Here is a 71810-nt window from a genome sequence, read left to right on the forward strand (position 1 = left end):
GGAAAAGGAAAAAAGAAAGTGCCTTGGCTGCTCTCCCTCCACAGAGCAGCCTGCTCATCCCTGCTTGTCCCTCCTCATCCCAGCCCCTAGTCCCCGCCAGAGGGATCACTTTTCCAACACTGAAAGACACCTTCATTGCCTCCCCGTCGCCCATCGCCCCAAAGTGGAACTCTCACCAGACACATACTTCAAATCCACACCTAAATTTATTTATGACACGATTGCATCTCTCCAACCATGGATTTTACAAATGTCTCTCTTATCACAAAGGGTGTCAAAGAAATTCTGCCTTGTTGTGTCCTTGTGTTGGATATACAGCGTAATCACTGTAGCTGGGAAATTGAGGAGGTTCAAGGTTAATGTAACCCCATAGTTTATGGTATTCTATTTATGACTATAAATATCAGGACTTAAGGATGTTTGCCCCCTCCATCCATTTGCCACTCCGCAGCCACGGTGTCACCCAGAAACTGACACCAAACCGTCCATCCTCCCTGCCAAGGGCTGCTCTAGCTGCTGCTCCGTACATGGAACAGACCTCACCTCCAGCGCCAGCACCTGCTGTTCTTGTGCTCAGAACATGCTTTTCCCAGGTGCCTGGGGGCTTACCTCTCATTTTCTTCTAGTGTCTACTCAAACAGGAAAAAGCCATGCCTGGAAATGGGAATTTGGGTGCCACCAGCGAAGAGAGATTGTCAAAAACCATGAGTCTAGATAAAATGACGAGGAGCAAAGACTTGGGTTATAGTCCTGGGGCACCTGTCCCCATCCCCTGACAGCAGGGAGGCAGAGTCTGCAAGAGAGGGAGAGGGACTAGGAATGTGGCCCTCCAGAAGCCAAGGGAAGTGCATGGGGAGGACAGAGTGATCGACTGTGTCCAGATGAAAACAGCAGCTTGGAAGTATAGATGGGCAAACACAGGGAGAATGGGAGAGAAGACCCCAGAACGACATTCTGGAAACTAGCAAGCAGATGAATGAGGAATAAATAATGTCTTTGATCCAAGGAAGTCAGGTCCCAAGCTTGCAGTGGGGCAAACAGCAAGCCTGCCCTACTGGCACTTTTGAATCCCCAAAAGTGTGAGAAACTCGTGAGTCTCTGGAGTGGATGAAGAAGAAGCCTGAGGCAGAAAGGATTAGTCAAAATGCTGTTTAGCAAGTGATCAGATGCCCAGGTCACCCCAATTCTGTTCAGTGGGAGTCTTTTTAAAAAAAGGAAATTACGAGTTCCAGATGCATGTGAATGCATTGAGAGATTTAGACAACTGGAGAAGAGCGTGGGGTTGGATTCATTGTAATACACGAAATATAAGCAAACAATATGCAATTGTAAACTCTAGGAAAACAAATGATTAAACAGGAAGAGAAAATAATCATAGTTTGTGACATGGCTTCATTATGAATAAAATTTTCAAATCATGGCAATTTAAGAAATTGATCTATGTGAAATTACAATGTATCTTTACTGGAATGATGGGCTGAGGACAGGAAGAGTAAGGTCGAATGTGGGAGGTTGGAAAGGCAAAGAGACAAATTTTCATTATCTATAATGGGATGTCAGAGGTAATATTTACAGTTGAAAAATCAAGGAGTAGCAATGGAAACATGTTATTAGGAATATAGAGATAATACCAAAAATAATATGTAAAGGAGATGGAAGTATTTGCTTCTAGGAAAAAGGAAACTGGAGGCCAGCTCATTTCCTTGAAAATACTGTGGAACTATTTGATCCTGTAAACTCATTTGCATAACTTTGGTAAAAATGGGAAGTCAAATTATAAGCAAAATACCTTCAAATTTATTTAGCTGGCAAACATATTCCCAAGGATCGAAGAGGAATAAAATATGATCTTTATCCTCATTGGAGTACAGAATGAAAAAGAAAAAAGTTATAGCACAGTATGATAAAAATGCCATACTAGAAGTAAAAAAAAAAAAAAAAGTTCACTAGGTATATGAAGACTACATTTTGTAGTATCTCCATTATCCTGTGTGGTGCCTGGCAGGCAGGGGCATGTTAGTGACAGGTGACCACAAGAAGATACATACACACACATGTTGCACTAAAAACAGAAAACAGAGTATTTTCCTATACTTATATGGTGGTGGAAAACAAATCCAGGAAGATTTTACAGCAGATGTGATATTTGAATGTGGAACTGGAAGTCTACCAGGATTTCTACAGGTGGACAAAGATAGGGAGAATATTCAAAGCAGGGACAACAATTTATACAAAAAAAAAGGTAAGTGAGTAGCGTGATATCTCTTAGCATATCCACAATCATGCTATGTAACAAACCACCCAAATCTCAGTGGCACCCAACACAAAATATCAATTTTTCACTCATACAGCTGCAGGTCAGCTGGGATTGGACCGACAGAGTGGGTTTAACAGGTTTGGATGTTAACTTCAGGTTAAGTCCGAAAGTGTTTCATCTCCTTTGGACCAAGAACTACCATTCGAGGAAGGCTCTTCTCACGACAGAGATGGGAGAGCAAGAAGGCGAGCGCAGTTCAAGTCTCTGGACATGTTGTGTCCACTAACATCTTGTGTCCACGAACATATCATTGGCTGCAAGTAAGATTCATGAAAAAAACCAACATCAGTGGTTGGGGATGCGCATTCCTTCCCCACTGAGGTTCTGCTAAGAGTTATTCCTGGACAAAAGTCTACACTCTCAAGTGTTTGGGCAATTGCATAAATGCATTTAACTTCTGGAGACTTTCTATTTTCCGTTCCCTCACAAGAGTCAAAGTTACTCAACCAGGATGAGCCAGGTGGAGCCACATATATTGTGTGGCAGGTGTGACGGAGAAACTGAATTTGGGTTTAATTTGTACTAATTTAAATGTCATGTGGCTTATAGCTACCAGATGGAATAGGCAGCTGTGAACACCACAGTTTATGCTGATATTTTGATCCGAGGATTTCTTTCATGAAGTCAGGTTTGAAATTGTCAACTTCTACATACATATTCATGTCCTGTCATGAATTTAGGATTCATTTTGATGGTGTACTTTGTGACAACTGGGAAAGGCCTTGAGGGCTATGTGGGCCAGATTAATTCAATTTCTGGGCAAAAACTGCCTCCCTGATCACCCGGGACCTCCTTGCCAATGTGTGTCTCTGGGACAAGAAAAGCTAGGAGATGATGTGAACTGACTAAAATAAATCCAGCAAGATCATTAGAAAAATAACTCGAAAGAAAGAAAGAAAGAAAGGAAATTCCAAGTGGATCCCTCTTATAATGGTCAGTAGAGGGTCACACAGGAAATTATTTCCTATCTGAATAGTCTTGTGTTTTTGTCACATACAATTTATATTTACAAATTCCACAAATATTAATCATTCCTGGGAAGGAATAGAACAATGCTGGCCAATAAACAGAAAAGCAATGTGTATAAATACCATTGTTTCAGGACCACAGTTTAAGAATTTCCTTTTCTTTCCAATTTTTTAGTTTCTATTCTTTAAAGGAAAAAGAAATAGCGCAGGAGTCAAGAAAATGGTGCAACAGGATTGCCATACTGGACACACACAGAGTTTCTTACAAATAAAGACCATATCGAAAGAGGAAATGTCATACGGGTAAAGAATATTTCCTAAAAAGGAAAAGGAATTTCAGAGAGAAAGAAGACAGTCTCTCACAGAGGTCTGATCAGGAAAAAAAAAAAAAAATCTGGACTTTTTATACTTTCTATTCTTCTTTCAATCATAATTCCACATATCTCTTGGGCTCATTGAGAAGGGAAAAAATTTAGATCGTTCCAGGGTGAACACAACATTCATAAAGATTACCAGAAACACAGGATGTAAAATCAATAATGGGAGTGGCTGGCTTCCTCATACGAGTAAGAAGAAGAAAAGAGACCAAGAAACCAATAGGCAGTGACTTAGGCCTTTGTTAGGAAATGTGTCCTCTTCCCTTTGTCCCTTGAGGCTCTTTGTAAAAGCCAGGACTTCACATAATAATGTTACAGCAATCAAGCTTTAATCATTCATTAAAATAATTGAATGCCATTTTCACTTATCAAATTGGCAGTCATTGGGAGAAAAAATGTAATACCGTGCTGGGGAGTTCAGAGCCCACTTTTGTGGGCGTGTGAATTGGTACAACCACTCCGACTGCAGGTTCCAGAAGCTTAAGAATGTGTTCGTCCTTTGTGCTCATTTTACCCCTGGCAACTTGTTTAGCTGCAAGGACGTTCTTCCCCGGGACATAATAGAGTGCTGTGCAAAAATGGTATTGCATAATATATTGGAGGTTTTTTAGTTTGTGTCTTTTAAAGATGTTATTTATTTATTTGAGACAGAACACACAAGCTGGACGGAGAGGGAGAGAGAATCTGAAGTTGACTCCATTCTGAGTTGATGCTGGACTTGATCTCACCACTGCAAGATCATGACCTGAGCGGAAACAGAGTCTGCTGCTTAGCCAACTGAGCCACCCAGGAACCCCGCATAACACGATGTTATAGTATAGTATAGTTGGATAAGCTTAGATCGTGATCCTGGGGTCATGGATTTGAGCCCAGAGTGGGGCGCCCTGCTCAGTGGGGACCCTGCTTTCTCCCTCTCCCTCTACTGCTCCCCCAGCTTGTGCTTTCTCTGTCAAAAATCTCAAAATAATAATAATAATAATGATGATGATGTATTGTTATATGGAGTGAGGGAGAGGGGTTGTTACTAGTAAAAGTTAGGATTGTACTTGGGTAAGTAAAAATTATATGTACACATAAAAGTAATTTGAAAGGGCTGGTATTATCAGTAGTTTTACTTTCTGTATACTTGTGTTTTCTTTACAAAATTCTAATTTCTGTGTCGATGACATATAGAGAACATGGCTTTTGCAAGAAAAATTTTTAATTCATATTTACGATCATAAGAAAAGAAAAGGGAGAAACTGATTGCTTTAAAAGATCTAATTGTCTTTATTAAAAGATTCATCAATGGATTAGCGTCCCATCTGGCAAGCAGAGGGTAGCCCCTGGGGAGTAATGATTTTGTTTTGTTTTTTAAAGATCTCTAATTTATTTATTTGACACAGAGAGAGTGAGGGAGAGAGAGAGACTGAGAGCAAGCACAAGCAGGGGAACAGCAGGCAGGGGAGAAGCAGGCTCCCTGCTGAGCAAGGAGCCCGATGCAGGGCTCCATCCCAGAACCCTGGGATCATGACCTGAGCCGGAGGCAGACGCTTAACCCACTGAGCCACCTAGGCACCGGGCAGCAGCTGCTTTAAATTCTGCTGCACGAGACCCAGCTGGCTCCCAGTGTGGCTGTTTCCTTACAGCAACCCACCTCTGCGGGAGCCACGCTAAATGGGCTGCTCCTCCTTGTTCTTTAAGACTTGGTATCACCTAGAGATCCCGGCCACAGAATAAAGCCATTGTGTGGATTTGTAGTGTTCCAACACCATCACATCCACCAGCAAAGGCTCTAAGACTTGTGGAAATAAACTTAAACTCTCAGCATCTGGAATGGCTGAGACCCATCTTCTAGTATTTGCCCAGGAAGATTAAGTAGGGGCCTCCTGTCATCTCAGACAGACCCTTGTCAAGAAGGCAGAGGTTCAGGATGGGGTTTGAGCCACAGGGATGACAATAGTTTCCTGCCCATGTTTTTACTTCCCCAAGATATGATTTAAATAGGTCTGGAGACCTGACTCTATTTAACACACAGGAGAGTTTCCGACCCGCCTCCCTCACCTTTGGACCTCTGGGCCCTGACCACCCCAGGGTTCACATTCCACTTTTCTGCCTCAAAGTGCTTCTCCCTACCAGAAAAATCAGAAGCAAAGCAGGAACAAGTAAAAATCAGGGTTGTTGGAGTAATTCTTGCGATGGTTTCAAACGGCAGCATTGCCAATCCTGGTTAGTCTCTTTCAACTTAGTCAATAGAAAAAAAAGAACAAACATGACTCAGTATGAGTTTTGACATAACCTCCAACCATTTTAACCTTCAAATTGTTCATTTTGCACTTCAATTTTTCCTTCCATCACATGCCATGAACTGCCTTTTTTGTGTGGGTGGTTTTGTTTTGTTTTGTTTTTCCCAAATGTCACTGCTTAAAAATTTTTCTGGCATTTTCCGGTGTTGCCCCAGGCAAGCAATTATGTTACTAAGAGTGAGACGGAAAAGGAAAGAAGTCCCATTTCTTTTCACTGACACAGGAAAGAATTACAGGACAACAAAAGGAAAGTGAAGTGAGCAGTTTTATCGAAGTACACTCCAGACGAGCGGTGGGCCAGTCAAGAGACACCAAGACCCCAGAAATTCCCAGGTATGGGCTTATCTCAATTTTTTCTTTTAGGTGGGTCCTATGGTTGCAACATCTGAGTGACAGGCCTGGATTATAGAACGATTAGCCAACTACACATATCCTCCGCCAAGATGTATTCAAAATACCTCAACATTATTTCTATTCTAGAGACATAGGTCAAATAAGGACAAGGGGCTTCTTTCTACCCACTGCAACAAGCACAGAGCACATCATGCTTCCTCTGCCGAAATGTTGTCGCCACAGACTGACTGCTAATGGGTAGAATGGCGGTCCCTCTAGTGGGGCTCCCTGTGAGGACATCTAAGGTTCAAACTCTGGTCACTTCGCCTAGCTTTCTGCCTCACAAGCCAGCTCTGATCTCCGTTCGGTCTTGGCCCAAAGGACTGCTCAAGGAAATAACCGTCCATCAGAAGATTAAAACAGTTTAAAAATCTGTATGTGCCTCTCAAGAGAATCCCACAGGACAAGTACATGAAGTTTCTGAAGACAAGAGAGAGAATATAAGTTGGGAGAGGGTCCACGGATGCAGACTTAGAATATTAATGTATGGGGCACCAACAGGAAGTCACGCTGTGGGTCCTGAGGAAAAGAACATGTGGTCAGAGCAGCTGACCTAGGCTGGAAATACTCAAAGCAAAACAGAGGTGGTTGCTAAGTCCTGGCAAAAGAGTACGTGACATGAAGGGTGCTTGAAGATATGCCTTGCAAGCCAACATCTGAGAATGTGGATCTCCGAATATATGAAGGAGTGACTTGCCTTACAAAATGAGTGAAAAGTTAATACCTCTGACATATTTTAACACTTGTGTTCCAAACATAATCTCAAATGACATGCAAATGTTCAGGAACCCATCAAAAGCAAGGTCCTTTCACAACGTAGTTGAGAATAACCTCAACAGTAGTTACACCATATACAAATCATATTTGTGTTAGCAGAGGTAGGGGAAGAGAACCCCAAGGGAAATTCACTTCCTTTATAAATGCTTCTTTTTTTTTTTTTATCTTTTCACCCATCTTCCTCACCCTCCCCTCTGGTAACCATCAGTTTGTTCTCTGTAGTTAAGAGTCTGTTTCTTGGTTTGTCTCCTTTTTCCCCCTTTGCTCATTTGCTTCTTAAATTCCACATATGAGTGAAATCATATGGTACTTGCTTTTCTTTGGCTGACTTATTTAACTTAACATTATACTCTCTAGCTCCATCCATGTTGTTGCAAATGACAAGATTTCATTTTTTTTTTTAAGATTTTATTTATTTATTTGACAGGCAGAGATCACAAGCAGACAAAAAGGCAGGCAGAGAGAGAGGAGGAAGCAGGCTCTCCGCCGAGCAGAGAACCTGATGCGGGGCTCAATCCCAGGACCCTGAGATCATGACCTGAGCCGAAGGCAGAGGCTTAACCCACTGAGCCACCCAGGTGCCCCTCATTCTTTTTTTTTTCTTTTTTTAACGGCTGAACAATATATGGCTGAACAATATTCCATTGTACATACACATCACATCTGCTTCATCTATACATCAATCGATGGACACAGGCTGCTTCCATATCTTGGCTATTGTAGATAATGCTGCTATAAACATAAGGGTACATGTATCCCTCTCAACTAGTGTTTTGTATTCTTTGGGTAAATACCCAGTAGTGCGATTACTGGATCCTACAGCACTTCTATTTTTTTTTTAAGATTTTATTTATTTATTTGACAGACAGAGATCACAAGTAGGCGGAGAGACAGACAGAGAGAGAGAAGGAGAAGCAGGCTCCCTGCCGAGCAGAGAGCCCAATATGTGGCCCCATCCCAGGACCCTGGGATCATGACCTGAGCCGAAGGCAGAGGCTTTAACCCACTGAGCCACCCAGGCGCCCCGGCACTTCTATTTTTAGCCTTTTTGAGGAACCTCTATATTGTTTACACAGGGGCTGCACCTGTGTTTGCCTTCCCACCTGCAGTGCATGAGAGTTCCTATTTCTCCATATCTTCACATGTGATCGTATAGTTGGTTTTTTTTTTAAGATTTTATTTATTTATTTGACAGAGATCACAAGTAGGCAGAGAGGAAGGAGGCTGGGTGGGAGGATGGGGGGCGGGGAGCAGGCTCCCTGCTGAGCAGAAAGCCCAATGCTGGTCTCGATCCCATGACCCTGAGATCATGACCCGAGCTGAGTCACCCAGGTGCCCCGATTGTATAGTTCTTATTTTTTTCTCTTACTGATGTGATGTATCATGTTGGTTGATTTGCAGATATTGAGCCACCCTTACAACCTAGGAATAAATCTCCCTTGACCATGGTGAATGACTTATTTTAAAGTATTGTCAGATTCTGTTTGCTAGTACTTGGTAGAGGATTTTTGCGTCTATGTTTATCAGAGGTATTGGTTTATAGTTCTCTTTTTTGTGGTGTATTTATCTGGTTTGGGATCAGGATAAGGTTGGCTTCATAGAATAAAACTAGAAGTTTTCCTTCCTTCTCTATTTTTTTGAATAGTTTGAGAAGAATAGGTATTAACTCTTCCCTAAACCTTTGGTAGAATTCACCTGTGAAGTCATATGGTCCTGGACTTCTGGTTTTTGGGAATTTTTTTTTTAATTATTGATTCAATGTCTTGGTTGATAATTGGTCTGTTCAAATTTTATATTTCTTCCTGTTTCTGTTTTCGTACATTATATGCTTCTTGAAATATATCCATTTCTTCTAGGTTGTCCAATTTGTTGACATATTTTTTTTCATAATATTCTCATATTTATTTGTATTTTGTGGTGTTGATTGTTATTTCCCTTCTCTCGATTGTGATTTTATTTGGGTCCTTTCTCTTTTCTTCTTGATGAGTCTTTCTAGAAGTTTATCGATTTTATTGATTTTTTTTTAAAGAACCAGATCCTGGTTTCATTGATCTGATTTACTGGTTTTTACTTTTTGTTCTGTATTATTTATTTCTACTCTAATCTTTATGATTTCCTTCCTTCTGCTCAGTTTCGGTTTTGTTTGTTGTTCTTTTTCTAGTTCCTTTAGGTATCAGGTTAGTTATTTATTTGAGATTATTCTTGCTTCTTGAGGTAGGCCTATATTGCTATAAATTCCCCCTTTTAGAACAGCTTTTATTGTGTCCAAAGATTTTGTACCATTATGTTTTCATTTTTATTTGTTTTTATGTATCTTTTTAATTTCCTCTGTAATTTCTTGGTTAACCTATTCATTGTTTAGTAGCACTTTATTTAAGCTCTATGTATGTGTGGTCTTTCCAGTTTTTTTCTCGTGGTTGACCTCTATCCTCCAGGTCACTAATATGCTCCTCCACTCCCTGGAATCTGCTATTTATTCCATTTACTGTATTTTTAATTTCATTTATTGGATTCTTCATTTCTGATATGTTATTTTTTTATCTCTCTGTTAAGGGTCTCACTGATGTCCTCCCCTCTTTTCTCAAGTCCACTGAGTATCTTTATGATAATTACTTTCAATTCTCTATCAGACAAATTACTTATTTTCATTTCATTTAGATCTCTTGCTATGATTTTATCTTATTCTATAATCTGGGACATATTTCTCGTTCTCCTCATTTTGTCTGCCTCTCTGTGTCTGCTCTGTGTTAGGAAAGTCAGCTATGTCTTCTGCACTTGAAAGTAGTGACTTGATGAAGAAGGGGTCCTAGACAGCGCTGTAATGCAGTGGCCCCTGTTCACCAGAACCTGGCCCTTCAGAAGAGTATCCTGTGAGGGTGGGTCTGAGTCACTTTTTCCTCCAGTACCATTGTCTGCACTGACTCTCTGCCCGTTGTAGGCTGTGCCTGCTCAGTGGTGTTAGGGACCCAGGAAGGCCAGCTCTGGGAAGGTGTGCTAACAGGGAAAATTGGGGGGGGGGTGCTATTAGCAAAATTTTAACTGGGACACTAGTCCCAGGCAGGATCCTCCAAACTATTGTGCAGCTGGGGCCTAGGCACCAAGGTGTCTGGAGGCCACAGCTGGACATGGCATGCACAGCATGGCGGAGGCTGGGCACCCAGGGGCTGGGCAGGGTGCATGTGGCTTTAACATAATTTGCCCCGAGCCCAGCGCCAGAGGCTAGCACACTTGGAGTGGGTAAGTCCTCAGGAGAACTTGTGGGCAATGCACACTGCTAGCAGGTTAGGTAGCAAGTGTCTATGTAGCCTGCCTCCTACAGGTGTGTCTGGGCTTTTGCAGGGAGATGGGAGCAAAAAATGCTGACTGCCAGCTCCCTTGTTTTCAGGGAAGTCCCCCAACACTCAGCGTCCCCCAACACTCTGAAATCAGTATGAACAGATCTGTCTCCTGTTTGTGATCCCTGCCATTTTCACGTTGCCTCTCCACGAAAGCTGCTATCTCCTTAAGGGTGGCAACCAAGCAATCACTTGCCCTCCCTGCTCACCCAAGGCCAAGTCAGCTGACTTTTAAAGCTCCAGTCTTGAAGTCCCACTGGTTATACAAACAGAATTCAGACCCTCTGGTTTCCAAAGCGAAATATTATGGAGATCAGTCTTCCCTGCGTGGGCTTCCTGGTGTGAGGGCCCATTCCTCTGCCCTCTGCATGGGTGCAGCTCCCTCCCTCTCACTGACTTTCTGCCCTTCCTAACCTTTCAGGTGCAGCTTCTTCTCTGTATTTGGTTGTGGAGTTTGTTCTGCCAGTATTTAAATCACTCTCCAGTTTATCGACTGGGATGCAGAAGATACCTAGTTATACACATGGGATGGGGTGAGCTTAGAATCCTGCTCTACTGTCTTTCCAAGCACGCACCACACCTTCTTAATCCATTTATCTAGCAATGGATGCTTGGACTGCTTCCATAGTTTCACTTTTGTTAATTATGCTGCAATAAACGTAGGGCTGCCTGTATCCCTTGTGAATTAGTGTTTTTGTGTCTTGTGGGAAAATACCCAGTAGTGCATATAACTGCTTCCTTATGTTCATTGCCCCCACTTAGACAAGTAAAGAGCTGAAGGTCTTGAATGTAAGTAAAAATTTAGAACACTCAAGATATATTTGGAAACCATCTGGCTTCCTTGCCTAATGCAGGACCTTGTTCCCTGCTAAGCACCTTCTGCCGACCCAGGGATTTTAGGAATACAGGAGGTGTATTCTTGCGTACATTCGATGATCAGGCACCTTTCCCAGACTTGGGGACTGCAGAAGCCGGGCCCTCTTCCAGGGATGGCCAGTCACCACCGCTGAGGTTCTAGAAGTCTCGAGATGCCAGAGGGCCTTCTAACCCCACAGCTACACAAGGTCCCAAGCATGAGTGAAAACACTTCCTCTTCCTCCTCCTCCTCCTCTGTTTGCCTAGAATCCCAGAGACTTCTAAGATTCATGTGCTACCTTTCCTTTTTTCCCGTCCATGGCACCCTTGGCATAGGGCTCAGAATTTCATCCGGGGCAGAACCAAGGCAGACAAAGGACGATTGTCTTTGTACTAGGCCAAAGTTTGCTTGTGACTTACCAGATGAACCTTCTCCTCGGGGGCTCCTGACAGGCACAGCCCACCAGGGTATTAAGCCCCTGACTGGACTGTGCTCCAGGGCAGCTCAGGCTTAAACTCAGACCCCCCCTCCCCAGGGTTTACCTCCCACACCTGTCCCTCCCCCAGCACAACAGCCAAACAGAAATTAAAGCTACAGTAATGAAGACCCGTCTAACCCCAAAAGGGGCAGGCACTGGTCAAAGGGCTAACTTCCGGGCGCCTGGGTGGCTCAGTGGGTTAAGCCGCTGCCTTCGGCTCAGGTCATGATCTCAGGGTCCTGGGATGGAGGCCCGCATCGGGCTCTCTGCTCAGCGGGGAGCCTGCTTCCTCCTCTCTCTCTGCCTGCCTCTCTGCCTGCTTGTGATCTCTGTCTGTCAAATAAATAAATTAAAAAAAAAAAAAAGGGCTAACTTCCTGAGCTGCACGTGGGGAGACAATATTGCTCTCAGAGTAGAAGACTGACATCAGCCCGAGAATAGGTTTTAAAGACAAGGCAAGGGCTTCTTTGGCAAAGAGAGTACCCAAAGAAGCAAATTTGAAGCAGAAAATGCCGGACTCCCTGCTCTGTACCATTTCCCAGAGCAGCCTCAGGAAAGGAAAAAGACATTCAAATCCTCTTCCCCTTGTCATGGGTTCACCAGCCTCATTCTGATCCTCAGGTACTTTCCACCAGTGACTTGAGAAACCAGCACCAGAAGCTCTCACACAACCCACAAGGCCTCTTCTGGGGCCCCTGATAACCACCTTGTCCCACTGGAGACCTCACCCTAGGGTGGGCTAGGGATGACACCATTGATCTAACCACCACTCCACACCTTTCCCTAGAAATTGTTTGGCAACAGCTGTCTTGCAGCTGCAAAGCCCATCTTGAGGACGATGCAATCGCATCAAAAGACCTTTCAGCATCTCTTGTGGTCTTAGACGTAAATCCTTCTGTCTTGCATCCAGTGTGGGGTGGGGTTCTGGGACCACATGTTCCTATTTAATGTGGGCTTCCACATACCCACCGTGTCTTGGATATCCACAGAATCATTTCTGTCTATGACTACATGCTATAGTTACCTTTCTCCTAATTATGATTTGAGTGTTTCCCAGAAAATGCTCCAATGACTCCCTTAATAGCGCTTGCTTTCACGTTTCAGAGTTATAGCCTTCCTTCCTTCACTCTACAAGTGTCAGACACTCGTGAGGCAGAAATAAAGACAAAAAAAGTATGGGGGGTGTGGAAAGCAGTTCAATATTTTATCCTGCTTCTCATTTTAGTTGCGCAGTGTTTTGGGCGGGTTTGGCGATGCTTTATTTTTATTAGTAAGCTGTTTATGCAAATGTCAATTGTATCCTTTCCAGAAACTCAACGAGTCTTCTCTCGTTGGACGGTCTCAGTAGCCAAACTTCCCATTGTATGTACCTTGTGGAAGCAACACGGGCATTCAGACTAGCAACTCTCAATAAGAGATGTGGGGAAACTACAAAAGTGTATCTTAGTTTGGGGTCCACCAAAAATCAACACCGAAACCCGGGTGGTTTTCTTGGGAAGTGACTCCAGGAAGCAAAGTGAGGAAGTGGGCAGCATGAGATAGAGAAGGAACAAAAGCCAGGAAAAGTGGGCAATTACCACTGTGGGCAATGGGGCTTCAACCCCTGGGGGACCATTTGGTGATGGTGGGAACACACCTCAGGTCATCTACCTGCAGGATGGGGAAGATGGAGCATCAATCCACCAAATCACATCTCCCATTAGTGAGGATTGTCCCAAATCCCTGGCTCCCCACACTTTGGGGTGCTCTATGGCGGGGGCAGGCTGCCAGATCACTGCAGTTTGGTTTATGTTAATGAGGTGACTTCTGGAAAGCACCCAAGGATGGGAGGGGAAGCAACCATGAAACCAACCTGATTTCTGGGGAGAAGAGAAGGCTGGGAGTTTGAATCAGAGGCTGTGCCAGAGAAAGACCTTTGGCAGAGAAGAGGGATGCAGGCCATGTGGTGGGAAATTACCAGCATTCTGGAAGCCTGGTAAGGGTGACCTCAGGGGGGCCAAAGGGACATGGGGTGAGGAATCAACCACGTCTTCCACAATTCTCTAAGGAGTCCCACAAAGCCACCTGAGTAAACACACTCGTGTTATTTTTTTGGATTGGGGAACAAGCATTTTACATAATGTCCACTCTGGCCGTTATATGCTATAGACTGAGTGGCTTCAACAACAGAATTTACTTCTCACAGTTCTAGAGGCTGAGAAGTCCACAATCGGAGCCCCAGCCAATCCAGTTCCTGGTGAGGACTTCTCCTGATTTACAGATGGCTGCCTGATTGCCGTGTCCTTGCTTGGCTGAGAGAACCATCTTCTCCCTCATTTCTCCTCTCATAAGAGCCCTAAACCCATTCATGAGCCTCCAGCCTCATGACCTGATCACCTCCCAAAGGCCCCACTTCCTCATACCAGCACGCTGGGAATTAGGGCTCTAACACAATAATTCTGTGGGACGCAAATGTTAAGATGTCAATCCTTCACACATTTATTCATAAATGCAGTGCCATTCCAATTAAAAATCCCAAGCACAAGTTTCTTGGAATTCAACAAAATTATAAGATCAATCTGAAAGGGGACGTGAGTAATATCAGAGACATTCTGAAGCAAAGAGAGGATAAATGGACAGTAGTGGTCCTACCAGGTGTTGAGGCATATTATAAAGCTTTTACTTGCCTCGAGTAAGTAATCCGTTGGGTTTGATTCTGAGAGGAAACTCTCTCCCCAGGTAGCACCCCCTCCCTCTGGTTGTATCAACTGGCTATGAAAACGCTTTAGGCAGATTCGATGTAAAAAGGACTCTCCACCAGTGAAACATTGTGATTGAAGAGAAATATATATTTGGTCTTCATTCACAGTTCTTGGCTCACAGCTCCCCCAAACCCTTAAAATTTCCTGAGCAATAAGAGCAATGGGAGCATCTTTTATAATAATATTTGGTCTCTTGTCCTCCACTCCTGAGATCGCTTTGGAGTCATAGGCGTAAAGCTGGGTGTCTCGTTTTTCAGAACCAGCCAGATCACCACAATTTGGTTTATGTTAATGAGGTGACTTCTGGAAAGCACCCAAGGATGGGAGGGGAAGCAACCATGAAACCAACCTGATTTCTGGGAAGAGGAGAAGACTGGGAGGCTGAATCAAATACCAACAGCCAATGATTTAATCAGTCATTCCTACATAATGAAGCCTCCATAAAAACCCAAAAGGATTGGGTTCAGAGAGCTTCTGGGTTGGTGAACTCATGAAGACATGGGGAGAGGGGTGCATGGAAACGTGGGAGGGTCCACCACCATCCCCATATCTTGTCCTCTGCATCTCTTCCATCTGGCTGATCCTGAGTTGTATCCTTTCATAATAAACTGTGATCTCATAAGTAAAATGTTACTGAGAGTTCTGTGAACCACTCTCGTAAATTAACGGAACCCAAGGAGGAGATTATTGGGTCCTATGGTCTGTAGCAGACAGTCAAAAGCTCAGGGGACAACTGGATTTAGACTGGCCTCTGAAGTGGGGGTAGGAGGGTCATTCCTACAGGACTGAGTCATGAACCTGTGGGATCTGATGTGATCTCCAGGAAGACTATCAAAATGAAGTTGAATTATAGGACACCCAGGTGGTATTGGACAATTGCTTTGTGGTGGGAGGAAACCAGTCCCCCCATAACACAACACACACACACACACACACACACACACACACACTGGAATTGGATATTAGAATCATTTTCACCAGTCATGAGAAAGATTACCAATGGGGAAGGAACTGCCAGTAGAAACAAAGGAAAGCTCCAGTTTCTAGAACAATGGAACAAGTCAGAAGCCGGGCTTGTGGTGGGAGACAAAGAAATGCTGACAAAATCAGACAGTGAGTTCTGTCAGATCTGTGACACAGAAAAAAACAAGTGAAGGACCCAAGTGTGGCAAAGATTCTAGGTGACACTAAACATTGGTTTGGGAAGCTGGGTTACCTTAGGCATAGCTGGACAGAAAGATGAGAAAATTCTGTTGGAGCCAAAGGGAAATGGGAACCAGACTGATCGGAGCAAATGGGAGAAGGTAACACTCAGTCAGGATAATGTTTAAATGATTTCCCTTCTTCAAGGTCCTGAGGTTCTCCTCCCAAGATTTTTACAACCTTGCTAAAGACCAACAGATAAATACTAGGACAGATCAAAACAGGGCTGGATACTGGTAGGCAGCTGAGCATGAGGGAGGGAGGGGCACGGAGAGAAGATGTAGGAACATTTCCCAGGGGGACAACCCATCTAAGCTTGAACTTCCCAGCAGAGGGTGGTGAAGGAATTCAGGGTTGAGGGAACTGCCTGAGCAGAGTTTCCACAGGGCAGTGACCTCGCAGGACCACAGCCCCAGGGGGATGCAGGGAGAGGCGCCATCAGAATGTGGGAAGGGCCTTTTATAAACCCTAAGCCCTAGAATCTAACAGTCAAGGAAACAAGAAATATGTTGCAAGAGTGGAGAAACATGAGCCACTCTGTCCTGTGGCAGCAGCATGATGTTTCCTCTTCAAATTCGTGATCCATCCTCTTGAGAGAAAATGCTCCTCACTCCCAAGAGGAGAGAAGACCACATAAACAGGCCTTCATCCTCCTCTGCTTCTGGTGACTTCTCACGCAATGCCTCAGTTTACTCCTGCTCTGTGACTCCAGCCTGGGGAGGGCAGAAGCAAAAGAGGGAAGGAACAAGGTTTTTGAGGACTTGAGACGAGTCCTGGAGAGGACCCGCATGGTTAGAGAGGAGTTTAAAACACCCACTTTATGCTCACTGTCTTCTCTAGCTACTGCCCTTTGCTCAGTTCCCCTCGCAGTAAAAGTTCTCTGAAAAGTTGTCTGTCTCTATCACCTCATCTTTAGTTTAAAAAAAAAATTTTTTTTAATAGAAGCAGAGTTGACATACATTACATTAGTCTCAGGTGTACAACAGCCTGATTGTCAAGTCTGTACATTCTGTGTGCTACCCACGAGCATAGCCATCATCTGTCACCAACACCGCCATTACGACACCATTGACTATGTTCTCTGTGCTGTGCCTTTCATCCCTGTGACTTAGTCCCTCTCTAATTTCTTTCTGTCCCCCCCTCTCCCTTGAAACTGTTCCCATCAAGCCCCCAATAACAAGTTCCTTGTCACCAGATTCAGTGACACTTTGCGGTCATCACTCTGTCTGGTGTCAGGAGCTGACTCCTGCCTTCTTGAAACACTCTCCGGTCTCAGTTTCTGGGACCTTCCTGGTTTGCCTCGTACCTTCTCGGTCTATCTTGCCTGCTGCTCTTCCTTCAATTCTAAGTGTGACTCAGCAGCAGCATCTCGGAACCGCCCCATCCCAAATCTACTCTCAGAATCTCTGGGGTGGGGCCCATGTGATTCACACGGGAGCCACGGAGAACCGCTGATGGAAAACCACAAGGGTTGCTGGCCGTTCACAGCAGATGCCTCTTCTCTCTGGCTATACTTTCTACCTTGATGTTATCAACCAAGCACATGACTTTGAACGTGATCTATATACTGGTAACTTCCAAATGCACATCTTTGGCACCAACCCACCCAAGCTTCAGAGTCTCCGGGTGTACCTCTCTGGGGTGACACAGGCATCTCAAATTCAATGCATCCCAAATAGGAGGAGCCCTAAAACCTGTTGCCTGTGAAACTGGGTCTTCTGCGGTTTCGTTCCCATTTCAAGTAGAAGTATCTCCTCTGCTACCACACTAGATCCAGCACCATTTTCTCTCCTCTGAACCATGGCAAAAGCCACCTGCCAGGACCCATTTCCACTTTTGCCCCATCAGGCCCCACGCAACAACCACAGTGGTCTTTTTGGAACTTAAATCAGGTCATGTCATTTCCCTGCTCCATCTCCAAGAGCTTCTATCGCATTTGATTAAAATCTAAACAGCTTGTCATGGGCTCTTTGGCCCTGCATGACCTGGTCACTTTCTATGTCGTTTCCTAAATTCCCTCTGGTGTCTGAGGTCAAAGACTCAAACTATATGATTCCCACTATGCATTCTGTAAATTATTTGTTGAATAAAATAATCCTCCTTTGCATATAAGTAAACTGAGAATTTGACTTCCTTAACTTCTCTGTATTTGCTGAGAAGGATCTACATGACATTGACCAATACCTTCTAGCCAGCTTACAGGAGATGGGTGCAAAGGGAGATTCTCAAAGCACTTCATGGTGCTGTGAACTTCAGCACAGCAGGTGCCCAAGAGGTCGCAAGAGGAAGCCCCAGAGAACAAACCTTAAATTCCATTCCCCACCAGTCCAGAGAAGGACCTTCCCTGTTCATAATGGGGCATGATAGTCGTGATGGGGGAGGCAATCCTGAATGAGCCTGGGATAGGAATGATGTCAGGCCATTTGCAAAAGCTTCTTCCTGTGGGCTCCCTACCCCTGGTGCTTTAATGAGGTCAATGAAAGCATCTAAGAATCTGTAAGCCAGACCACCAACCTCATTATGACAGTTTTTAAAAATGGCCCTAAATTCTTGGACAATCTTTCCATTGAGAAGGGAGGGGGCCTGTGGCCCCCACCCTTGAATCTGCTTGGATATACGACTACTTTGGTCAATAGCACACAATGGAAGTGATGTTTGTGACTTGGAAGGCTAGGTGGGAAGTAGCTAGGCAGCTTCCATGTTGTTGCTGGAACTCTCACATCCTAAGAAGCCACGTGAGAAGTCCTTCAAACCTGAGACCAGCAGGCTAGGGGAAAGCCAGGCCATGTGGTGAAGCCATGTGTAGGCATTCCAATAGGCACACGAGATCTTCAAGTTTCCTCTGCTCAGGTGCCAGGAATGCAAGTGAAAGACCCTTCCAGGGATTCCAACCTCCATCAGATTCTGAGTCTTCCCAACTGCGGCCCCAGAAATCATGGGAGAAACCATGTCCCTGCTGTGCCCGTCCATGTCCCTGGCCTATACATCCGTGGGCATTAGTAAATGGTGATGGTTATAAACCACTACGTTTTAGGGGTATTTGCTACATAGCAACAATAGTCAGATTAGGACATAAGGCAATCGCTTTGGCTTCCTAATCGCTCCAAGAAATGCTGTGGCTTTGAGTTCTCCTGCTGGGAGAACATTTGGTCAGTAAACATAGGATCTTTTTGAGGGAAAAAAAAAAAAGGCTGAGTTTCAGGGTCTTCTAACCAAGCTTTATAGAGTCCCTCCTGCTAGAAGAAAGCCTGCCCTTTTCCCCATCTGATCTGGTCACCAACTCTTGGCTCCAGCCCAGTTTAAGACTCAGGGAGATGCTTCTCTGCCTCCCCCTCCCCCAGTTCACCTGGCAATAAGCCATCTCCAAGGAAAGAAGTTAAGGCTTGTAAAGTACTGTCAACCTAATCATTATGTAAGACTGAATGGATAGAAAACAGCCACAGTATTGTTGCTTAACATTCTTTCTTTTTTTTTTTTTTAAAGATTTTATTTATTTATTTGACAGAGAGAAATCACAAGTAGATGGAGAGGCAGGCAGAAAGAGAGAGGGAAACAGGCTCCCCGCTGAGCAGAGAGCCCGATGCGGGACTTGATCCCAGGACCCTGAAATCATGACCTGAGCCAAAGGCAGCGGCTTAACCCACTGAGCCACCCAGGCGCCCTTAACATTCCTTTCTAACTAGCCCAAATCCAGCTCTCTCACTGAATAACCCATGGGCTAGCCATCCATGTTTTCCAAACCTATCATTTCCCCTTCCCAGCTGACCTTTCAAATTGCCTACCCACATTCACATAAACATCACCCTACACTGTTTCACATTCTCTCTATTCTCTGGCCTTCCCCTTCCTGCCCACTAGTCCCCTCCCACGTGAGTGATCCACCCGGGAATATAGGTGAGTAATCTAAATCCCGTTTCCAACAGGTGTCTCAATATTTTTAAACCTCTTTTCTTACAAGTTTAGTGGACCCCCTTGCTCATAACAAGGGGACTAGTTGTCCCATTTTTCCCAGGACAATCTTGGTTTACGCCCACCTAATTCATACTGGTGCCTCTTTCACTTTACAAGTGTCCTGATTTGGGTAATAATTTAGACAGCTCCCCAAACCCCAGTTCCCATCCCTCTATCACTTCATCCCAGGCCAAACTTTATAAATCCCTACTTAATTTCTTAACAGGAATAACGGTCCAGAGCATACCATTCTGTTTTATACAAGGTACCTCAGGTAACGTGAGCGGACATTAAATGGAGGACATTTTCCTCATTTGTGAGGTCTAGTCTAAATAATCTCTTTTGCACAAAATAAGGAGCAGAAACTGAGTCAATGAACAAACAGTGATGGCCAACGTCCTTCCTAAGCCTCCACTTGTAAGAACTTACGTGAAAATGCATGAACCCTGGGCTCAATCCAAGGTAGAAACAATCTTTTTCCTCTTCAGAAATTTCTGGCTACCAAAGTTCCAGAAATTGCCTTCTCATTCCCTAACGTCTCATTTTCTCCATTATGTAATGGGAGAGTTGGGGCTTCGGGCCGAATTTCTTTTTAAAGATGGTTTTACAGTCAATGAGCAACGTCAGGGAGTGATGACACAGGAGGCGGTATCAGCCGGTGCGAGTGTGGAAGCGAATCCCAACACGTTTCCACTGAGCGACTCAGACGTCCGGGCACGCTCGGGAGGGGTGCACCTTTCCGCGTGGGCCCGCGCCCGCAGGAGCGCACGAGCCGAGACCGCGCCGTCATTGGTCGGCGCGCAGACCTCCGCCGCGAGCTCCGCCACCTCCCTGCCCCGCCCACGACCCTTCCCCTGGGCGGGGCTTCTCGCCGGCCTCCGCGCCAGTCGCTGACAGCTCGGGCGAGGCGAGCTTCTCCTCTCCTAAGAAGGCAGGTAAACAGCCCGGTGGCCTTTTCAACTCCCAGCGCAGGGCGCGGGCGGGGGTCCGGAGCTCTGGGGGGCGGCGGGGGCGTCGCGGAGCCCGAGGGCCCGACCCGGGGGCCCTGGGGTCGGGGGCCGACCTTGGCCGTGAGGAGAGGAGGGGGTTTCCCTGCGGGAGCGTGGCGCGTCCGGCCTGCCCCAGGGTGCGCGTTGGTTTAGGCGGGACGCCTCTAGGTTTAGCTTTTCTGGTTGGGCCTGGGGGCGAGGGGAGCGGCTGGCTTGGCCCGTGGGGAGGGATGGCCGTGTGCCGCGAGGTCTGATCCTCCCCCACGCAGGTCCGCGGCCGGAGGGGCCGAAGGTCGGGGCAAGTAGGGGGCTATCGCCTCGTGCGAACGCGGCTGGGGAACCCAAGGAGGGCCGCGAGCGGCTCCGGGGAGACGAGGCGTGGGGTCGCGGGGCTCCCGGCCGCCCGCGCGTTGGCCGCCTTCCCAGCCAGCAGGCAGAAGACGGGGACGCCCCGAGGGTATCGGAGTGGGGGTGGGAGAGCGGCCGCCCGCCCCGGGCCGGGGCCGCGGCGGGAGAGGAGTCCGCGGCGCGTGGGGGCCCACTCTGCTGGGGAACTCCTCCCGAGAGGCGGCCGCACCCGTCTAGCCCTCCGCGGAGCAGCCCCGGAGCGGGCGGCCGTGGGCGGGGCCTCGGGCCTCTGCGGGCTGGGGCCTGGAGCCGCCGCCTTCTCCCTCTCGGGGGCCCGGGAGTGCCTGGCCCCCGGGGACACATGTCTCCTGCCCCGGATCATGATTACCTTCATGGCTGCGTATTTTTCTTTCAAATAGAGCATCACGGCTTAATAAGCAGTTCCCCACATGCGAGCGTTTGAGGTGCTTCCCTTTTCCTTGCGAAAAACTCCAGGTGGAATAGGAGTAAAGATTTTTATTAATTACCGGGAAAAAATAGGAACAGAAAGTTGAATACAGAAGGTCAGACTGCTGGAAAAATGAACAACTCTCTCAGACGTTGTTAAGAAGAAAAACAAAAATCACGGGTGAAAATGAACAATTTAACCTACGTGGCCACCGAGGAGCTCTTAAAATGAAAAAGAACTAGCTGGAAAGGGAAAAAAGCGGAGAGCTAGGATGCGATTTGTATCTTTTTATATCTGACACAAATTTTTCGTACATGTAAAAGGAAAATGAGAGATTATAATAGATAAATTGTATAATAGATAAATGGTGAAATGATGAACCATTTGCAGAATGAATGCAAATGGAAGCAAGCCGATTATCATTTCACATCTATTAAATGAACAAAAACGATCTCAATAGTAGTAACAACCCCTATGAGACAGTTGCCATGAAACTTGCATATTCAGTTATCTGGAGATGCTGTGGGGTGTTGGGCTCAGAAAGGTGGAGCTGCTACCGATTTTGTGACTTCCTGCAGGTCACCTAATTTCCTAATCCTGCTCATGTCCATTCATAAAATAGAGGAAGTGAAACCTACTTCCCAGTATGTTGCCAAGATTAACTTTAGGTGAAACTGACCATTGGTGTGTATCCCTTTATTCTTTTACTGTTCACAACCCAAGGGGGATATTGTGAAGTGCCATGCACTTTTTTGTAAAGCAATCTGGCAATGCACTAAGAAGTTAGAAGTGGTGACCCAGAAAACCCTACCCCTGGGGATTTACCTGCAATGGAAGAAACATTTACCTGCGATGGAAGCAAACAAACCAACAAAAAGCCATATGCACGCACACATTGGTGCAGAATGATCTAAAATTAGAACCAACTGGGACGCAACCTAAATGTACAACAGCAGGGCAGTAGCTCAGAAAATCATGGCCTAGTAACTGGTAGGAGCAGTATGTGACCATTAAGAGTCATGATTTTGGAGCCTCTGATATCTGGGGAAAACTGACAAGTCAGAGTGCACTTATCTAAACTATTTACTCAAATGTGAATGCATGTGTGGATAATCTAAATTTTTGGAAAAGCATAAAAAAAATGGGCATTTTAATAGAAGTGAGAGGTGATTTTCACGTTCCTTTTTTTTCTTGGTATGTTGCTTTTACTAAATAATGCGATTTTTAAAACAGGTCACATATCTCAATTTTTTAAATGATACAGACCCTCCATTTTCTCTGTGTCCTGTTTGCTGGTTTTTTTTTTTTAATGACCTCATTTTTTTCAAATATTGTCTCATTTTCTTCTTGAACAGATTTATTAGTGGTTTAGTAATGTATATTTTAGGTTTTTCTTTTAAGGAATCAGTTCTTAGATTTATTTATCCATTCTGGTTTTTTTCTTTTTTTGTGGCTGTTTTTAAGGATTCCTGAGTATATTTGGAAACAGAGCTGTTTCAGCCACACCGAAGCAGTCTGTCTTCTCAGAGACACAACTCCAGCTCAGCAGAGCCACGACAGATGTACGTACCCTGTGGAATCTCTTTGGCCTTCTAATGGTTGAATAGTCTCCAACTGTCACAGAAAATAAGGCTCTGGAAAGGCTGCCATCACAGGCCCCTGCTTGGGAGGCCGCTGGGGTCTATGTATGTAGCTCCTAGCCGTTCCATCATCCTTGCAAAATCACCTTGATTTTGCCAGGAAGTGGTCACAGCTTTCCCTACAATCAGGCTGAATTACGTAAGGAAGCAGCCATTTAAAAAATAATATAATAATAATCACGTAACGTTTCTGTGCCAGATTAACGCCGAAGATGACTGTTTACCGGCTGACAAAAGGTTTTAGGAGGTGAAAGGTTTTTGAAGCTGCAGTTTTATCTTACCTGTTCTAGTCTGCCTTTAGGATCTTATTTCCTCTCCCAAGGCAACTGTATCAGCTGTGCACGGCTGTGTATTAAGCATTCACGTCGCACTGGCATCTGACCCAGGGATGGTGCTGTATATTGTAGAATAATCCTGGAGTGAATCGCGTGCTTGCCAGCATTTACAGTGGGGAGCATTTCTTTTTCTCCCTTCAGTTTGTTAATCCTTTTTCTTTAGCTGTGTTCTACTTACTACTGCTAAACTATCGTGTGATCACTTCCAGGGAAGTGTGCTCTTTCATGAGAAGCCTTGTAAATGTGGTTCAGTGTTGTTTTCCTGAGGCCCTAGTTCTGAAGCCTGGTTAGGAGTGCGATCCCCTAGCAAGCTTTTATCGATCCCCAGATGCCATTGCTGGACACTCACAGGCTGTTGGCCCAGGATAGGCTTCAGCAATGTTGCTTTTGAAAAAGCTCTTCTGGTCATTCTGATGACAGACCAGGTTGGCAGTCCTTTGCCCTGTTCAATCCAGGGCCTCAGGGAACCAGTGCAACCCCACATCCCAAAATGTTCTGCAAAATGTTGTATGGCTTGCATTCTTTAAGGGGCAGTGTCCTCAAAAAGATTAAAACATGACAAGGTTCTACCTAGCCCTGGAAAGACGGAATTTTCCTGGGGTCTATGGGCGGTGGGAGAAGCTGGTGCTGGTTCCCAATTTAACCAGTTAAGTTTCAAGTTATAACATGTTCTAAGTATTAGAAGTTCAGCCCTTGGCACTCAACCATTAAGCTAGTTCCTGCCAGCTCATGTGTAAATGGGAATAGGATGAACAGGGTGATAAGCTGTGGAACTTTCTGGTACCTTCTGTCAATGTCCATTGCTCTGCCATTGTTCATACACCAATGCCATGTGATCCTTACAATGCCTCATGTAGCTTTCCAGTGTATCCTGATAGCTGACAGGCCGAGCATGCCCTAGGTTTTCTTCCTGTTCAGTGATTTTTTTTCTGACTTCTTAATTGTGAGTATCATTTCATCATGTCCTTTAAAATCCCCTTTGAATTCTGACTGAAAGTGTGTTGATTTGATGGATTACTTGAAGATAAATTTGTATCTTTCAGTATTGGTTTTCCCAAACAAAAACATTGCGTGGCTTGGTTTGTTTTGGCTTTTTGTTTGTTTGTTTGTTTTCTAGTCTTCCTTTTTATGTCTCTCAGTAAAATTCCTTAGCTTTCCTCATACAAGTCCTATTTCTTTTTAGGTTAAATCCTAGATGCTATAAAAATTTTTTTATTGCCATTATAGATGGAATGGCAATATGGAACATTATGGATGGAATGTTTGCATCTGTGCTAAATCTTCTCACTAATTATAATTAATTTGGGGACTTGCTGGGTTTTTATATATGGATTACAAAAACTGCCACCCTAATGAGCTCACTTATTTATTCTAAGACATTTTGGGCCAATTTTCCAAATAGGAGATGTAATTGGCTGAAACTTCCATAACAATCAAAAATAACAGCACCTACTTGCATTTTTGTCTTGTTCATTACACTGATGGGATGCCTTTCCTTCTTCCATTAAGATAGGATATAGGCTGTGCATTTGTGGTGGCAGTTCTTGATGGAAAGGGACTGTCTGCTAGTTCTAGAGAAACGTTAACAGCTGAAGCTTAAAAAATCAAGAATGGAGGTTGATTTTAATTGAAAATATTTTAATATCTCCACAGAATCTTAGCATTTTGTCATCTTAACCTATTAGTGGATTTCCAATTGAGGCCTCTTCGCATTCCTAAAATAATCCTTATTGGTCACAGTGTATCCTTCTTTTACTAAACTGTTAAAATCAGTTTGACGGTATTTTCTTTTGGATTTTGGCATCCTTACTGGTGGAGGCTGGGTAACTAAGGACACAATTGCTGGGGTTTCAATCCTGGCCCTTGGCCCCTTGGCTATAGACACTGCTTCTCAGGGAAGGATGCCCTCACATTTATCTCTGCTGAGTTCCAGACTCTTAAAACAATTGTCCAAGTTGATACTCCTAGTTGAACATCTCCTAGGTGTAGCCAAGTTAACGTGTCCAAACCACAGCCCTGGGTCTTCTCTCCAAGTGGCACCCTCCACCTGTCTCTGTCATTTCAGGAGATGGCATCATCCCCCAAGCTAAATATCTTACTCGCCATTGTGTCCCCAGCACCTTAGCACACTAGCATAATGCTAGAACCTTAGAGAAAACTTAATTATTTGTTGAATGAATCAATACTCTATTGTACTATAAATGTTACACTGTAATATGGAATTTAGGACAACTTTTTCCTCCATTTCTTTTATGGTTATAGGTCAGTTCAAATTTTCTGTTTATTTAAAAACTGGCATATACTGCTTATTCCATAAATACTTGTTGGCTGAATTAATTCTAAAGTCAATATTTATGATGTATATTTTAACAGAAAAGCAAACCATCCCACAGAGATTTTTTTTAAGATTTTATTTATTTATTTGACAGAGAGAGATCACAAGTAGGCAGAGAAAGAAGAGTAGCAGGCTCCCCCCTGAGCAGAGAGCCGATGTGGGGCTTGATCCCAGAACCCTGAGATCATGACCTGAGCCAAAGGCAGAGGCCCAACCCACTGAGCCACCCAGGTGCCCCTCCCACACAGATTTTTAATTCATAAAACATTTGCATTTGAAAGGTTGTTACCCTTTTAAAGTCTTCTCTTTCTAAGGTTTTTTGACCTTTCCCATTTCCCACGTGGAACTCGGCAGTGGACCATGTTTGTATGTGTGTTGCCTTTTCAAGTCACTCGATTTTACTTAGAAATCCCTTGTTTTTCTGGGTTTTATTTAAGTTCTACTTTAATCTCTATATTTCTTTATAATTATGATGCTTTATTTTGAAATTTTCTCTTTCTCTTTCTTCTTTTTTGAGTTGAATAATCATTCAATTTATTTTCATTTTTTCTGTTCAATTATACCACCCACACTCCTTTGATAGTCACATGGGTTCCTTTATTTCCACACCCTGCCTTCTTGGCATCATCCGGCTCTTTTCTGGTTTTGGTTTGGTTGTTTTTTTTTTTTTTTTTTTTTGACTAGACTGATAAGTGTAAGTGAAACATCTTCCCTTTTTGGTCCCATTTTATCTGATTCTTAATGATTTTGAATATATTCTCAAGCCCTTTTGGCTTTTCCTCTTCTATCAATGATCAGTTTTTGTATCTTCTGGCCCTTTTGTCTATTTTTGTCTATTACTGTGTCTTACTGCTTCTAAGATTTCCTTGTACATTCTGGAAATGAATTTTCTGTTGGCCATAAATACTAGAAATATTTTTTAATATTTTATTTATTTATTTGAGGGAGAGAACGAGAAAGAAAGCATGAGAGGGGAGAAGTCAGATGGAGGAGCAGACTCCCCACCAAGCAGGGAGCCCGATGTAGGACTCCATCCTGGGACTCCGGGATCATGACCTGAGCCAAAGGCAGTCGCTTAACCAACTGAGCCACCCAGGCACCCCAATACTAGAAATATTTTTACCATTATGTACTCCTCTTAATTTTGTCCACAATATCCTTCATAACATTAAATAAGAATCCTTATCTTTTACGTCATTAAAACTTTTATTTGCCTCTTGGTTTGTACCCTTTGTTTAAAAATCTGTACCACTACCCCCTTGGCCCCACCGGTCATCTCCAGGTCACACAGGCATTCACCTGTGGCTTCTTCTTCTAACAATGTGCTTTTCCCTTTCTCAGGTAGGTTTGTATTCCACCCAGAGTGCACTCTTGCACATAGTGTTAGGGATCTAGTTTTATTTTTCTTTGGTTTCCTGGAAGCATCTGCTCAACAGCCTTCCTGTCTCCATTGATTTGTGGTGGCTGCTTTATCATATATCAAGTGCCCTATAAAGTGTGTGTGTGTGTGCATGTGTGTATGTGTGTGTGTGTGTGTGTATGGGCTTATCTCTGAATGTGCCCTTCTGCTCTCCTTGGTCCATTGGTCTGTTCCTAGACTTTGACCATGTGGTCTTTATTGCTCTGGCTTTGTAGTAGGATTTAAGGTCTGATCCAGTAGATTCCCTTGTCTTTTCTATTCCTTTTTAAAGCTGAGTTTACTATTCATGGACATTCCTCTCACCTTGTAAGTTTATTGACCTCCTCAAAAAAACCGAGGTGGACTTCAGGTTGGCATTTTATTGAAATTACAGGTTCACTGGTTGGAGGGGTGGGGTAATTGACAGATATCACCAAGTCATCCCAGTCAAAGCCGTGGAGTATCTTTCCATTTGTTCAGATCATCTTTAGTGTTCTTTATTGGAGTTTTTTATTTAGTTGACAGAGACACAGCAAGAGAAGGAACACAAGCAGGGGGAGTAGGAGAGGGAAAAGCAGGCTTCCCACTGAGCAGAGAGCCCGATGTGGGGCTTGATCCCAGGACCCTGGAATCATGACCTGAGCTGAAGGCAGATGCTTAATGACTAAGCCACCCAGGCACCCCTACTGGAGTTATTTTTGCTCAAGTCTTATTTCTTCTCAGTTAAGTCAAGCCCTAGATACCTTACAGTTTGGTTTGATGCTGTGATTATCTTCTTTCTTGTTTTTTTTCCTAATTGATTTTTGCTGATGTAGAGAAATGCTGTTGGTTTTTGTAGGCCAGTCTTCTATCCCACAGCCTTGCTGAACTCTAGTATTGGGGTCTCTTGTCTTCTCTGACAAATCTGTTGGGTTTTCTGTGTATGGTCACTTTAATTGCAAACAATGAAAGTCAGCTCTATCCTTGCAGTTCTGGCCCTGGTTACTTCTTTGTCTCTGCCTATGACATTGAACAGAATCTCCAGTCCTGTGGTGATGAACATCCTTGTCTTATTTCTTTTTTTTTTTTTAAGATTTTATTTATTAATTTGACAGAGAGAGAGATTACAAGTAGGCAAAGAGGCAGGCAGAGAGAGTGGGGGAAGCAGGCTTCTTGCCGAGCAGAGATCCTGATGCAGGGCTCGATCCCAGGACCCTGAGATCATGACCTGAGCTGAAGGCAGAGGCTTAACCCACTGAGCCACCCAGGTGCCCCCATCCTTGTCTTATTTCTGGTCTTAAAGCATTCAGAGGTTATCCACTAAGTATGTTGGTTGGTTTTGTTATATAACCATTATCAAGTTAGGGGAGTTTCCTCCTATTCCTAGTCTGCTAAAGGGGGTTTTTGTTTGTTTGTTTGTTTGTTTGGGGGAGGCTTTTTAGTGTTAAACAGGTATTGAGTTTTGTCAAATACTTAATGTCTTTTTTGTTTGTTTTGTCTTTCACTATTTTTTTATTTATGTCATGGTGGGTATGGGAGCTTGAAATCTGGAGCTGATGTGTCTTCCCCTTCTCACCCCCTTGACAAGCACAACTGAGATCAGTCCCAGAAACCTCTGAACTGGGACCATCCAGACACGCAGAGCCCCTATGCCTGTCTCCTGGCAGCCGGGCCTCCCTCACAGGGCAGGGAGGGAGGGCTCCCGGACACCCACTCAGGGCCTGACTCAAGTACTGTAGCTTACACTGGACCACCTGTGCCCCTCACGGGTCCCACAGCCCCTACCTTGCCAAGGTTTGGGGGTAGGAGGGGGAACAGTGGCCCCTGCAGGCTGATAAAGCCATTTAGCTTGACTGTGGGTGTGACTGGGCCCAGCATTTGAGGGATGGGTCTAAGGTGTGTCTCAAGGTAAGGTGCTGGGGCAAGCTTGTTAGGGAGGCCTCAAACGTCCACATCTATGGGATAGGAAGACTTCTTTGCCTACAGCAGACACAGTATCTATACAGGGCATGAGGGAGAGGCATCCAGGGGCTTGACTGGAGGCAAGGAACCCCAGAGCCCCTGCCTACTCCCTGGAGTTCAGGGGCCATTCTTGGGACCCTGTTGCTTCCTCCATTGCCTGCCTCAGCTGGCAGAAGGACAGCCGTTTGGGGTTGAGGCCAAAGGCCTGCAGTCTCTGGTGAGTAACTCATGTCTACCAGCTGTCACCTTTGGGCCCAGGAGTTGTGTCTCCTTGCCCCTCCTACGCCCCTGGGGGACTGGCTTCTGGTGGGGGTGGGACGCAGAGCCCTCCCTTCCTGTGCTGGGCTGCTTCCTGCAGGGCCCGTCAGGTGCCAACAGCTGCCCTGTGGACTGGCTTCATCTCTCTGTGGCTTCCCCGTGGCTTCTGTGAGTGTCTCTGTCTCTTCTGGGCAGAGTGACTTGAAGACCTGCCTCTTCTTCCATGAGTTCTGGGCCTTCTGCTTCTGGCGTCTCATCCTGCAGCTGCTCTGGCTCTGATCTTGTATGTGCAAGTTTCCTTTAGGGAACACCACCCACCTTCCCCAGCTCTGGATTGTTCCAGCATTCCTCCAGGTGGGCAGTTCTCTCGGGTGGCAGGACTGTGACTGTCCTTCTGCCCTTCAGTGTCTCCAGCCAGTCTGCATCCCCCCAGGCCTTCTCCGCCTGGTGTTCGCATGTGTCTTCCGCCACCTCAGAGCCACTGCGGGACACTGTCCTTGCCCTCACTGCCCTCCACCCTGCAGCAGGGCCCAAAAGCTTTCCTTGAGTGGTTTCCGTTCTTCTACGTAACTTTTGACGAGATCTGCTGAAGTCTCCGACTGGAGGTCTCCACCATGTCCAAGTTCGCCTTTTTTCCAAGATAGCCTTCCTTCCGCTTCCACGGCCCTTCAGGTACATAGGCCGCATCTTCTTTTGCTTCTCTTTAGCCACGGCTGCTTGCTTTCTCTCCGAGGACGGTGCTGTTCTCTGACAGAAGGTGGCAGCTTTCTGATGAATGTGGGGGTCCTTCTTCTTCAACGAGGGGAGAGTCCCATAGAAATCATGCCCCCACTGGGGGTCAGATTCCATGCACTTGTTGCTGTAGAGTCAGACTCAGAGCTGGAGGTGCCACCGCGGTCCGGGTCCCAGTCTCTGAAGCCATCTGGAAGCTGCTGCTCCTGGCACTTCTGGCGGGGGCCATACCGAGTGGCCAAGGCCACATTTACCTGAAGGGGCGACGACCCGCACAGTTCTGCCTGGCGGCTCTGCCCTTCAGGTCTCAAAATGTGCCAGAGGATCGGGGACAAGCCAGTCACTCACAGAGAGTATCTTACAAGAGCTCAGGAGTCCCGTTTCCGTCCCCAGCAATTACACCCACCAGCACTGTCATCCTAGGTCTGTCACTTGCCGTCTCTGAATCTTGGTAGCCGAACTCACAGAGAGTGACAGGTTTGCAGTCAATGATACCAAATCTTCCCCATTTCTTCACAAACAGAGAGATTCTCCAAGGTCCCCTGTTAAGTTTTGCGTCCTTCTTACATTTAGAAATGATTCTCTACTTCAAAATGTAGTTGCTGGGTTTAATACTTTCCGTAACTAAATGTTGTTTTTGTTGTTCTCAACCGATTCTAAAATGATGCTGTCTTCATCCGTTCTGTGGTGAGCCAAACTTCTCCAGTATTCGGCTTTACTGAAGTACGGAACAGCAGCGCATGCCACGGCTCTGATGCCCCCTTGCCTCCTGGTCTCTCTTGTCTCACATGCATATCTTGATGAGAGTGATGAGTGAGAGCCGAGCCCTTCATTTATCTCCCTCCAGGCCTCCTCCTCTGTTCTGTGCCCGTCCATGCAGCTGCCCAGTCCCGAAATCCAGGTGCCACCCTGATTCTTCAGACACCAAGCCCTCCAGAAGCTACCTTCCAATCAGACCGTCCATGACCGTCCTTCCCTGACAAGGGCACCATCTCTAGCTTAGTCACTGCAGGAGCTTGGAAGCTAGTTTCCCCGCACATGTACACACACACACACACACAGGCCCCAGTCCACCCTCCACAACATTCTTTCTCAGAGAGAGCCCAGAACTCTTCACTGGTTCCCTAGTACTTTGATAATCAAGTCCAGACGACTTAACATGCCTTAGCATTGGGCTACTTATAGTAACCCATGGGGATACTCTTGAGACCAAAAAGGGCATTATTAATATTAGCACCAGGCACAACAGGTGTAAACTGTCCCAGGGAAGGCAGGATGTCTGCTCACCTTGCTGGTGAGGACCTTTACTGCCTGGCCCTGCCTCCTGACCCACCGCACACTGAGGCTCCTCTTCCAGGAAGCTCCCTGTGATTCCCCCCACCTGCTGGCATTCTCTCCCACCCCACCCTCACCGTTTCCACTCCAAATGCCTTGTAGCCCCCTCCACCTCCTGCGCCCAGCTTCCCAGGGACCGAGGCCCTCTTCTGTGCCTCCTTTCCTAGACAATGTCAGCATCTGCTCACATATCTCCAGAACTTACAGAGCTGCGACTCTTATAGCCTTGGAGCAGGCATGTTCAAAGCCAGCTTCCACATTCCTCCCCTTGCAACAGGGTCTCCCTCCTGCCCCGATGGTGTCAGCTCTCCTCTCCAGCCAGCCAGAGACGCCTGTGGCAGGTGGCACATGAGCTCAGTCTTCCTATAACCGGACTGGAGATGTTGGACAGTGGGCCAGTGCAGAGAAGAGGGCTTTGAAAATTCATAAAGAGTGGCTCACTTTTGTAACAGTTTAATTTTTAGTTTGGTTATTATGACTTATTACAGATGTTTCCACACTCATCCATTCATTCAGCATTTAATCATATCAGGCTGTGGGCCAGGCACTCCATTTAGGCACTAAGGGCACTGCAGTGAACAAAGAGAAACTCCCACCCCAGGGGGAGCCCACACTCCCATGGAGATGGCAAACAGGAAGTAAATAGTAAAATATAGGTGTCAGGTAGGCATCCCACTCTGAAGGAAAATGAAACAGGATAAGGGGATAGGATGCAGGCTGCTGACTCCGGGAGAGTGACATGCGCAGCCCCACAGAGCTGACATCAGAGCAGACTGGAGCCAAATGAGTAACTGGAGGGGGAGCCTTCCAGGCCCCAGGAGCAGCAAGTGCAAAGGCCCTGAGATGGGAAAGTGCTTCTCAAGTGTGGGGAGCAGGAGGAGGCCAGAGAGAGGTGAGCAGCTGGAGGCAGGTCACGTGGCACGGTCAGAACTTGGGGTCTTACCCTGAGCACAAAGGAGTGCCACTTGAGGGGGAAGAGAAGAGACATGGTGTGACCTACTTAAAAAAAGGTTGTCGGAGCCTCTGGGCTGCCGAGGAGAGAACATGCAGTGGGGGCTGGGGAATAGTAGGGAGGCGGGTTGGAGGCTGTTAAAAGACCCCCATGAGAAGCAACAGAGGCTTCACCCAGGATAGGAAGTGTGTTGGCAAATGTGACGAGTTTCAGGATTTAGGATTTATTTTCAAGGTAGAGCTGATAACATTTGCTGGTAGATTCGTTGTGTGCTATGAGAAAGAGGATATTCAAGAATAACCCTGGAGTGGGGGTTGGAGGGGTGCGCCTGGGTGGCTCGGTTGGTGGAGCATGTGGCTCTCTATCTTGGGGTCGCGAGTTGGAGCCCCACATTGGGCATGGAGTTTACTTTAAATAAACAAACAAACAAACAAACTCTTAAAAAAAAAAAAAAGAATAAGGTGTTGGCTGGGTTTGGCTCATTGGGGTGAATGAAGTAGTTGTTGACGTGAAGCCCCATTAGACTGGGAGCCATTGAGCGGGGTGGCACTCTCCCAGTCCAGTTCCCTGTGGTTGTGGGCGGAAATGTGGGTGGCAGGCAGGCGGAGAGCTGGAGCCCCTGAGCACATGGCGGGGACCTGCCGGAGACCAGTGCCAGGGGCTGGAGAGGGAGGATCAGGCCAAACGGCCCATCTTAGGACCCTGACCCTCCGACCCGACCCAGGAGAGCCTCCGGAAATCCCGATTGATTGGCCCACTCTGAGCAGTTGAACCTGCTTTCGTACCTTTCAAATATATATCTATTTACCTATGGCCACCCGGATTTTTCAGTAAGGATAGAAGCATAAATGGGAGGAGAATCATTCACTTATTTCCTCATTCTCCTTCCCCTGAATGTCTGTGTGTCTTTGATCACGGCCCTGAGAACTGAGCAACAGGGTAGATGAGGCGTTTCATCTGAAAGGAGATTTTTCATTGGACAAGTGTACATTCTGCGAAGGATCATAAATTATTATCCGGGGCAACTTAATTTGTTCATGAATTCCCGAACTGCCGGCCCTTTTCTGTAAGACCTATGTTTCTTTTGTACCAAATATTAGGAGAAAATAAGTCCCTCATAAGCCATTAAATGCTGAACCAAAGCTCATTCAGTGACTCGTGAACACAGGCATTTTTATCCCTCTTTAAGCAGCTCTTTTTATAGAAGATGAATTTACAAGAGGGCTTGCAAAATCCGGCATGTTTCCTGTTTCCAAAAAATCCTGTATTGAGAATTAGTTTGAGGAAATTCTTACAGGCACTTACATGTTCAGAGAGCGTTCATCCCTTCACTTAACAAGTAACTGTTGTGTGCCCGCTGGGCCAGGCACCGCCCTAGCCCCTGAGGAGAGAGCAGCAGACCAGATGCCCCCCCTGCTGGCATTCATTCCCACAGATGAAGGAAGACAGGAGCCAGCAATTTTCTTCTTTTTTTTTTTTTAAGATTTTTTAATTATTTGACAGAGAGAGAGACCACAAGCACAAGCAGACAGAAAGGCAGGCAGAGAGGGGGAAGCAGGCTCCCTGCTGAGCAGAGAGCCGGATGCGGGGCTTGATCCCAGGACCCTGAGATCATGACCCGAGCTGAAGGCAGATGCTTAACCCAGTGAGCCAACCAGGTGCCCCAGCAATTTTTTAAAGTTAATTCCTGCAGAGCTCAACTGGGGGACTTACTAACTCCCAGACTTCCACAGGCCCCCCCACCAAGTTCTCAGAAGGTTCCAGAAAAAAAAAAAAAAAAAAAAGAAGGTTCCAGAAGGGGCTACACAGGGATCTTCATAGCAGTACACCCAGCAGCAACGAGGGAATTGTCTCCACTCCTAGCCCCCACACATGGCTGCTCAAGTACAAGGGAATGAGACCCATATTGATGGATAAAGGGTTCCCCTGGGTGTAGAGTCCCCAGGCCCCACAGGAGCAAGTGTCCCTTGGGCACAGCTTGCAGGGTCCCCACAAGGACATACCTCGTTATAGTAACCACTGCCCCAAAGATGCGCAAAGCTCTGGCAAACCCACCAGATGTGTTTTCAGTTTCACCCAGCCCAGATGCAGTTCATCAATCAAGTTATTTTTACCATAAGCAACATTGCTGACATTCCATCTCTTATCAGGTTTCTAGGAAGTAGAGCCAGAAATGATCTTAAGGTCACCTTTGTCCCTAGAGGAGAAAGAGTTGGGTTAATGCTTTCTTTGAAATTACTTTTGTCATAAGTGCCGCAAAGGAGAAGTAGGAGCCGGGAGCCTTGGTGACCAACGTGCCGATGCCCTTGCTGGGCCTTCATTCTTTATGCCTCAAACATAGGATGCTGACGGCCTCCTCATTTTGTTTTGTTTTGTTTTGTTTGCAGATAAGCCATCATGGTGAAAAGCCACATAGGCAGCTGGCTCCTGGTTCTCTTTGTGGCCACATGGAGTGACATTGGCTTCTGCAAGAAGCGGCCAAAGCCTGGAGGAGGCTGGAACACTGGGGGGAGCCGATACCCAGGGCAGGGCAGTCCTGGAGGCAACCGCTACCCACCCCAGGGTGGTGGCGGCTGGGGCCAGCCCCACGGGGGTGGCTGGGGACAGCCCCACGGGGGTGGCTGGGGTCAGCCCCACGGGGGTGGCTGGGGACAGCCGCATGGTGGCGGTGGCTGGGGTCAAGGTGGTGGGAGCCACGGTCAGTGGGGCAAGCCCAGTAAGCCCAAAACCAACATGAAGCATGTGGCGGGAGCCGCAGCAGCCGGGGCGGTCGTGGGGGGCCTGGGCGGCTACATGCTGGGGAGCGCCATGAGCAGGCCCCTCATTCATTTTGGCAACGACTATGAGGACCGCTACTACCGTGAGAACATGTACCGCTACCCCAACCAAGTGTACTACAAGCCGGTGGATCAGTACAGCAACCAGAACAACTTCGTGCATGACTGCGTCAACATCACGGTCAAGCAGCACACGGTGACCACCACCACCAAGGGCGAGAACTTCACGGAGACCGACATGAAGATCATGGAGCGCGTGGTGGAGCAGATGTGTGTCACCCAGTACCAGCGAGAGTCCGAGGCTTACTACCAGAGGGGGGCGAGCGCCATCCTCTTCTCGCCCCCTCCCGTGATCCTCCTCATCTCACTGCTCATTCTCCTGATAGTGGGATGAGGATGGCCTTCCCATTCTCTCCATCGTCTTCACCTTTTACAGGTTGGGGGAGGGGGTGTCTACCTACAGCCCTGTAGTGGTGGTGTCTCATTCCTGCTTCTCTTTATCACCCATAGGCTAATCCCCTTGGCCCTGATGGCCCTGGGAAATGTAGAGCAGACCCAGGATGCTATTTATTCAAGCCCCCATGTGTTGGAGTCCTTCAGGGGCCAATGCTAGTGCAGGGCTGAGAATAACAGCAAATCATCATTGGTTGACCTAGGGCTGCTTTTTTGTTGTTGTTGTCTAGTGCAGCTGACCGAGGCTAAAACAATTCTCAAAACAGTTTTCAAATACCTTTGCCTGGAAACCTCTGGCTCCTGCTGCAGCTAGAGCTCAGTACATTAATGTCCCATCTTAGCCGTGTCTTCATAGCAACTTGGGGAAGTTTTTCTCCCCACTCTAAAAGAACGCGATTGCACTTCCCTGTGCAAAGAACATTTCTGCCAAATTTGAAAGGAGGCCACATGATATTCATTCAAAAAGCAAAACTAGAAACCCTTTGCTCTTGGACGCAAGCCCGGCCTGCTAGGAGCACCAAACTGGGGCGATGGTTTGCATTCTGCGGCGTGGGCTATGCGGCAGCCGAGGTGTCCAGCGTAAATATTGATGCGACGCTAGACCTAGGCAGAGGATGTTTGCACAGGGAATGAACATAATCAACAGTGCGAAAATGCTACAAAAAATCCCACACTGGGGAGCAGTGTCCTTGGAGGCAAGTTTTTTTCCTTTTGGGACATTTAAAGCCCCTATATGTGGCATTCCTTTCTTTCGTAACCTAAACTATAGATAATTAAGGCAGTTAAAAATTGAACTTCCTTCCAGGCCCCAAGAGCAAATCTTTGTTCACTTACCTGGAAACCAGAATGATTTTGACACAGAGGAAGGTGCAGCTGTTAAAATAACCCTCATCCTAGAAGATTGCATCATGGAGAAAACGATCCGTAGACAAAAATGATCGCATTTCTTCATTGCTGTCTCGTAATTGACAGAAACCAGAATTATGTCAAGTCCTAGTTTCTATAATCAGCTTTTGAATCAAAGAATGGAAGTCCATCCAAAAAAAAAAAAGAAATACCTTAGGTCACCCATGACAGAAATACCCATTCAGGTTAGAAAAAAGGAATTCTGTTAACTGTTATTTAAGTAAGGCAAAATTATTGTCCGGATTGTTCGATATCATCAGCTAGCAGATAAATTAGCATTCTGCAATGTTCCCGGCTTGCACTGTGCGGGTATTTGATGTTAAAAAAAATTATTATATATATTGTGTATGACAAACTTAGAAGTTTTTGCTAGAGGAGTTAACATCTGATATATCTAATGCACCACCAGTTTTGGAAGGTACTAAATACTTAATATGTAGAAATCCTTTTGCGTGGTCCTCAGGCTTACACGTGCACTGAATAGTTTTGTATGATAGAGCCCATGTGGTCTTCGAAATATGCATGTACTTTATATTTTCTATATTTGTAACTGGGCATGTACTTGTATAAAAAATGTATAAACATTCGAACTCTTGACTAGAATTAAACAGGAACTGAGTGTGTCCCATGTGTTTGCAGTGACATTCACCACCGCACCCTGTGTTGGCAAGGCCATGGGGGGAGGGTGACAGGAGCAAGGTGCCACTCGCGGTCCCCAAGCTCCTGCAGTGGCCTGCAGCCCATGCACCCAGTCCCCGTCTTGCCTTTAGCGGGCTCCCAGTCACACACCAGCTGCTCCCAGCTGCCTTTTCATTTTTTCCACAAATATCTTACGTGTGCTGGGCTCTGAGTAAATGGCAGAGGCACTTAATTGCGGCAGAGGAAGACAGTCCTTCCGCCCTAGAAGCTCTTTTTCTGCCCTAGATTTTGAAATAGAGGATTTTCTTTTCTTTTCTTTTATTAAGATTTTATTTATTTATTTGACAGAGAAAGACAGCAAGAGAGGGAACATAAGCATGGAGAGTGGGAGAGAGAGAAGTGTGTTCCCCGCCAATCAGAGAGCCCAATGCAGGGCTCTATCACAGGACCCTGGGATCATGACCTGAGCTGAAGGCAGACACTTAAGGACTGAGTCACCCAGGCACCCCCGAAATAGAGGGTTTTCTTAACTAAATGCAACTTAACCAGCTTTCAAGTACGAACTTGATTGCCCCCTGCCCCACCCCAATATCAGACTATAAACTCTCCCAGACCATGGGAGCCCCAGGGACAGTCACTCTCTTTGGGCTGAAATTCAACACCTTAGGTCTAAAAGATCCCTCATTTGTCAGAGTCCTTCAACTCCTGCTTCATCTCTTTCCTGTTGCTTTGAGAGTGTCAGGCACCAGCCCTAGGGGCGCTCGTGATTTTCCTTGGCGGGTTTTCTTCTGCAGCTGAAATCTACCAACAGCAGGAAGTAGTCACAGAAGAGTGGTTGAAATCATTCTTATTTGTTAATACTTCAGGAAATGCCAATATTCTGCAGCGATCAGAGCATCAACTCTGTGCTTAAAATGGGAAGACGGAGGTCGACCTGTTGAAACCTCATCATTCACCAAACTGCTAGAATAAACAGCCACCAAGTGTCCGAAGTATTCCCATCCATAGTGAACCTCAGACTTCATTCTTAACATAAAAATTTCCAGAACGATTTTCATTTAGGGCCATTTATCTTATTATTTAAAAATAAGCTTCATTATCTGACCATCATAATTTCTCAAGAGTAGCCCACTGAGAAGACTTCAAATGTTCAAAGTGTAAGTACTCAGAGGCCAAAGTGAGTACCACCACCAAGCCCCACCGTTTCTTCCTGTTACTTCCAACTCATGTGAATTGTGCTGGAAGAATTTTCTCTTTTGACAAAAAAAGGACCCTCTCCCTGCTTGCATGCATGCCCTCTCTCTAAAATAAATCTTTTTAAAAAATATACCCCTTTTATTGATGGTTGATATGAAAAATATTATTTTCTTGGATCTCGTGCAAAACAGCAATTGATAGTCTTTATCATCTTACATAATGTTACTCATATTGTAATAAACCCAATCATTTTCTCAAGATTTTACCACTTGGGAAGAGTACCAAAGAGTCTTGCCTAGTCTGTCTAGAAGCTCAGAAATGTGCTGTCACCAAGTGTGGAAGGCAATATGACGTCCTAGTTTTAGCACACAGGTTCTAAGAGAGACTATCTGAAATCAAATCCCAGTTCTGCCACTTATTAGCACCACTTATTAGCACTTATTAGCACCTCAGGCACATTATTAATCTCTCTGTGCTATAGCTCTCTCATCAGTAATTGGCAATAACAAAAATATCCACGTAATAATGCTGTGATAAATATACGAGTCAATATGTTACTAAAACTCTGAGTAATCAAAACAGTATCTATGGGCACAAAAAAAGACATGCAGGTCAAGAGAATAGAATAGGGGGGTGCCTGGGTGGCTCAGTGGGTTAAACGCTCTGCCTTCGGCCCAGGTCATGATCTCAGGGTCCTGGGATTGAGCCCCGAATCGGGCTCTCTGCTCAGCAGGAAGCCTGCTTCCTCCGCCTCTCTCTGCTTGTCTCTACTTGTGATCTTTGTCAAATAAATAAATAAAATCTTTAAAAGAAAGAGAGAATAGAATAGAGACCCAGAAATAAACCACACTTACATGGTCAATTAGTCTATAATAAAGGAGGCAAGAAAATACAATGATGAAAAGATAGTCTATTGATTAAATGGTGCTGGGAAAACTGGACAGCTTCATGCACAAGAATGAAACTGGACCACTGCCTTACACTACACACAAAACTAAACTCAAAGTGGATTAAAAACCTAAATGTGAGACCTGAAACCATAAACTCCTTGAAGAAAACACAGGCAATAATTTCTTTCATACCAGCCATAGAAATATTTTTTCTGGATGTGTTTCCTCAGGCAAGAGATGTAAAAGCAAAAATATCTTGGGAGGGACCACACCAAAATAAAAAGCTTTCACATAACAAAGGAAACCGTCAAAACAAAACAAGGCAACCTACTAAATGGGAGAAGACATTTGCAAATGCTATATCCAATAAAGGATTAATATCCAAAATATATAGAGAACTCATACTCATGAACACCAAAAAACCCCAAATAATCTGATTAAAAATGGGCCAAGGACCTGAATAGACATTTTTCCAAAGAAGACATACAAATGTCTAGCAGGCACATGAAAAATGCTCACTCATCATCAGGGAAATGCAAAACCACAATGAGTTAGCACCTTAACACTTATCAGAATGGGTAGAATCAAAAAGACAACAATAACAAGTGTTGGAGAGGATGTGGAGAAAATGGAATGCTGGTACACTGTTGGTGCATTTTGGGGCAGCTGCTGTGGAAAACAGTACAAAGATTTCTCAAAAAGTTAAAAATAGAATTACCTTATGATCCAGTAATCCCATGACTGGGTATTTACCAAAAGAAAACAAAAACACTAATTTGAAAAAATATATATATACCCCTATGTTTACTGAAGCATTATTTACAACAGCCAAGATACAGAACGTAAGTGTCCATCAATAGGTAGATGGATAAAGAAGATGTGGCATATGTAATATACAATGGAATATTACTCAGCCATGAAAAAGAATGAATCTTACCATTTGCAACAACATGGTTGGACCTAGAAGGTATAATGCTAAGTGAAATAAGTCAGACCAAGAAAGACAAATACCATATGATTTCACTCACATATGGAATTTAAGGAACAATGCAAACAAAAAAGAGACAAACAAAAAACAAACTCTTAAATACAGAGAACAAACTGATGGTTGCCAGAGGGCAGGCGGGTGGGGGGATGGGTGATATAGGTAAAGGGGATTGAGTGTACACGTATCACAATGAGCACTGAGCAATGTAAGAATTGCTGAATTATTATATTGTACACCTGAAACTAATGTAACACTGTATGTTAATTATATATAAATAAAAAATAAAATTCCTTAAAAATTAAAAAATAAAAATAAATAAAGCAAGAAAGGAAAAGGGGTGCCTGGGTTAAGCATCTGCCTCCAGCTCAGGTCATGATTCCAGGGTCCTGGGGTGAGTCCCAAGTCAGGTTCCCTGCTCCACAGGGAGTCTGTTTCTCCCTCTCCTTCTGACCCTCCTCCTGGCTTTTGTTCTCTCTCTAAAATAATCTTTAAAAAAAAAAAAAAAGGAAAGGAAAAATCAATTTTAAAATGATTGACATAAAGTAACTGAGTTGAACTCCAGGAGAGGTTTCTGGAGAAGCATCAGGTATCAGGTTCTGTTTCCCCAGCCCTCTCTCTGGGGCTGAGACTGAGGAAGTGTCCTCTGCCTTTGGACAGGAGTGTGGGTCCGTGTCGCTTTCTACCCTCATGGGAGCCTTCATCCCAGCCAGAATTGAGCTTCCCCAGACTCAGGCCTTGCCAAACGGGGCAGGGAGTAAGGCCTCTGAGGGCCCAACGTTGTCCTACACACCCCCTAGGCCACCCGAGACACTGGCTTCCCAGAGCCCTCAGACTGGAGCTGTGGGGCCCCTGTCCTCACCTGTACTTTAAAGGATCCCCGTCTAGGCCTTCACTCAGAGTTCGCCTCCTACACTAGGTCCCAAGGACTGAGGGTATTGGAACTCTCTGCCAAATATTTGGCCCCAAGCCAACCCCTGGGGCTCATATGACCTCTTATCTGCACCACCTTCCACAGGTGGCTCCCAGGTGTGCACACCTCCGCCTCACAGAGATAGCCAGGTGGGGGGAGGGAGCTCTGAAAGAACTGGGACACACACACCAGGGGGCCCACACCCATGAACCTGAGGCCCGCACAGGTGCTAGCTGGGTCCCGGTGGGGAGAGAGGAGGGCAGCCGTGAGATAGAGGCTCCCCTTGTGGACTCTTAATTTCTCCAGGGCCTGTGAATGTGGGGGGCAGTCCTGCCCTTGAGCTTCTAGGGAAAGGCACTGAAGGATTTTGCAAGGATGTCATTAGTTTTTACAAATGTCCCTACGCCATGCAGGTGTTTTGAAGTTCTCAGTCCTGCCGGGACTGGTCCTGCGACATTCTGAGTTCCCCCGAAAAGGACAGCCAGGAACTTTATTTCTGGTGCCTCGAGCCAAGTTACCTCCCCACCCCGGGGCAACTGTTCCTCATCTTCTTCCCAGGTCCCCACATACAAGTGGTCCAGGTACACCCAGGCTCCCACACCCCTTTCTGATGAGCCTCTAGAAGGTGACAAGTGGCACCAAAATGTCCTATTAACATGTACTCGAGTGTGTAGGACCCCACCGGTCAAATGACAGTAGTCTTTTTGCCTCTACCAGGGAATTTGCCAGCACTTGCTTCTAAGATCTGAACCTTAGAACCAATGATGGCCCATCAATTCGATTAAAAAATAATAGTGAGCCAAAATTAATTTTTTTTTTTTACATGGCCGTGCTTCTGTGCAGTAGAAGGCTGCCCCCAGCTCTTGCCCTCAGAAGAACTGTGCCTTACGTGAGCATGTAGAATGCGATTTTAAGTGAAAATCGGAGTACAAACTGCTAAGGGCAGTGTCTCCATTTTTTATAAAATAAAGAAATAAAATATAGAAATAAACCAAAAAACACCGGAAATACACAGCCCTTAATGTTAAATTGCTTATCACTGGGTGGTAGATGACAGGGGATTCTTTGTTTTTCTCTGTGTTGTTCTTGTATTTTCCAGAAAATTTACAGTGACCAAATATTTCTTTTATTTTTTTTAAGATTTTATTTATTTCTTTGACACAGAGAAAGAGAGAGAAGAGCAGAGGGAGAGGGAGAAGCAGGCTCCCCGCTGAGCCAAGAGTCCGAAGTGGGACTTGATCCCAGGACCCCGGGGATCATGCCCTGTGGTGAAGACAGACACTTAACAGACAAAGCCCCCCAGGAACCCCCAAATTTTGCTTTTATAACAAGAAAGAGGTCTGCAACTGTTATTTTTTTAAGATTTTTTTTTATTTCACAGACAGATGTCACAAGTAGGCAGAGAGACAGGCAGAGAGAGAGGAGGAAGCAGGCTCCCTGCTGAGCAGAGAGCCTGATGTGGGGCTCGATCCCAGGACCCTGGGACCATGACCTGAGCCAAAGGCAGAGGCTTTAACCCACTGAGCCACCCAGACGCCCCTGCAACTGTTATTTTTAACTCCTCTCTTGGCACATACCAGCCTGGGTGGTGCGCCCTTGGGGAACTTGTCTGAAGCTCCAGCTTCAGGGCACTTAGCTGACCCCAAGCAGAACCTGGAAAAAGGGTCAGCAATCCAATAAGCAAGCCAGGTCTAAAATGCTGTCCCAAGGGGCACCTTGGTGGCTCAATGGGTTAAAGCCTCTGCCTTCGGCTCAGATCATGATCCCAGGGTCCTGGGATCGAGTCCTCCATTGGGCTCTCTGCTCGGCAGGGAGCCTGCTTCCCCTCTCTTCACTCTCTGCCTGCCTCTCTGCCTACTTGTGATCTCTGTCTGTCAAATAAATAAATAAAATATATTTTTTTAAGATTTTATTTATTTATTTGACAGAGAGAGATTACAAGTAGGCAGAGAGGCAGGTAGAGAGAGAAGGAGGAGGAAGCAGGCTCCCTGCCGAGCAGAGAGCCCGATGCGGGACTCGATCCCAGGACCCCAAGATCATGACCTGAGCCGAAGGCAGCGGCTTAACCCACTGAGCCACCCAGGCGCCCAATAAAACATTTTTTAAAAAAATAAATAAATAATGGGGAAAAAAAAAATGCCTCGTCCCTGAAACAGACCCTCTATTGCTGACTATCCCGTATATGCCCCGCTTGCATTATTTCAGAGGGGCCAGACCCAAAGGTTGTGTACAGATGGTGTCCTCCTCCAATTAAACCATGGTCCCCTAGAGGCCTAGAGCGTAGGTCCCCCAAAGCCAGAGGCCACCAGGGTGTTGATGAGCTGGGAGCCTTTTTCTCCTTAACTTTTTCTCTTAAAAAATCTGCCCCTTGCCTCCTCCATCTGTCTCTAAAAACAAACAACAGACAAATAAACAAAAACAAGTTCATTATCTTAACTTTTGTACTGGACAAAGATACTTTTGTACTGGACAAAAATTTTCAGTACCTCCATCCCTTAGCACCCTCAAATGACCCAATTACACTCAGACCCCATTCTCATCGCCTTTCTTTAAAAAAAAAAAAAAAAGATTTTATTTATTTATTTGACAGAGAGCGATCAAAAGTAGGCAGAGGCAGGCAGAGAGAGAGAGAGGGAAGCAGGCTCCCCGCTGAGCAGAGAGCCCAATGCGGGACTCGATCCCAGGATCCTGAGATCATGACCTGAGCCAAAGGCAGAGGCTTAACCCACTGAGCCACCCAGGCGCCCTCTCATTGCCTTTCTTGCTGGTTATACCATCGCTTTTAGTTTGTTAGAGCTGCCATAACAAATTACCACAGACTGGGTGACTTAAAAAGAAGATTAATTTCCTCAGAGTTCTGGAGGCCAGAAGTCTGAGATCCAGGTGTCAGAGGTGTTGGTCTCTCCTTAGGTCTCCTCAGCTTACTCAGAGCCATCTTCTCCCTGTGTCCTCATGTGGTCCTCCGTCTGTGTGTCTGCGTCCTGATCTCTTTCCATAAGGACACCAGTCATGGTGGATTAGAGTCTACCCTAATGGCTTCGTTTTAATTTAACTTTAAATTAACTCTGTAAAGGCCCTACCTCCACATACAGTCATTCTGAGGATTGAGGGACTAAGACTTCAACCTATAAATTTTGTGAGGACACAATTCAGCCCCTAATGCCATCTTTCTAGAAACACAGCCATGTATCCAAGTCACCGTCAACATGGTTCAAAGGCATTCCCGGGACTGTGAGGGTCTTTCAAGGGCCCCACACTCACACACTCACTTCTCATAATGGAAATACCATCGCCTGTGTGTCCTCAACAGACTGGGCCACTCAGGATTGCCAAGGTGCCCACCCCCCAGTGCCCACTGCCGGGCACCTCAGAAATGCTTCTGTTTCAGAGACAGCCCCTGAAAGCCAGCCACTACACCCCCGGGACTGGCACAGAATGAAGACTTTCATGGTCGCCCAAATTTGTTTATTTGGCTCCTACTTAAGGAAGATCTAAAACTCTAAGCCCAATAATGTTCCTCCCACACACCAGTACACTGTGAACACACCTGGCTTCGGGTTATGCTGATTACGAGTTAATTAACTGAGTCTGATACCTGGGATAGCTGGCAAGAGTTATCCCCTCGTGCCGCCAAATTCAGAACGCGAGGCATGCCCATCGCCCTGCTCACAACGGCTGCCCACACATGGAATGCGTCCATTCGGGTTTGGCCCAAGTTCATCCTCCCAGGGCCCTAACACAAGAGAACGCCACAGATTCCAGGCCCTCCCAATTGAGTGCTGGTTGGCCTTGAGTTGCTGGACTCACAGACCAAGAGAACCCAGTGAGGAAGGAGAGTGTGTTTCCTTTTTCTAGCCAATGTCACATTTCCCCCATTCCCCTGCATGTCTCTGGATCTCCTTTTATTTCAGCCCTCTGAGGAGGCCCTTCCTCTCCAGTCACTCTACAGACCCATTTCTCTACATTGCTTCCAGGAGGCAAATATCTCTCTCTCTCTCTCTCTCTCTCTCTCTCACACACACACACACACACACACAAACACACTGTGTTTGTTATATCCACAGTATCACGCAGATGCTGAGGCTGTTGTAGAATGGCCCAGAAGGAGGATTTTTGCTTCCTGTTAGGGCCATTAGGCAGGGCTAATATTTCTTCAAGAAACATCTCTGGACCGTTGAAGAATGAAGAAAATAATGAATGAGTGAATGATTACAGGAGCCGTAAAGCCCAGACTTGTCCCCATAAAGTCTGTCAGAGACCATTCTTGGCTTTGAGAATTTTAGGAGCAAGATTTTGCCCAGCCACCTGTGGAAGAAGTCCACTGTGGTTCTACTAAACACCTGATTTCCACCAGATCAGGCTGCCACATTCCCCACAGTCTACCAGGAGATGAACTCATGGAATACACCAGGATGGGCTGTTGGGTCTGTCTGGACAACTTATGGGAAAAGCTTAGTGAAAGCTGCCATCTTGTTTTTGACATACTCACCTGAAGAGTAACTGGACAACAGAAACATTGTTTTTTCCCACACCTCCTAGTCTGCCCTAGTAAAACCACACTATCAAATGGGAAAGCATTTGTATCCTACAGGGTGAAGGGTATAGAACCTACCATATTATTCACCATAAAAAGGCTTCATGTACATGAAGTGCTGGTCCATGCTACCATGTGGATGAACTTTGAAAACATGATGTCAAGGGAAAGATGATGATTCCATTTCTGTCTCTTTATTGTATGATTCTAGAATAGGCAAATCTATAGGGACAGAAAGTAGATTATTGGTTGCTGGGGGTTGGAGAGAGCGGGGGAATTGAGAAGGGAGAGCTGATGGGTACGGGCTTTCTCTCTGGTTTGATAGAAAATATTCTAGAATTAGATAGAGGTACTTAATGAACAGCTCTGTGCTGAATATCACTGAATTTACACCATGAAATGACGAATTATATGGTATATGAATTACATCTCAATGAAGCTGTTTTTCTTAATTTTTTTTTTAAGATTTTATTTATTTATTTGACAGACAGAAATCACAAGTAGGCAGAGAGGCATGCAGAGAGAGAGAAGAAAGCAGGCTCCCCGCCGAGCAGAGAGCCCGATGCAGGACTTGATCCCAGGACCCTGCGATCATGACCTGAGCCAAAGGCAAAGGCTTTAACCCACTGAGCCACACAGGCACCCCTATGTTTGTTTTTTAAGCACAAATTACTTGCCTAAGAAGTAGTTTGGGCAACGCTTTCGGGTCTCCTCCCTCTTTGGGAGCTTTGTACTATCGCTCAATAAACATTACTAACACACACACACACACACACACACTAAAAAATGGAGTGAGAGGTGAGAGGGTAGGGGGCAGGTTAGGCACTTTTTTGAGATTTAATCTGATAACATTTCAGCCCACTCATTTTTCTCACAGGTGTTCCGGAAAACAGTCTGTACAGAAGCATTAATGGCCTTGGGCCCACCATGCTTATAAATACTTGGCCTGAAGCCTTTTCTGGCCATGAAATCAAAGACTTCAACATCGAAAGCTGAAAAATGTCATATAATCTTCTTGACCTTCACCAAGGGGAGCACAGAGGCCAGTGTTCTGCATACAGCTTCGTTACCAGTGGCCTGAAAACAACCTTGGGGTATTTTGTTTGGGAATTATTTGGCCAAGACCTTTTGAACAGTAGAGTCCTAATGAAGAACCAGAGAGTGTTCACGGAAGAAGGAGCTTTTTTATTTAAAAAATAAAAATTTAAAAGTCTACCTTTCCAAAATTAAAAAAAAAAAAAGTGAGCCCAGCAATATTTAGCCACTGAGTGCTTCAGTTTATAACCTGTTTTCCTCTCCTTGATATATTACCCTAAAAGACCTGCTGATACCGTACATGGACAAAAATCAACTCAAACCCTCTACTTAGTGGTAAATACTAAATTTTCCTCAAGAAAAAGCCATAGTCTTTGATGAATGAAGGAATGAATGAATGAATGAATGAATGAGTCAGTCAATGAGTAAGGGACTTGGGGAATTGCTTCACACACCGGTTTTTGCAATGAGCCTAGTGACTGCCTTTTCTACCAGATTACAGATGACTCCCCATACAGACTATTTCAAAACCTTGCTTCCACCAAATGGAAACTTTTCTCCTGACTTTTCCATCTGCCCAGTGGAGACAGCCCCCACTAATCCTTCTCCACTTTAAAGGGAAGTTAAGCAGGTGAGTAAGGATGTACCTTTCCATGCTGTGTGCTAACTCTGGCAAGACTAGGTTTTGAGAAATGAAAGCCCTCATGTGAACCTTAGCTTCTGAATGTCCACATTACATCCCTGTCTTACTTACCCTGACCTGCGTGGCCCATTCAGAGGCCTCTCTGGAGCCTTTATGAACCAGATAGTCCATCTGAATCACACATGTGATGTTTTGGTTTTCCCTCCATTGGCTCCCCTTCCATTTGGTTTTCCCTCCCGCACGTCCACCCGATTCTTCTTTTCTGTGAGTCATTGCACACCTATGTGTCACTTCCACTTGGGGTCAGGAAATCAGAAAAGATGGAAGAGGGACATTGGTTTGTGTCCATTTGGAAAATCTGAAATCCTTCCCTATGGCAGCTAAAGTGAAGGGACAAGAGGACCCAGCCATCCCTTGACATCAAGGACATCCATGCATTGTTCAGGAAGTATTAGCCCTTCCTCTGAACCATATAACTGAGTCAAGTGGGAAAACCTGCTGGGCAGAAAAGGTTGTGAAAGAAATCCAACAGAACACCAGAGATGTCAACTGTCCCCCTTGATCCCTTCCCCCATCCCAACCCTCTTGATGGCAAGCCAGTCTTCCATTTGTATACCTCAAGTAGGATGCTACCCCCAGCCATCTTCATGTCCCTTCAAGAACTGGGTTCATGCTCTTCCTCCCAGGAAGTCATCCCTACAGTCTTCCAGCTCGAGATCAGTACCTCCTCTATACTCTGATAACCCCTGCCTTGTACATACCACCGCAAACACTGAGGCAACAGACTGTTTCATGATCACAAACACCAGCAATCACAACTTACAACCATCATTTTCCCAAGCCTAATTTTACAAGGTGTATTCAAATGCAGCTCAAATCCTTGCCTTATTGTCCCCTTTTCTCATGCTGCTCCCCCCACCTAGAATGTCTTCCCTTCCCTCTCTCCACTCTTCACACAAATTCCTATTTATACATTAAGACCCAACTGAAACCTTTATCCTTCCCATGGATCCTTCTGTGAGTCTGGCAAAACCTATGGACCCTGCATGGAATCATGTTTTTAAATACATCAAATAAATACAGAGGTCACAGAGGAAACCATGATGCTGAAGTATAATCCTGATTAAATTAAAACTTTTTTCAAACTTGCTAAATAAAATCTACTGGTGGACCTAATAACGACCAAAATTTCATGATGGTAAGTATAAGGGATATTTCAAGATCTGCTATCCTTACACATCTGAAGGAAAGTGACCCCTTTATCCTGGCTCAGCCCATACTTCCCCAGTTAGCACTGAAAAATCCTATGCGCGGGGATCCCCTTAATCCTTGGCAAACTGAGATAGCTGGTCACCCAACTGTCGTCACAGTTTATTTAAAAATTAAAAGAAATGTCCAAGAGAAGGGCTACCATGCAGCAGGTGCCTGGGGAACACCAGAGCCCTCTTCCACAGCTGAGTCTACATTGGTTGAACAACTCTGGGGAACTGCCAATTTCTACTAAAGCTGAGCGGACACCTAGCCCATGGCACCGCATCTCCACTCCTGAGCATCTGCCCAACAGAAATGAGAGCTTATGCTCACAACCAGAGGTAAAGGAGAATTTTTAGAGCAACTGCATTCATAATAGTCTCAAACAGAGAATACCCCAGTGTCCATCGAGAGGTAAATAGGTAAATAAATTATGGTCTATTTATACAACCATCTATCATGCAGGAATGAGAAGTGAAAAATAATGCCTCCAGGCAACAGTACTGAGAAATCTCACAAACACAATGGGGAACGAAAGAAGACAACCACAAACAACCACACATGGCATGATTTCATGAGTTTAAAATACAGAAGTGAGTGAAACCAGCCTGGTCATTCCCCCGCTTCGGGCAGGGGGAGCCATGAGGGTTTGGGATATCCTGCTGGTTACATAACATTGTTCAGTTTGTGAACTTTTATTGAGTTGTGCACTTTTTTGCACGTGTTATACTCCAATAATAGCATTTTTTTTTTAATGTTAGCTCTTGCATTCCTATTTCCTGCCAGATCTACAGCCATTGGTACCAAGAAGTGACTTCAGCCTGCATCTTCCGGTTTTGTTGGCTCTGTGGCTCAGACACTCCTTTTCTCCATCCAGTGAGACCTATCTTGACGGTGATCCAATCCTTCTCCTTTCTCTGTCACAGACCCAGGCTCTGGCGTGAACCTTTTCAGCCCCTGCTAGTGGCCTTCACAATAGTAAATGCTTCATTAGTATTTCTGGCAGGCCAGTAGCGAACATGTTAACACATGCTCAGATGTCAACAAAGCTTTTAGATCTTAGCTTACTGCCCTTTATACTATTTCAGGGCAAAGGATTTTTATTGGGTTCTGTGCTTCCAACCCTGGCAAGCAACGTGTGATAAGTGTTAACAGTGGTGGTGGTGGGGAGGCGTGATACCTCTTACACAAACCTGGAAACGTGGAAACCCTTTCTCAGCCGAACTTCTACCTGCCCGAATGATGTCTGATAAATACACCATTTATCCTCATAAGGGCAGCTTATGTGACAGCAGACTCCATGCTGAACACAGAGCCCAACTCAGGGCTCGATCCCACCACCCTGAGATCAAGACCTGAACCAAAACCAAGAGTCAGACACTCAGCCGACTCTGCCACCCAGGGACCCCCCACAATAGCTAACCCCTTTCACCTGGAGCAGGCCTTTCTCCTTTTGGACATTTTCTTGCATATTGTGGAGAGAGGACAAAAGGCACATCATATTATTCGGTTAATTATTCTTCTAAAAAACCATCAGAGACAAGTGAGAAAAGTGGTGGGTAGCCAAGTGAGGAACTTCGACATGGTGGCCAAGGCTGGCACTCTCTGCCATCCTTGGGGTCTCCAGGCTGGAGTTTCTCCCCTTTCCTTGGGTGCCCCTTTCTGGACCACCTTAAAACACAGACTTCACCCTATTCCCTATGCCCTAAAGCTTTGGTGGCACAAGATGAGTAACCCCCTTCAGTGGTCCCCAGTATGCCACGAGATTCCCCATCTCCCAACCCTTACGCATCCCCTCCCATTCCATCTCCCTCCCCCGCAGCTCCACACAGCCCAGCACCTGGCACCTGCTGTGGTCTGAGCAGGAAAGGGCAGCAAACTGCAGGGGAAATGGCCCTTCGATTGGAGAAGTATTTGCTTCCTCTAGGGCCTCCTGTTCCACTTCTAGACAATTTTACCCCATCGGACTTTCAATTACCATGATAGGTCTTCACATGCTGCCCTTGATTTTTTAAAAAATGAATTCTAAAACTGTTGCCTTTATCCCTACTAGCTTTCCTCTTGCTTCCTCTATATATTGTGACCTGCTGTGACTTGGAGGGTTGTCCTGCCACCTGGCACACAGCCCACCCTCGCAGCTGTGATCCTTGCGCAACCAAGTCACAGATAAGAAAGGATAAAGGGAACTCAGTTCCTTCTAGATTCCAGGCACCATACTATGTGTGGGGCAAGTGGAACATGGTCCTTTGACTTCTGTGAACTCAAATGAACACATGAACAGCAAGGGTGCCCTGTGCAACTATTCAACTACATGTCCAGTGCTCTGGAAGAGCCCCCTACTGCACTTAAGAAAATAGTGGGCAATGGGGCGCCTGGGTGGCTCAGTGGGTTAAGCCGCTGCCTTCGACTCAGGTCATGATCTCAGGGTCCTGGGATCGAGTCCCGCATCAGGCTCTCTGCTCAGCGGGGAGCCTGCTTCCCTCTCTCTCTGCCTGCCTCTCCATCTACTTGTGATTTCTCTCTGTCAAATAAATACATAAAATCTTAAAAAAAAAAAAAGAAAAGAAAATAGTGGGCAAGCTATAGAGGAAGGTGCTATTTAAAATTTGTTCAAAGCCATAATCCAAATTCTAAGAATATAAAAGCTGAACATAATCTATGACCCAGCAAGTCCCCCCTGAGAGTGTACAGCCAACAGAAAAGTGATTCCACCAAGAGGCACATGTCTGAATGTTCACAGCAGCCCAAACTGGAAACCCCCCAAACAGGAAACCACCCACACGCCCGCCATGAGGGGAACCAAGAAGATACTGTGGAGTTGTCTCATGATGGAATGAACCATCGACAGACACAAAAGATTAGCTTCTCCATAATTCTGTTTCTGTGAAATACCAACAGGCAAAGGTAAGCGAGTGTGTCCTGAGTCAGGCAAGAGGGCAGTGATGCAATGGGGAGACAGAGAGGCTTTGAGCATGCTGTCATTGTTCGACTTCTCATTCTGTCGCAGGTTACAAGGGTGTGTTCAGCTTTTAAAAAATGCATAATGCTGTACCATCAGGATAGCGCTTCTTGTGAACAGGAGGCTTCACTAAACAACTGAGTACAGCTGTTTAGACTTCTACGCAACTATCTTGTTAGTATTATTTTCCAAAACACAGTTCAATTATTTCTCTAAGCTAAGGGGAGCCGTGAGCTGCCTTCGCTGGCTTCCCCAAGTTTATCCCTCCTTTGACACAGCATGGTCCAAACACATGACTGACACTCGATAAATCTTCAGGAAGCCAAGAAACAGTGGGTGATCTTCCTACACACTAGCCCTTCTGGGAACAGTTCAGCCTGGTGTCTTGTCTCTTAATACCCACTGTATTTATAAATATCCAAAGTTCCCAGATCTCATCAAAGTAGGAAAAAGTAGGAACTGATAGAACAACAACCCACTCAGGCATGCTAGACCTCAGCTTTTCCCGGCCTTTTTTTTTTTTTTTAATTCACATAATTTTCTACCACTCATTCATTCTAGAAAAATCCTCCGGAGCCCCTTCCCTTGCATCACGGAGCACCCAGCCCTGTGGGATCCGTCTCAGTCTCTCTGTTTGATCAAGGATGATCCACAATCAGTGATATTCCTCGAGTAACTGTTGACGCCAGAAGACATGATTCACCGGGCCCTGGTGTCTCAGCTCCTGGACAGACTGGGGCTCTCTCACTGATCCGTTGGCTGTTTGTTTGTTCATGTTTGGAGGTGGGGAGCCGGCGCCAGGCAGAATTGGGGAGTTCTGGACTCTCTGCAGCTGGGTCGCTGTTTTCTTGCCTTGTTTGCAGCTTTCAGAGTTCCTCCCATCTTCGCGAACACTTCCATCGTCTTCCATGCTCCTCTGTGCCTCTTTGTTCGCTGCCAAGAGGAATCTGCAGTCTCATCAGCTCTGCACCAACCTCCCACCGCCTTCTGCGCCAAGTCCTCCTCTGCAAGAGAATAGAAAGAAGAAAGGTGGAGGGGCCTGGTGGTGCTCACACCAGATGCAGACGGGCAGGGTGGACAGTACACAGAGTTCAGGACAGGGCAATGGGTCCGCACTGTTGGAGGGGGGGGGCGGTGGCGGGCAGCACAGCCTGCCTGGCGGGGTGACCTTGAGCCTATCTGGCCCCATGACTTCATGATGTGAAGAAGCTCCTAGAGGATTCTGAGCCCTTTCCAGCTCTAAACACCCCCAACCCTAATTAAGAACCTTGTACTGATGCTCGTCTCTGGATAGTGAAATAGGAAGGTGGTTTTTGTTTTTTGTTTTGTTTCTTTTCTTCTGCATTTTGCAAATAGTTTATAGGGAGCTTGCACTGCTGAAGTGTGTGTGTGTGTGTTATGTGTTCACAAGACTCTGATTCTAGGAAGAAAATAAAACTTAAAAAAAAAAAAGGAAATACAATACATTTTAAAAGTAAAGGCAGAGGAGACAGGCCCAACTGGAGGCCCTAAATCCCTGCAGGGGTTAGCGGTGGGGGTAGAGGGGGGAAGTGCCCACCTCCGGGGTGAGAGGTCTTTGTGAACCCCTGGCGCCATCTGCTGGTCATTATGGGAGAGAACACTTGAGCTTGGTTTGCAAAAGGGCTTTGAAGCGAATCCCGCCAACATCGATGGTTCACAATCAGGATAAAGATCACATTTATTTACATGCTAATCTCACTCCGTACTTTCCTCCGGAAATCACTTTTGATTTCGCATTGCAGTAATAACTGAAATAGAGACACCTGAGTAGGTCCATTCTGTACAAGGAGTAATTATGCACAGCCCCTCCTGCCAGGAGAGCCTGGTTCTCCAGCTGCCTCCCCCACCCCAACACCCCATCCCCAGACCCTCCACCCCGGCACCCCCACCTGTCCGAGGAAACTCGCTCCCAGCCCCCACCGTGTTTGAACTGGGTCAGTTTCATCTCCATCTGCGTCTGTCCTGTGGGTGTTCATAGATCTAAACTTCCTGAACTTGGACTAATTCAGCATCTCAAGCATTCCTGCATGACCCAACAGCCTAAAGTGCCAGCCAAGCCTGCCTTCTAGACAACATGCGTCCCTCTAGACAACATGCGTCCCTCTAGACAACATGTGTCCCTCTAGACATGAACCTGCTTTTCCACCTCCCCAAAGAAGGTGGTGGGTACCTTGCTCTCTGAGGGTCCCCGCTGGGAGAGGGCCCCCCCCTAGGGCTCAGCTGCTGTCTCAGCCTCTTCTGGACCAAATCCTTCCCACAGAGGTTGCCTGACCAAAGCCCCTTTGCTGGTAGAGGCTAGTCTGTGGGTGCCAGTCGGCATACATACCAGCAACACCCTCTGTTGTGGATACGGATGGGAAAGCGTTTTCCTTCTAACACTGTTCATTTCCGTTCTACAAGGCACTTCTCAAAACACCGGTCTTAAAAACAGACTTAACCAGACTCTGGACAGATGCCTCCATCCATCTGTCCAGCTGTGACACTGTGGTATAATAATGTCCCCAGTGTCCGGCACCCAGCTTCTAAAACCTTGCAAATTCCTGAGTGTTAAGGGTGATAGGAGTATCTTTGGTTAGAGTATTTGGTCCTTGTCCCCAGTTACTGGCAACAGAGGGGTCTGGAGAGCTTCTAGGCTGGTGAACTCATGAGCAATGGGGCAGGTTGTGCCCCCAGACTCCCTGAGCACTCCTGCAGCTGGAACCTTCCAGACCTTCCCCTAATGTACTTCTTCATCTGGCTGTTCCTTTGTTTCCTTTATTATGTCCTTTTTGATAAACTGGTCAGTAGGAAGTAAATAAGTAAATGCACAAGTCCATACATAAAAGAAAAAAAAGTGAAATCAAAGGCAACTCTCTGAACTTCGTCAAGATCTCCACACAGTGTTTATTTGTGAAGAGGGATGAGGTCTCTCCTCAAGGCAGAGGAGTGTCTGGGAACCCGTGATTGGTCCTGCCCAGCAAGGAGGGATGCCCTATTTGGAGAGCAGCAGGAAAGCCCCCTCCCCCACAGCTCCTACATAGGTGGGAGGGCAGTGCTGGCGGACAGTGCTGCTGAAGCTCCAGAGGCAAGCTTCCAGAGAGAGTCCAAGGTACGTGGGGAGGCTGAGTTCGCGTTGGATTCCGTTTCTGTGGTCAGGGTCGCTCATTTCTAATCAGACTGCAAACCGTGCAGCGGTTTCCTGTCTCCCATCTCCTGGAGTGGGTCCCGAGTCAGGGGACACGGGCCTGGTGTTGCACCACTGACTTTGGTGCATGCAATAAAATGCTACTTTAGGGTTAGCTGGTTGGGATTTTCTTCTTGCTTTCAAATCCTTGACTATGAAGATGACTTTCCAAGATCACTACGCTTTTATGTTTTTCTTTTAACTTGACACACCTGTAATCTGTGTTATTATTCTTATTTAACATTTCCCTTACTAAAAGAGTATGGGATGATGGCATGGAGAGGTGGCCCCCTATTTAAGAGACAAATGAACGTTGGCCTCATGCTTGGATCTCTTTGGCGAAAGCTGGTCTGAGGTCACTGAGGGGTGGTGGTAGGGTAAGGTGGGTGCTCAGGGTGCTGCCGGACACACTCATGGCCTCCCTGAGCAAGAGACTAGACCATGCCTGCAGGTAAAGAAAGGTCGGCCAGAAGCCACTTTGCAGACATCCAGAGGTCACTGGACATGCACGGAGGTTGTGTTTTGCTTTTTTTCCTACATAAGGACCAGAGTCACACCGCATTTGACCATATTAACAGAGGTGGACCTATCACTTTGGGAATTCTGCAGGGAAGGGGTGTTAGGGGCTAAGCAAGCCGACTTTTGAACCCCTTCAATCCTGGCACTGATGGGCTCACAGTGGAACTTCATCTAGGACAGAGCCTGACCGTGGTTCTGGGGTTTCTCATCCATGCTGACCGAGGTCCAGGTGCCGGAACACCCTGAACAGTTGACCTTGGGAAATATATTTCCACAATAGCTATTGTGATTTCAGGAGACAGATGTGACAACCAGATTGGGGGGCTGGGGGAAGGGAGGGATATCCCTGATGTCATCAGCAACCCTTCGAGTGCCCAGGCACCACCTTGACCCGGGAGCCTCTGTGTTCCCCCAGACCCTCCGATCCTCCCCAGCATTCCATCTCCTCATGGAGCCTGCTCTTTGCTCAGCTTAGGGCCTGTCGGTGCTACCCTTCATGGCCAGAGAGTCAAAAGCAAAAAACTTGGGCACCATCCCCTCCTGAAGAACAGAGGGCCTTGGGATATAGCGAGTAGGCATATGGGAACAAGTCGGACAGACTGGTTTCAAATTTGCCAGCCGCTATTGTGCAGCTTTGGGCAAATCTCTTCCCCACTCTGAATCCCAGGATACCTTTTTTTTTTTTTTAAGATTTTATTTATTTTTTGAGAGTGAGCAGGGAGGAGGGGCAGAGGGAGAAGCAGATCACTGAGCTAGCATCCCTATGTGGGATTCTATGCCAGGACCCGGGGATCATGACCTGAGGCAAAGGCAGATGCTTAACCAACTGAGCCACCCAGACACCGCCACCCCGGGACAACTTTCATCCAAGGGAAATAATAATGTACCCACCCTGTGTGAGAATTAAGGCAGTCAATGTCAGTGGCTGATCATAGTAAGTGCTGGGTGAGGGAGACGGTGGGGTCACTCTGTCCCTAGGGTGAGACTGGGAGCCACCTCTCTAGCACATCTTGACCCCTGACACAGAAGGAGGCAGGGGTCTCCTGACCACGTTGCCACCTCTCTCCATCATTACCCTAAAGCCCTTCGGGACTTTCTTAGCATGGATTGCAGAATGTGCCAGAGACTGAGCCAGTTTAGAGCTACAGAATAAAGAGGGAAGATTAACAATACAGTCTGTGCTCAGAAGCCTGTGGTTTCAACTCTTCTGCGTATTTTCCTCCAGAGATCCTCTGATTGGAAAGACTTGGGTGCACCAAAGGAAACCTTTATGTATTATGTCATTACTCGCTCATTTTCCCATGCATATTCAAAGGCTTTGTAATTGCCAGCTGGAGAATCTTATCTGTCGGAGAAAATCAGATCTCCACCCTGAATGCACGTAATTCCAGGCAAAAGCAAGAACCTGGGTATTGACCTAGCCTATGCAACGTGAGCACGGTGAAACTATTCCGCTTTTGGAAAAATGTGAATGGTGCAAGGATGCATTCTTTGCTTAAAATCGGCTGCATGGGAGAGGGAGGCAGGGGAGCCTGCGAATCCTCCCCACCAACCTCCACCCCCTCGGGGAAGGTAACCGTCTGACTTTTGCTCCTGCAGATCCTGGCACAATGAGGAAGCATCTGGGCGGATGCTGGTTGGCCATTGTCTGTGTCCTGCTGTTCAGCCAGCTCTCTGCAGTCAAGGCCAGAGGCATCAAGCACCGAATCAAGTGGAACCGGAAGGCCGTGCCCAGTACCTCGCAGGTCACCGAGGCGCGCACGGCGGAGACCCGCCCCGGAGCCTTCATCAAGCAAGGCCGGAAGCTGGATGTCGACCTGGGAGCGGAGGGCAACAGGTACTACGAGGCCAACTACTGGCAGTTCCCTGACGGGATCCACTACAATGGCTGCTCAGAGGCCAACGTGACCAGGGAGAAGTTCGTGAGCGGCTGCATCAATGCCACCCAGGTGGCGAACCAGGAGGAGCTGTCCCGAGAGAAACAGGACAACAAGCTTTACCAGCGGGTCCTGTGGCGGCTGATCAGGGAGCTCTGCTCCATCAAGCACTGTGATTTTTGGTTGGAGAGGGGAGCGGGACTTCGGGTCAGTGTGGACCAGCCCGTGCTGCTCTGCCTGCTGGTTTTCATTTGGTTTATTGTGAAATAAGCTTGCAGGCCGGCCGGCTGGCCACGGGGATGAGACGGGAGCCATCGGCTGGGGTATCCCAGTTCTCCTCTAAGCCCCAAACCCCGTGTGTCCCAAAGGTACCCAAGAGCTGTGATTCTTCAGTCCCTCAAGGCGCACTGGCAAGTCTCCCCTGGGGAATCTGTATCGGGTAAATGTGTGTGTACTGAGCCCCTGCGGGCTCTCCCGAGGGCGACCTGGCAGTCCCTGCCTCTTCGGCTCCCCAGGGAGTGTCTGGCATGTCGCATTCTGCAGTAGAAAAATGTTCGCTGAACAGAGAAGAGAAGGTGCCAGGGACGGGGCCATACACTTCTCCGCATCCCCAACCCCTCCTAGAGACAGGGGTTCTTCCCACTGTGTAGACAAGGAAACTGAGGTTCCAAAAGTTGAAGAGGCTAGAAAGTAGCAGAGCCAGAATGCGACCCTGGTTTGTACAACCCCAGATCTTCCACTCGATGCAATCCCAGAGCTGCCCTGTGATTCCTTTAGGGCTCACCCAACCCAAACCCAAACCCAAACCCAGATTTCCACCTGAGCTGATGGCCGTGGATTCTGCTACCTTGCTCCAGGCAGGTTGTATTTAATTCTTCTAATTAAACTAAGACACAGTAAAGGGATGAGATGAACATAGAGGTAAAGAGAGAGAAAAGGCCAGAAATCATGGTGTAAGGTGATCTTGCCTGGCTAAATTCCCAGAGCAGAGCATTTCCACAGCGGGATGTGTCTACTCAAAGATTTCTTTCACAAGAAGGATAAGTGTTTGCTGTTCCTCTCTCTGAAATAGCACCTGGATTTGAGAAAATATTTTTAAATGACACATTTGCTTTGTAACATTCCCATAGCGCTTAGGTGCCTCTTTTTCTGTGCCTGCGTGGGAGAATCCTGAACTCTACTCCCTTTACATGGGTCTGCTGGCCAATCGCCAGCTGTTCTTTTAACAGCTGTTGGGGGTGGGGCGGTCATTTCTGTGAGCCACTTGTCACTATAAAAAAATAATTCCTTGCCAAAAAGTTTCAAGAGAAACCGTATCTTTAGGGAGACCCAGCAAAGAATTCACTCTTACCATCAGCAACAGATGTGGTCCTTGGTATCTACCTCTTATTAGTTAAATATATAGTGCAAAATATGAATATGGCTTAAATACAAATAATGAAACTAATGCTCTAAGATGTCCCCACAGGCCCTCTGGGGTGGGGACCTCTTGGGGTCCCTCTTGGGGACCCCCAGGAATTGTTGAACCATATTTGGACTCACCAGTTACTGACTATTATCAATTCTCCTTTAAAGAGAGTCTAAAAAAATAAAAATAAATTTTAAAAAATTAAAAAATAAAGAGTCTGCGGAGGGGGGCAGGGATGTGCTTTCTCAGACAGTGTATCCTAAGTATTTTAAACCATGAATGTTGATAATGGTACCTCTCGTTCTGAGCCTCCACTGCTATCAGTGTTCTTCTCAAGGATACTTGTGGAAGGTTTTAACAGAGAAAGTCAGTGGAGGACTTTGGGGCGGGGCAGCCCAGGATAGCAAGTAGCCTTACCCAAGGGGACTGGAGGATCAGTGCTGGAGGAGAGGGGGATGGGGGATGCCAGGAGGCCTTAGTCCTCAAGCTGCAGCAGTGCCCTCACCATCCGCTTCTACAGTCCTGATGAATTCTTGAGCAGAGCACAGGATAAAAGTACAGACCATGTACAGGCTATTTCTTGCATGTCAGTTTTTTTTATTTTTTATTTTTAAACAATAGCAAGAAAAACAGGGGGAAAGAAAGAAAGAAAGAGAGAGAGAGAGAAAGAAAGGAAGGGAAGAAGGGAGGGAGGGAGAGGGAGGAAGAAAAGAAAAAAAAGCGGCTTACTAGTAGGCCGGTGTTGAAATTTTCAGTCCAGCTCTGCTGAGTTTAACCAAAAGGGCACGCAGAGCCATAGAAGCAAAATGACTTCATTTCTTCAGCAAACACAGGCCAAGATATAATACATGTTCTGTAATTGCTGTCTTTTCTCATCGCATTAACATTTCCAGAAACCAGATTTAAATGGGGAGTGAAGGGCATTTGTGTATGGTGATTCAAATGCCAACGTTTATTCATGAAGCTTTTAACTCGTGCTTGAACATCCTTGCTGCTGTTTACGAACGATGAGGTCCAGGGAAGGCTTTGCGAGTCCGGTTTTTCACTTTAGCCAAGGTTGTTGCGTGCCTGCCATGTGTAGGACATTGTGAGGGACGACTGAATTTAAACGGTCGTTTTAAAGGTGAATAACTTCACCAACTACCGCTTTCTTTTCCCCTCCAAGTGCTGACTTTTGAAAATGTAATTGTTGTAAAAGTGACATTCAAATTACAATAGAAATCCAGAACACCACATTCCCCCCCCCACTCCCCCGCAACCCAGTATCTGATCAAGTCAGTGTTTTCTTTTTTTTTAAATTAAGATTTACTTATTTATCTGACAGAGAGAGATCACAAGTAGGCAGAGAGGCAGACAGAGAAAGAGAGGGGGAAACAGGCTCCCCGCTGAGCAGAGAGCCCAATGTGGGGCTCCATCCCAGGACCCTGGGATCATGACCTGAGCTGAAGGCAGAGGCTTTAAACCACTGAGCCACCCAGGTGCCCCTCAAGTCAGTGTTTTCAATCTGCCCTCTTATCTCCTAGGCCTTCTCCATTTGCATATATAAATGTACATATCAGCAATGATACTATAGATCAGCTTTCATATTTCAAATATTCTCTTTATTTTACAGAACTTTATTCGATGCTTTTTTCCATTTTTCTATGATGTTTTAATTCTTGCCTCCCCCAACCCACCTCCTCCTTCCTGCCTGATCTATAGTCTCCACGTTTTCACTGTGCTTAGGTATATAAGGGAGGGTTGGTTGGTTTGGTTTTTTTTTTTTTTAAATTTGATTGCTCCTTTATAAAATACCATAATTGTTGTACATATCACATTTATCCCTCAGCAATTTGCTTCTGTGGCTTAATGCTGCGGCATGAAACTTTCCAGCTCAACAGCTAGCTGGTTAGCAAATTTGTCCTTTTCGATTGCTGTGTAATGACTTCTCCACAGTCCAGACAGACCTTGGTTGATTTCATCACTTCGGTTGATGTACCTTCACGTGGCCTCAGTTTTTCACCACTGCAAACAATAAACATCCACATACATACAGCCTTGCAATGTGTGTCTTTTGTTTCTGTGGACTGGTTTAAATTTAAATAACTTAAATTTTTCTAGATGGGACTATATTACCTTTCCGCATCACTGGAGCCATGCTCGTTCCCGCCTGCCATGGGGCGTACTAACCCGTAAGGGGTTTTATTATGTCTTTTGAGTGTAAGAAGCCGCCTCTTCTGTAAATGCTGCTCGAACACCTTCTCCCCTTTACACACAGCACACCCAAATCCTCCCCAGTAATTTCTGACCACAGGACCATTTGAAAAATCCCCAAACTGTTAGTAATTCCCATCCTAAACCTGGCTTGGGGTCCCAGAAGATCCAGGTGAGAAGCCTGGAAAGTGTATGTTGGGGCTTCAGAGGGTGGTTATGTGCACAACTCCGCACTTCCCAAGGGTCAGGGAGGCATGGGATGAGGTCAGTCCTCTCCTTTTTACCCATCTTTATCAAGCCATAGTAAATGCCCCGCATTCCACTGCGCATGCACTCCAGGAGGGCAAGCCCCAGGGCAGGCGCATCAGGTGGAGCGTTCAAGTCGGCCGGCTCTTCCCTTCAGGGCTCCGGCAGCCAGCCAGCCTCTCCCCGGAGCCTTCACGCCCCTTCTTACTTAGGATGGGCTTGGCAACATTTAGAACGCCATCCTGTGGTCCTAGCGGCGTTTGTCCCGGTGATTCAAATGCCCTGAGCTTGTCTTGAACTACTTACATTCTCTACCTCACGCTTCCCAGTAACAAGTGATGGTCTTGGGGCGCTGGCCCAGGGGGTCAGGAACCCCCGGAACTACTTCCTACCTTGAGGTTTGGTCAGGTCTTGCATTTCCAACCACCATGTTTTCTTCATGTGTTGTATATGGCTGGTCAGGGACACCCTAAGGTGCCTGACAAGTTCCAGCCGCCCTAGCTGGAAGCTCAGACAGCGCTTCGTTGATGAGCAGAAGCCCTTGGGAGACCCAGCTAGGTGCCAGTGGCGGGGTGTCTCTCATTCTGCCTCGAGGCCATGCCCTAGCACCTGGCCCATGATTCCTTCTTCTCCTATCCTTAGACTGGCAGCACACCCCTTACAGCTGGGCACCCAGCTTCCCCAGTGGAAGGGAAGGGAACCAACCTCCAATGTTCTTGAGAATGACCGACACCTGCACGATGAGAATAAATATAACATTGCCAGCAAAATGGGAATAAGGTACTCTGTCTTCGGGACATCTCCAAGCCTATCCCAGACCACAAAGCCAACTCAACAGACTCGGCGGTCTCCCTTGGCAAGTGGGAGGCTTCAGACAGAAAGATATCCCATGTACGTGACCATTCGCCTTTTAAAGGGACATCCCTGGTGACCGCACCCAGTCCAGAGCTGACAACCCCCCCACCCCCACCCACCCACCCCACCACCACCACAAAGAGCTTGTCTTTGAATTCTTAAGTGTCACTGCCTCCTCAAGATGCTTCCCCTACTCAGGTCTGAATTTCTTATCTCCACCCCCACCTGGACAGCCCTTGGAATTTCCAGATCTTATTTTAATGGAAACCTTTTTGTGGGAAAGCGCTGCTTTCTTAAACAATACATATTGCTTTAACTTCAGAGGGCTTAGCTTTCAAGAGTGGAAGGAAGTTGGCAAAAAGCCAGAGAGGAACTTGAGGAAGCTAGAAACAAGTGAGGGTCAGACCTAACACAGCTGGTTTCCTGGGATAGAGGGAAGGGGCGGGAGAGGAGGTTAGGCGGGAGAGGGCAGGGGCCAGGGAGAGAGAATTACACACAGGTTCATCAGAGATGCTATCAGCATTCAACAGGGTGAGGTGTTTTCCCCAGGCCTCCAGGCTCAAGAAACAACCTTCAAATAAAAAAAAAAAAGAAAGAAAAAAGAAAAAAGAAACAACTTTCAACATCAAAGGGAGTGAGTGTCAAGGACTAAGCAGAAGGAAGGGTCCAGGGTAGGGTCCTGGTTAGCCAATTCCCATATCAGCTGTGTTGTACTTGAATTTCCAAATCCATAAATAGGGTTTCTAATTGTTTTAACTGGTGTTTTGACTCAGGGCTACTTAGTGACCAAGAACAAAATGACGGAGTTACAGCATCCACAACATGGTGATTTCTAAGAAATACATATTTAGTTATCTAGATGAGCAAAATACATTTCTTTTATGTGTTTGATCTTCATCCATGGTTCTTAGCTCACAACTCCGCAAACTCTGGAATTGCTGAGCAATAAGATGAGTGGAAGCGTCTTTTGTCCTAACACTTGATCTCTTGTCCTCAGCTCCTGAAATCGGTTCACAGCCATAAAGGTGAAATGAGTGTCTTGTTATTCATCACCAGTCCCTTCTTGAGTTTATGTTAATGAGGTGGCTTGGAGCACACCTAATGATGGGGGCTGGTTGCCAGGGGAACCAACCAAGACTAGAGGGTTGGAGCTTTCAGCACACCCCACCCCCGATTTCTGGGGAGAGGAGAGGGACTGGAAGCTGAACCAATCACCAATGGCCAATGAGTCATCAGTTGCACCCAGGTAATGAAGCCTCCATAAAAAACAAAACAAAAAAAGCTTCCAGAAGCGTCCACATTGGTGAACACATGGAGATTTGGGGAGAGTTGTCCATTCCAAGAGGATGGAGGCTCCGTGTCCTTTTCCCATACCTTGTCCTATGCATCTTTTCTGTCTGTTCCTGAATTATGTTCTTTTATGATAAACCAACAATCTATTAAATAAAATGTTTCTGTGAGTTTTGTGAGCTACTCTAATAAATTAATTGAGCCCAAGAAGGGGTTACTGGAACCTCCTGTCTATAGCCAGCCAGTCAGAAACACAGGTGACACCCTAGACTTGGGATGTGCATCTGGGGGGGGGCAGTCTCAGAGGACTGAGTCCTTAGCCTGTGGGGTCTGACATTACTAGTATCAGAACTGAGTTGAATTATAGGACATCCAGAATTTAAATAAAAACTTGGGAAAAAAGAGAATTATAGGACACCCAGCTGGTGTTGGAGAATTGCTTGGAGGTGCAGGGAAAATACACACACACACACACACACACACACACTCACAGTGGAATTGTGTCCACAACCCTTTTAGTATCTCTTAAATGTCTTTTATCTCTCCCTGTGCCTAAGCAAAATCCCACCATCAACTCTGCTCCCCACCATCAAAAAAAACAAAGGGGAGCAGGAGGCAAAGGATCGGTGGGTTTTCCTCAGATCTTTACCCACATGGCACAGCCAAAGGGTGGAAGGACCTCCACCCACCCAAAGTTAAAGGACTTTTCAGGCTCCCTGTCACAAGAACAGATTCTAAAAATTTCCTCCCAGATTTTCAAACTTAGTGGAGCACTGACCTGTGCAGTTGGATGTTTCCAGAAACATCAGGAAATGCCCTCACTCAGGGCAGGACCTGACCCTGTCTCGGGAGTCTTCCCATCTATATTTCAAGGCCATTGGCCCTTTGCCTCTGTAGATGGCTTTTACCTAGAATTAAAGATACTTTTTCCTCTGGGCACTATCTTGGCTCCTAACTTACATTCCACATTTTAGCTAATGTGCCTCATCTTGGGCGTTTTGTGGTTGAATCCAGGCCTTCATCTTACCAACATTTTTTGAGTTCCTACTGTGTGTCGATCTACCCTGTGCTAGATCTCTACTGCTGGACAAGAAAGCCCTGCTGTTGGGGTGTTGATGCACACACACACACACACACACACAGAGCTGCTATGCCAGCTCTCTGGGAACTGGGGGGATATCTGATGTGTACCGTTTGCCCATGTCCGGTACTCTGTGCTCTGGTCTTAATTTATAAAGGTGACTGAATGACAACATGAAGTGGTCAATGCCATTGAAAGACAAGTATAATGTGACACAATCCCCCTAGAAGTGAGACGCATGGCTCATCGTCCAGGGCAACAGGAGGAACCTCAAGCCTGGGTCAAGAGGCAGAGGCAGGAACAAGGGAGAGCCTAGGTCAGAAGTCTTGCCTGCAGTTTCCTCAGGAAAGGCAAGGCAGAATGAAGCTAGAGAGAATCATTTCACTGGGCTTTGGGCTATCGTGGTGGTGTCTGGTCTCTGGTATCTGGACCGGCAGGTGGAAATAGAGGAGAACTGCCTCCAGGGGTGCCTGGACAGAGGAGCATGGCTCTGGATGGATTACCTTGCATCTTGATGGCAAGCTCCCAGCTGAGCCCTTTGCTGTATCTAAGAATTGGTTGGCCCTGGGACAGCAGTTTCTCCCCATCAGAAAGGTTTTGTTGTTGTTGTTGTTGTTTTCAAATATCAAAACATCACGATATCCAGAAAATAAACATGATTAATGCACCTTGCTAATTCTGAGCAGCTTGTGCAGCATAGTTGCTGCTAGACGGGGAAGAGATGTGGGCAGTCACTTCTGGGGAGCCTGTGTGACTAAGTCCCCACACAGCAAACTCAGTTGTTTCCCATGTCCCTTTACACGATTCATTCATTCCCCCGACAGTGTTGATAGCCCTACCAAATCACAGCTAAGATCATTTCAAGTGGCAGGGGGAAGGGGCTCTAGATGCGTTGAAGATTGCCCTCTGGATCTCTCTTCCCACCTGTGGCCCCTGGGGCGGCCGCTGGAGTGCAGGATCATGTGGCAGGAAATCATCACTGACGTGCTATCACGTGTGTGTGACCATGCATGCGACTTGCAGAGACACAATGAGTGAACGAGCCACCGTCATTCCTTCAGGTTGCAGGAGCCCCAGCAAGACAGTTTTCCAGAGAGGGCGAGTCTGAAAGGATGGATATGGGTCCCCAGGGGAGAAGAGTGGGAAGGGGCAATGTTATGGAAGGGGGGAAGACTTTCGCGTATTCCAGGGGCTTCAAGTCATTCAGTCTGCAGGGATGTTTGTGTGTAGGGGGGTGGGGATGATGCCAGGCTGGAGAGCGTCAGGGGCAAGATCAGCAGCAGTTCCTCCTTGTGTCTCGTGTCCTGTCTTGTGTCCTATAGGACAGCACGTCTCAAGCGGGCACACGAGTTTCTCGGAGATCTTGCGCAAATGCAGATGTTTCTTCAGCAGTTTTGGGGTGGCCGGAGACGGTGCCGTTGAAACGAGCTCACTTTTCGCCGGTGGAGCACTCTTGAAGGGCGAGCACTCTTGAGAGATCTCCGACTGACTGAAGGGCGTTGGGAAGGTGACTGCCACAGCGGGCCAGTCTTTAGACTAAAGCTGGGTATAGCTGCAGGGTGGGGAGCAGGTACTGACAGCCAGAGCTGCGGGAACCCCCCACCCCCGGGGGCACGAAGAGGTTAATTCTGGCGCAGAGTGAGTTTGAGGCAACCCATGCGGATCTTGCTTCATGTCTGGCTCCCTGGCCTTCACCCCGTGCCTCACCCAATTCTCCTCCCCGGGGCGGTGCTGGAACCCCCAGAATGTCTTCCACTCCAGCAAACATCGTGGCTCTGGGATGCCTGTGGTGTCTCTCCGTTGTAAAGAATCGAGCCCATGGATGCCTAATGTCACTCACCTATTACACAGTAGAATCATTTGGTTTTAGGGCAGAATTTATTTCAGTAACTGTCCCCAGAGTATATAAAGGGTGATAAAGGGTGATCATTCATGTGTTCTAACAAAACTTAACTGAATGCTATGAGGGAAATCTGTACAATAATGAAATTTGTCAAAATCTTAGTATCTATCACTTTGGGGTACGCACCATCCACAATGATGGGGAAGCATCAGAAGCTAGAAGCGGCCTGTGAGGCTGCTATGGGAGCTTGCAAGAGGGACAATTAGCTGTTCCCAGGGATGCTGGAGATGACACTTAGGCAGAATCAATAAAAAGTGAGAGAAGGGGGCCAGGAAGAAGAAACCCAAAGGCTTCAAGGTCTAGAAAGAAGTGGCAAGTGTGGGCACTGCACACAGCCCCAGGTAACACTAGACTAGACTGTGAGTAGAACAACAGCCGTGAGGAATGAAACAGGGTGATCCCCAGGGTGGTCCAGAGAACAGGACACAGCAAACCCTCCAATCGGAGCACAGCTGAGCTCCCAGGCCACCACGCTCCGCCCACTGGCCCGTCTGCTAGGGAACCCCCTTACAGAGTGGCTTCTGTGTGCGGGGTATCCGTGCCAGGCCTCGGGGTGTGGTGATGGGACCCACAATAGAGGAGATTAGAACACGTCAATGGTGGAGACAGCCTTGAACTAAGAGTATGAGTCTTTAATCAATCTCACGTGTGGGGCCCTGGGTAGCTCACTCAGTTAAGTGTCTGACTCTTAGTTTTAGTTCAGGTTAAGATCTCATGGCTTGGGAGATCAAGCCCCACATCGGGCTCTGTGCTCAACAGAGTCTGCTAGAGATTCTCTCCCTCTGCCTCTTCCCTGACTCACACATGCTCACTCTCTCTCTCTTTTTTCTCTAAAATAAATAAATAAATCTTTTTTTTTATTTAAATTTCATGTATGATCTGCATACATGAGTAAAGGGGATCTGGGTATTAAAATTGGGAGTTGATGTTTGAGACCTAAAAACTAAATGGGGTTGAGGCACATCCAAACACACTTCTAGGGGTTCCTGGGTGGCTCATTCAGTTAAGCATCTCTTAGTTTTGGCTCAGGTCATGATCTCACAAATTACTGGACCACAGAGCAATATGGATGATCTCACAGACACTACATTATTAAGGGAAAGAAGCCAAATGCAAAAGAGTGCACACCACTGTATGATTCTATTTATAGGAGGTTCAGAAACAGACAAAACTAGTTTATGGCAATAAAGGACAAGATAGTGATTCTCTTTAGGGTAGGGAAGACTGTGAACCGGGAAGGAAGGAAGAGGGGGGAACTGTGTCAGGCATGGAAGTTTCTGTATTCCATTCTTGGTAGTAGTTATGTGGGCACACATACATGTGTACATTTTTTCACATAGTACACTTAAATACTTCGCTGTATATAAATTAAACCAGTTTTCTAGAAAGCTCTACAAGCCCAACATTCACTAAAGCGGGTAGACTAACCATTCTGTGTCCTCACTCCATTCTTCAGTTGGCTACTCCCACTTGTCCCCACCAAGGCTGCCCAGAGCCACCAGGATTCCAGTCACATGTAAGCAGGATGAGTTAGGCCACGGTCCCTGAGGGCAGGGAGTTCTCTGCTGGTTACACATGTGACATCTGCAGCCAGTGGCAAGACTAGGCACCACCTGGGTTATCTCAGGGCTGCTGACCAAGCCAGGGGACAAAAGATGAACAAGTCCCTGTCCCTGGGCCCCTGGGAAGGCCCAGGCTCTTTGTTGGCTCTGACCAGACACGAGTGGCTGAACAGCGTCTCTGTCTTTGTTCCAAGGTATTGTTAGAATCTGTTTGATGTGTGTGGGGCATGAGGGGGACCGCACCTGAGAGAAGGGTGTGGAAGATCTCTGAGCACCAGCCAGGGCAGCAAGGCAAACAGCTCTCTAGGCCTTCAGCTGACCTGCAGGGCGGGTAGCGGGGGTCAAGGGCCCCTGGACAGCAGAGTTGCAAAGGTCAAAGGAAGCATGCAAGAAGAAGACCTTTGAGCTGGCTGGGGTCTGCTAAACCCATGCGAGCAGATAGAGCAGGTGTGGGAGCGCAGAGCAATCAGGCTGAAACCGTCTTTGAGTCTTACTCTGCCTTGATGAGCTCTAGACCAATAGCACCTAACCCAGTCTTGGCACACAGATGGCGCTGAAGTAATACCTTTTTTTTCTTTTAAACAAGCAGCTCTTTTCAAGTCTCAGGGTCCTCCTGCTGTCTCCAAAGTGTTGCTACAGAATTTCCTGAGCTTCACAGCTCTGCCCTGCCCTGCCTGGGGAGGGGGGCAGTGGAAGGGGAGGGTTTGGCGGTTAGTCCAGGTAAGTTAACCAGGTAAATTAATCTTACCTGAAAAAAATCCAACACTTGAGAGCAAAGATTCTGGAACCAGAGACCCTGACTTCAAAATCTAACTCTTCCACATCTGCTGTGTGACCTCGAGGAAACACATTAACCTCTCAGATCCTCAGGTCTTTTTTTTTTTTTTTTAATCTGTGAAGTGGGAACAATTTCTACCTCACACATTTGTTATGAATATGTTTATCTATAAGATAATACATGTAGAATGCTTAGCAAGGTGGTTGACACATAGAAAATCCTTTATAAATGTTAGCTTTTGTCTCAGGTCAGTTTCCCAGGAAGTGGAAAGTGAGAAGGAAATTCTAGCACATGTGATTTATTGGGAAAAGCTTCTTAGGAGAAACCAGAAAGGGAGTAAGGGAAGGAAGGAAACAATAGGGAAGAGATGATGCCAAGCAAAGATATGGGCTCAGCTGGAGTCAGTCCTCAGCCCGATCCTGCAGAGGCTCTGGAGTGTGAACTTGCATCCCAAGAAGAATGGGCTGCAAGCCTTCCTAGAATGAAGGAGAGTGAGACCGGAGAGGCCATGAATGCTGCCCAGGGCTGGTTTTCTGGAGAACACTGCAGATAGGTGGGGGACATTGGCAACAGCCAGTCAAAGGGAGACACAGGGATCTGACCTGGGGATCTGCTACGGCTATTGAACCACAAGTAATCCTGTGTGTTACTTCTTGACTTCCGCTGTGTTCCCACGTAGAAGGAAGGTCAAGTATGCCACAATCCTTTCGAAGATCTACCGTCCCCTGGGCTGGGCCTAGACCCAGCTTCGTGCCCTGAGGGTCTTGATCGCTGCTATTTGCCCACACTCCTACTCCCTGCCAGGGTAGTACCACCAAAGTGTCTCAGTACTTCCCAGCCCCAAGACAAGGGGAGAAAGAAGAGGTCAAGACTGTGGGCTGCTTTCCTGGAGGTTTTCCAGAGTGAACTGGAGCCCGTCTTAGTCATTGTGTTGCTGTGCTTGAGAAGAAATCAGTTTCTCAATAAGACAAAATTTCTCCATCTGAATGGCCAACTGAGCTCCACTCTGGCGGTTTCTTCACTAGCCCAGGAAGGGCTCAGGACGACGTGGAGATCCTCGGGGCACTTCTGCAAAATGAAGAAGTTGGAGAAGCAAAAGACCTGAACTCCAGCACTGTGCCATGCTTGGGGTCTTTGGACAAATCATTTTGCCTCTTTGAACTTCGGCGTTTTTAGTCCATAATGGTGGGCAGAATACCACCTACCTCATGAAAGTCAAGTAAGAGGCTGCATTTGGATATAACTGGCACAAAATGAAGGTCACTGGCCTCAGAACTCATGAATGTATCACTGTACAAGACAAAAAGGTAAGTTCTAAAATCGAGATCGTAAATACACTTGATCAAGTCCAAGGGGAGCAGGCTTCTTTCATTCCCCTTACATTTAGGAAACTGTGTCGCTCTGTAGGTTAATTGCTGTCTTGGGCTGGGTTCCCCCAGAAGTCAGTCCTGAGACAAGGATCCATATACAAGTACTATAATAGGGAAGTGAACCCCCAAACACTGAAGTGAGGAAGTAGAGACGGCATTAGCAAATTTACTCTGCGTGCAACTGGAATTCATTCTGCTCAGACGCTCTGGGAGGTGACATGTGCTCAGAAAGGCACTTGAGAGACTCAGTCAGTTAAGCGTCTGCCTTCCGTTCAGGTCATGATCCCAGGATTCTGGAATCAAGGCTGCTTTGGGCTCCTTGCTCAGTAGAGAGCCTGTTTCTCTCTCTTCCTTTACCCAACCCCCAGTCATTCTCTCCCTCCCTCTCTCTCTCTCACTCTCAAATAAATAAATAAAAATCTTTAGGGCTGCTTGGAAGGCTCAGTGGGTTAAAGCCTCTGCCTGCGGCTTAGGTCATGATCCCAGGGTCCTGGGATCGAGCCCCACATCAGGCTCTCTGCTTAGCAGGGAGCCTGCTTCCCTTCCTCTCTCTCTCCCTCTGCCTGCCTCTTTGCCTACTTGTGATCTCTGTCTATCAAATAAATAAATAAAATATTTTAAAAATAAATAAATAAATAAATAGAAATCTTTTAAAAAATCAAAGAAAGAAAATGTGCTCAGAGTTACCCCACCTGAGGGCGGGGGAGCTGGGGAATTTATACACCAACACTCTCATCATTGGTTGAGGACCACTCCCAAAAGGCATTGATTCCTAATATTTCCAGCCTGCCCTTTGCATGGTTGGAGTGGGCTTCAGACAATGCCGGCTCTGTCTCTTAATGGTGAGAGCTGAAGGCAGGAGAAGAAAGAAACACAAGACAAAGACACTCTAGCACTGAGAAAATGAGCCCAATCTGACTTTCAAATTTCTGGGTGCCCACCCATCCCTAGTAAGCATCATAGGCCATTCCACCTGCTTTTATAAGGACAGACCATTCTGCAAAGCCAAGCCTGACAAGTAGCTCACCTTAACCTGTGAATCCCAAGTGCTGGTGGCCTTCCCACTGCCAGTCAAAACCAGAAAATAAAGAAATGCCTCTAAACTTGTTTTAAGTATTCATTTTTTCTAATTATAAATAGCACACCACAGCTTAGTTGGAAGGTCTGGTAAAAAAAAAAAATATGCTAGAAAACTAGAGCAATCATTTAAAAAAAAAAAAAAAGTGCTCTTGTTTAGCCAAAGAGTGTGCATCTGAGCATCAAAAGATAAGAGTAGCTTTGACTTATAATTATAGCGATATTTCAGGAAAAATGTGCTTTATCAGCTCATCTTGAGCGAGTGTTAAAGACAATGAAGACGCAGCTAACTATTAGCTTCAGAAACTCCTGTCTCGGATATACAGCCCAAATTGACAAGGCCTGAGGAGCCTGGAGGTAGGGAATGACATGTGCTAGACTCTGAATGTTTGTGTCTTCCCAAAATTCTTCTTCCCAAAATTCCTCACCCCCAATGTAACAGTATTAGGAGGAGGGGCTTCTGGGAGATGAATAGGTCATGAGGGCGGAGCCTTCATGAATGGAAGAGACCCTGGAGAGCTCCCTCCCCTCCTCTGCCCTATGAGAACACAAAGAGCCAACGGTTTAGTTAGTGTGGTAGCTGACACTACCATACCCCGAATCTGCCAGCCCCTTCTCTTGGACTCCAGAACTCTGAGAAATAAATGTCTGTTGTTTAGAAACCACCCAGTGGATAGTACTTCGTTAGAGCAGCTCAGGCTGAGACAAGATGCAACAGATTTTTAATGCTTGTTCTGCAAGTCCTACACCAGCAAAGGTTCTCTGTCCAAGGTCTCAGGGTTCCTGGATTTGAGGTGCTTATCCTGCGAGCTTCCTATAGAGGGCCATCCACCTGCCCTTGACCCCACCTCAGGATCCCTGATTCCACAAAGATCTCCTGTATCCCATTGTA

General features: G+C 46.4%; 2 protein-coding genes across 2 annotated transcripts; both read left to right on the forward strand.

The window, feature by feature from the left end:
- The first annotated feature begins 20523 nt into the window (after positions 1–20523).
- Positions 20524–37152, forward strand: LOC122916237 (prion protein). The gene is made up of 3 exons (XM_044263398.1): positions 20524–20616; positions 22931–23028; positions 34781–37152. Exon 3 carries the CDS (start codon positions 34791–34793, stop codon positions 35562–35564), a length of 774 nt encoding a protein of 257 aa, XP_044119333.1. The 5' UTR covers positions 20524–20616; positions 22931–23028; positions 34781–34790; the 3' UTR covers positions 35565–37152.
- A 19736-nt stretch (positions 37153–56888) lies between these two features.
- PRND (prion like protein doppel) lies at positions 56889–57425 on the forward strand. The gene has a single exon (XM_044262390.1). It carries the CDS (start codon positions 56889–56891, stop codon positions 57423–57425), a length of 537 nt encoding a protein of 178 aa, XP_044118325.1.
- Positions 57426–71810: the final 14385 nt, after the last annotated feature.

Source organism: Neovison vison, chromosome 8, assembly GCF_020171115.1.
Source record: "Neovison vison isolate M4711 chromosome 8, ASM_NN_V1, whole genome shotgun sequence".
In the NCBI taxonomy this organism is placed as follows: domain Eukaryota; kingdom Metazoa; phylum Chordata; class Mammalia; order Carnivora; family Mustelidae; genus Neogale; species Neogale vison.

Bases quoted from the DNA above. Each gene is read 5' to 3' on its own strand.
- PRND (XM_044262390.1), top strand. From the start codon at position 56,889: ATGAGGAAGCATCTGGGCGGATGCTGGTTGGCCATTGTCTGTGTCCTG.
- LOC122916237 (XM_044263398.1), top strand. From the start codon at position 34,791: ATGGTGAAAAGCCACATAGGCAGCTGGCTCCTGGTTCTCTTTGTGGCC.